Below are 72,089 nucleotides of genomic sequence, written 5' to 3' on the forward strand. Positions count from 1 at the left end.
TTTCTGCATAGGTGCTGACTCTGTGGGTGCTCCAGGGCTGGAGCACCCACTGGGAAAAATTAGTGGGTGCTTTGCACCCCACCGGCAGCCAAGCTCCTCGCCTCACCTCCACCTCCTCCCTTGAGTGCGCTGTGTTTCAGCTCCTCCGCCTACCTCCCAGTGCTTGCTGCTGCCAAACAGCTGTAGCAAGCTCCGGGAGAGAGGGGGGAGGAGTGGGAATGCAGCATGCTCAGGGGAAGGGGCGAGGCTGGGGCAGGGATTTGGGGAAGGAGTTGAATAGGGGCAGGGAGGGAATGGAGTTGGGGCGGGGACTTTCGGGAAGGGGTTGGAATGGGGGTGAGAAAGGGCGGGGCAGGGGTGGAGTTGGGGCGGGGCCAGGGGCAAGGGGTCTCGAGCACCCACCAGCTCCAGAAGAAGTCAGAGCCTATGTTTCTCTGCCTCTGTTTTCACCTTCTCTTGTCTGTCTTGTTTAATGAGACTGTATTTTTTTCAGGGCAGGAACAGTTTCTTATTTTGTTTTTACATAGGGCCTAACACAAGATGACCCGTTCTAGGAAATACTGTAATGTAAATACTACTAGCAATGGTCCAATCACATTTAATATTTTAATGGCTGATTTGGAAAAGAGAGTGAACTATATGATAATAAAATTTACTACATTGGGAAAAATTGCAAACACCATTGAAGACAGAGAAATTGACCTAGCGAGATTAGAGATATGGACAGGCAATAACGCTATGAGATTCAACTATGAAAAATGCAAATTATTGAATTTTGAGAAAATAAAGCAATGGCCCGGAATAGGGAGGCAAATGGTCCCTCTTTATACATCTCTGATGCAATAATATCTGGAATAATTTGCTCAGTTCTTCACCTTACTGGTAAGATGCTGACAAGTTTAAAAAGTTAGTGAAGAGTTTAAAAAACATTGAAGGAGCTAGACAGATTGATTTCATAGAATCATAGAATTCAAGATCAGAAGGGACCATTATGATCATCTAGTCTGACCTCCTGCAAGATGCAGGCCACATAAGCCGATCCACCCACTCCTTAGCAAGCGACCCCTGCCCCATGCTTCGGAGGAAGGCGAAAAACCTCCAGGGCCATTGCCAATCTTCCCTGGAGGAAAATTCCTTCCCGACCCCAAATATGGCGGTCAGCTGAACCCCGAGCATGCGGGCAAGACTCTCCAGCCAAACCCTCTGGAAAAGGTTATATCATACCATTGACCCATTGTACTATTTACCAGTGTGGCACTTAATTGACCTATTGACTAAGCCCGTTATCCTATCATACCATCCCCTCCATAAACTTATCTAGCTTAATCTTAAAGTCATGGAGGTCCTTCGCCCCCACTGTTTCCCTCGGTAGACTGTTTCAGTATTGCACTCCCCTGATGGTTAGAAACCTTCGTCTAATTTCAAGCCTGAATTTCCTGACTGACAGTTTATATCCGTTTGTCCTCGTGTCCACATTAGCGCTGAGCTGAAATAATTCTTCTCCTTCCTGGTATTTATCCTCTGATATATTTAAAGAGTGTAATCATATCTCCTCTTATCCTTCTTTTGGTTAAGGAAAACAAACCGAGCTCCTCAAGTCTCCTTTCATACGAAAGGCCTTCCATTCCTCGGATCATTCTAGTGGCCCTTCTTTGTACCCGTTCTAGTTTGAATTCATCCTTCTTAAACATGGGAGACCAAAACTGCACACAATACTCCAAATGAGGTCTCACCAACGCCTTATATAACGGGACTAGCACCTCCTTATCCCTACTAGAAATACCTCGCCTAATGCAACCCAAGACCGCATTAGCTTTTTTAACGGCCACATCACATTGCCTACTCATAGTCATCCTGCGATCAACCACGACTCCTAGGTCCTTCTCCTCCTCCGTTACTTCCAACTGGTGCGCCCCAGCTTATAACTAAAGTTCTTGTTAGACATCCCTAAATGCATAACCTTACACTTCTCACTATTGAATTTCATCCTGTTACTAATACTCCAGTTTACAAGGTCATCTAAATCTCCTGGAGAATATCCCGATCCTCTTCCGAATTGACAATACCCCCCAACTTGGTGTCATCCGCAAACTTTATCAGCCCACTCCTACTCTTGGTTCCCAGGTCAGCAATAAATAGATTGAATAAAATCGGACCCAAAACCGAGCCTTGAGGAACTCCACTGGTAACCCTCCAACCGGACAGTTCCCCTTCAATACTACCCTCTGCAGTCTCCCTTTAACCAGCTCCTTATCCACCTCTGGATTTTCATTTCGATCCCCATCTTTTCCAATTTAACCAGTAATTCTTCATGCGGTACCGTATCAAACGCCTTACTGAAATCCAGATATATTAGATCCACCGCATTTCCCTTGTCTAAAAAATCTGTTACTCTCTCAAAGAAGGAGATCAAGTTGGTTTGGCACGATCTACCTTTCGTAAATCCATGCTGTAATCTATCCCAGTTGCCCTCGGCCTCATGCTCCGAACCACTCTCTCTTTTAAGATTTTTCCATGACTTTGCATACTACAGATGTTAGACTAACAGGCCTATAATTTCCCGGGTCACTTTTTTTCCCTTCTTGAATATAGGAACTACATTAGCTAATCTCCAGTCAGTCGGTACAATCCCGAATTTAGGATTTATTAAAGATTATCGCTAACGGGCTAGCAATATCCTCGCCAATTCCTTAATATTCTAGGATGAAGATTATCCGCCCCGATTTACTTCCGTGAAGTTGTTCAAGTTTGGCGGCTACCTCAGATACCGTAATGTCTCCCCCCCCATCTTCATTCCCATCGGTCCCTCTATCACTATTCCTTAGCCCTTCATTAGCCTCATTAAAGACCGAGGCAAAGTATTCGTTCAGATATTGTGCCATCCAAGATTATCCCTAATCTCCACTCCGTTTAAAATTTTAAGCGGTCCCACTTCTTCTTTCTTGGTTTTCTTCCTATTTATATGGCTAAAAAACCGTTTGCTATTGGTTTTAATCCCCTTCGCTAGGTCCATCTCCACTCGTCGCTTTGCCTTTCTCACAGCTTCCCTGCACCCTCTGACCTCAATAAGGTAGGTTTCCTTGCTGATCCCTCCCATTTTCCACTCCTGGTACGCTTTCTGTTTTTTCTTAATGACCCCTCTAAGACGCTTGCTCATCCAGCTCGGTCTAAAACTGCTACCTATGAGCCGTTTCCCCCTTCTCGGGATACATGCCTCTGACAACTCCTGCAACTTCAACCTGAAGTAACCCCAGGTGTCATCTGCCCTTAGATCCCTAAATATGTTAGCCCAGTCCACTTCCCTAACTAGTCGCCTTAATTTAGTAAAATTAGCCCTTTTGAAATCATACACCCTAGTCTCAGATGCACTATTGATTATCCTCCCATTTATTTGGAAACGAATTAGCTCGTGATCACTCGAGCCAAGGTTGTCCCCTACAACAATGTCCTCAACAAGGTCCTCGTTACTCACCAAAATCAAATCTAAAATGGCATCCCCCCTCATCGGTTCAGCAACCACTTGATGAAGGAATTCATTAGCTATCACGTCTAGGAAAAGCTGAGCCCTATTATTATTACTAGCATTTGTTTCCCAATCTATATCCGGGAAGTTAAAGTCCCCCATGATCAAGCAGTTCCTATTAGTGTTTACCTCCTTAAAAACATTAAAGAGCTCTCTATCCATCTCTAAGCTAGCTCCTGGCGGTCTATAGCACACCCCAATCACTATCCCGGGTGAGGCTCTGGTAGTTTTCTTCCCCAATGTGACCATTGCCCAAACGGACTCTGTATTGTCCATTGCAGTGCTAGTTATCTCATTACATTTTACCTCATTATTGATATACAGTGCTACTCCCCCACCTTTACCTTTGCATCGGTCTTTCCTAAACAGCACATACCCTTCCATACCTGTACTCCAGTCATGGCTACTGTTCCACCATGTTTCTGTTATTCCTACGATATCCGGTTTCAATTCCCGGACCAGGAGCTCCAGTTCCTCCATTTTGTTACCTAAGCTTCTCGCATTGGTGAACAAACATCCTAATTTTTCCTGTTGGGCTCCTCTCACTCTTTTCACCCAACTCGGTAGGGACACAGTACTTCCAGTATGACTTGTAGATCTAGAATCTGTCCCCCCCCTCTTCCTTACACGTAACCGCCCCCCTCTGGCTATATCTGTTGTTATCCTGTTGTCCTCACTCCCAATGTGATAATTTGGCGTGGAGAGCACTAGGACCTCTCCCGACCGTCTCCCCCCAGTGTCTAGTTTAAAGCTCTTTTAATCAGATGAGCCAGCCTCCCTCCTAGAAGTCTACTTCCTTCCCTACTTAGGTGGAGCCCATCCCTTGAGAACAGTTGTCTGTCCCCAAAAGCCTCCCAGTGCCCATACATCCCAAAGCCCTCCTTGTAACACCACTCCCTCAGCCAACTATTAATCGTCATGATCCTCTCACCCCTTTGGCGCCCTTCCCTAGGGACAGGTAGAATCCCACTGAAGATCACCTGAGCCTCAATTTCCTTGAGCGTCTTACCCAACCTGGCATAGTCTCCCTTGATCCTCTCTAGCGAGAATCTAGCCGTGTCATTCGTTCCTACATGAAGGATGATCAAAGGGTTCTTACCCGCTCCTCTTAGGATCCTTTTCAACCTCAGGTCCACATCCCGTATTTTAGCACCCGGTAGACAGCACACCCTTCTGTTCTCCGGATCGGCCCTGGTCACAGGCCTGTCCAACCTTCGCAGTATGGAATCCCCAATCACGTAGACCTGCCTTCGCCTGGGGACAGCACGGTCCTCTAACCTATCCCCCGGTCCCCCTGGTTGCAAGCTCCTTCCATTCCTATCATCCCTTGTGGTTCCCCTTAAGCCATCCTGTATCCTCCTGGGCCCAAACTTGGTGCTACTTCCATCGACTCCTCCTTTTCTATGGGACTGGCCGCCGCCTCTTTTTCTTTGGCCTCCCACTGTCAGCTACCACTTGCTGTACCCCTTCCTCATTCTCCAAACCTTCAAACCTGTTCCTTAGCTCAATTTCCCCCTCACTGGCTCTCCTTTTCCTTGGCCTGCTTCTCATGGTCACATGCTTCCACCGCCCATCTTCCTCCTCTGGTGGTCCCCCTTCCTTGGCCTCAGCCCCTGCTCCCCCCTGTGCCCCTGGGCGTTCCCCCTCAGTTACTGCTTGCCATTGCTCCATCAGCCTCTCGAACCCCCTTCTATTCTCTATCAGGGTTTCTACCTGCAGCTCTAGGCCCTGGATCTTTTCCTCCAGCAGCTCTATTAGGCGACACTTCATGCATATATAGTACTGTTCTGGGTCCCCTGCTAGGACCAGGTACATACCACAGCTGCTGCATGCTCTCATCCTCGGTGTGTCCTCTGCTGCTTGGCTCATGGCTGCTGGCTGCTGCTGTCTTGGCTCCGCTTGGTGTTCTTCCCTGGGGGGCGCAGGGCCGCCCCTTCCACCTCCCCCTGCCAACTCCCACGCTAACTCCCCTGTTGGCAGCCCTGTTTGCTGCCTCCTGTGCCGCTGCTAAAGATTAATAATGCTAAATATGTATTTGGATAAAAGGGAACATAAGTCTATAAATTTTTGAAGTGTCTAAACAGCAATGATGGAAATGTATTTTAGTGTAATACACAGTGATATAACCAGGATTGAGATGAAGTTAAAAAAGGAAAAATGTAGACTGAATACTAGAAAAACTTCCTGGAATACATTGTGGGACAGTCTCTACGGACAAGTTGTGGATGCCCACTTAGGACTTGTTTTAAAGCGAAGAGACCAAACAAAAGAATAGCAAATATAATCAGGAACAATTCTGCATTGTCAGGATGGACAGCATGTTCAATTGTCTTTTTCTTTCTTTCATTTCTGTGATTCTCTGACATTTGTCTCAGTTATTACATTTCATGTATTAGGTGTAACATTCCTTGTTAATATTTGTTTCATTTTCTTTTCCTTTATAAACACAGGATGAGATTTGTAAAAAGCACTCAGCATTGAACTAACTTTGCTTCTAATAATGTCAGTGATAAAAATATATGCATTACCGTAAGCCTAAGAACAATAGGTTATACAACAGTGCCAATGGGTTCAAATAATTGTAGAGACTAGGTGGGGGAAAAGATATAATGTTTCTCATACACTGGAAGGTACTCTCCCTCTCCCTTTGTGTGCCAACACATATACAATACAACTATGCCATAATGCTGACAAGTGCATATACCCATGACTACACTGAAGCTGATTTCTCCTGATTCCTTGCTTTAAATCTGATTTCATTAATTGCTAGCTGGCTATGAGCTGGAAGAGTGCTGTGAATGGAAACAGCAAAAACAGTTTCATCCCTTGATTTAATAAGGATGGGTCAGAACACATCATCTGTACTATGTATTTATTCATGCCCTTTTCTAATTGGCCTGTTCAAATTTTAGAACATTATATAATTTTAGCTAAATTATTTGAGGTGGGAGTTTGAGGCCGAGAGAGAGAGAGAGATTAGATCTACTTATGCTTCTTTTCACATCACTTGAATATTCCAGTATCAAAATAGTAAGGATGCTAATGACTAAATTTTAAATTAAAGATCAATGATAATTGCTTTGATTTGCTTACAACTCAATTCTAAAACACCATGACCCAAAAGAATCTGGGACATAAAGGACTACTCTTTATGAATATAAGAGAATGAGGGGGCACTGACACAAAGAGCATTTTCATAAAAAGAACAGGAGTATAAAAACCTGAGGTTAATGAAAAAAAATCAATTTTCAGTTGGTCTCATTGAAGGTCTTACACATTCCTGCCAAGCTATAACAGTCATATTTTATGTGAAACCAATGAAGGTCATAAATATTTTGGCTCCCAGAATTGCAGAAAAAAAATCCATTCTGGAATTGCTTAAACTCTTGAGGAGTAAGTTCGTGCTTTGATGATTATATGTTTAAAGGCACAATTAATCCCACTGTAAAATTCTTAGGGCACAGGGCCTAGATTAAGACCAATGTGGAACACTTGACCTCAACTATGTAGCAAGCATCTCTGCAGAGATACTGATCTATGTGGCAGAAAAGCACCCCAACTCTCCACAGTCCACCGCTGTTTGAAGAGCAGGGGTGCATGGAAGGACAAAATTGAGAATCTTACTCCTGCACATATTAGGAGGTAGAGTGGGTGGACACCTGGTTGGTCATAAAACCAGAACTTTCTGTTCACTTGTCCCTTTGTCCTGGTCCCCACTCATTCCACTATTTATTACCTCTATCCCAATGCCATTTATGCACATACTTCCCCCCTGCCATGTTGCACTCGGAAGGTGTGCAAGCGTAAAGCTGTCTTTGGATTCTATGTCCCCTGGTCCACTGCTTCCCAAAAGTCATGCCAGCAATAATCCCTTCTCTCATGTAGATTTGTTAAGGGACCCATGAAAGGAGACCCATCAATAAGCACTTTAGAAGGAAGACCTAATGGACTCCATGGCAAGCTAACCTTAAAATTTGCAGCAATCCCAAAGGTTTGCATGGCAATGTAAATGCCATGCAATGCTGAAAATTCTGATCAATTCAAAATTTGAGTCTTTTAGTGAGTTATGAGGCACTAAACTATGTTATCAGAGAAAACCTTATGCTATTTATTTTGTATGAAATATTCTTATGCAGCTCTAAACAGTTTCAGTTTTCCATGTGCCACAGAGATTTCTGGGCTGAAAATACATAACAATAAAAGTGTAGAAGTGCTCAAGGAAAAACTGGAGGTTTTGACAGCTGGGTAGAGGAAATTGTGGATAGTGGAACTAGCCACAGAATGGCTTACCAGCAGCCTTTGCAGGACATTGCACATTTTTGCTATCTGACAGAGTCACAAGTATTGCCTGAAATAACGTACTGTAATGCCTGCGTGCCAAGCAATACCATTTAGAAGATGAAAACATTCTGCAGGCAAAGGCAAAACACTGCATACTGATGCTGTAGTATTGAATGAAGATATTTACACATTGAATGAAGATATGATACAGCAAATTAATGAGATAAATAGTGTTCAGGTCTATCCACATCCACTGCTCATAGTAAGCATCTATGTATGTAGACCAAAAGACAGCATGAGCCTTCAAATGAACTTGAATTCTTAAGAGGAGGGAATTTAGTCTTCTTAGCAGAGACTGCAGTAGACAAAGTCTAAGACCAAAAAAATCATGATACATAATTTGCCACAATTGGCATGGCGATTCAGGGGGAACACTGACCTGTTCTTAACTCCTAGGGAAAGTGATCCTGCCAAGTCAGGGTGGGAAAGTATGTTTTGGGGCCACCTGCCTGATAGTACCTGTGGTATGAATTAAAAAAAGAGACTTTTCAATTGGTGCACAAGCCCAAGCATTCATTCGGGAAACTCACACATTAGGAAAAAACTGTAAGAAAATATTGAGGAAAAGGAATCTGTAGGAAAAATTGTTTAGAAACTCTGCTAAACCTATGATGACTAGGACTAAAAACGTCAAACAGTCACGTTAGGAGGAGACTTTAGTGCTTGAATCTCTTTGTGAAACTTAGCAAACAGCATTGCCTCATTTCCAACTGAAGTGCACATAGTAGAGTATGTCTGAAGATGGTTTAATACTTTCAAACTCCTAATAGACTTTGGTCTACAGCCCTTGGAAATACTGGCAGCATTCACAGCAATCTGTAGCAAGATGTATTAATTTCCTCTCAAAATCACCTGCTAATGTTGCAATCTAAATATGCCCCTACTATAATTTGGGCTTTCAAGAGTGGAGGGAAGAGGCATAAGGAAAAAAAGCAATGAAAGACTTGATCAGTTGTGGTAAGCGATGTTTGTCTTTCACCAGCTTAATGCCTTTATCCAACAAGCAGCCCTTGACCTTGGAAACAATGTTTCCCAAATGAGCTGGTCACTGATGCATGAGTGTGAATTAACACAAATTGTTAGCACATCAGGAACTCAAATCCTTTTTCCTGTTTTTCAGAGTTTGTGAAGGATGAAATCCTGGAGCCTGATGTTTTCCTCAGTCAGAAACATGCCATCCCGGAAGCAGACAGCTTTGTTTTCTCTCATTAAAATGGTCTGGAGAGGGAAAAAAAACATAATTGTTCCTGTCTCCTCAAGTTTAAAATAGATCTCTGAAGCTGCTGGCATAACCTGCTGCATCTCCACACCAGTTACCGTCAAGAGTTCCCCTTTCTGGAGCAAAGTTCAAATTAGAGAACGTTTTATTTAGAAAGGAGGAGACAAAAATAATAAATCTTTGCTCTCTCTCATACCTCAAATCAGCTACAGTGCATTTCATTTTATTTGAACAGCTTCAGAAATACCATTTTAGTATAGGAGCCTGGAAAAATGAAATACTTACGGAAGACAAATATGGAAATCTTTTCTTTTTTTAAATGAACTGTGATGCCCTGAATATTTTGAGTGTTGTCTACAGCATTCAAAATGTGCCATTTAATATATTTTAAGGGCTTATGCTGGTTTTTTAAATCCTTCCGCTGTCTCCCACTTCTGTTTACTATTCAATTATTTTGAATAATTGTGAACGGCACCAGTCTATTTGGCCACCAGTGAGGTGGGAGGGGTTCTAAAAAGGGCATTCCTGCACAGCTGACAGTGACCCATCCCCAGAAAAGGGGAGGGTCCAAAAATGGTGGTCAATTGATTATTAGGGACACCTCAAAAAGGACAGGGATGGGAGTGAGATGAAAGGGTGAGAGGTTTCAGAGTGACAGCCCTGGAGTCTGAGATCATGTGTGTATTCACAGAATAGATATAGCTGGGTCTGCTCTAAGGCAAAACCTGCGAATTGTACTTCTGCCTGTCTTGGCAGTTGAAGGCCACTGTTGGGTACAACTGTCAGCATTCTTCTACAGAGGGTCAACTGCCCTTAAAAGAGACAATATGAAGCCTCCACTGAAGAACTAGTCTCTCGATGCTGAAAATGCCATTAACTATTTACTTGTGTTCAACCTTACTTTTTGGTAAGTTAGGTTAAGAAAGTTCTGGAAGGATCCAAAATCCTCAGACTTTGACCCCATTCAGTCAGGTGGCTCTGACCCCATACACTGGTGGCTTTGGTCAAAGAGCTGGTAGCACTGGATGAAGTCATAGGGCCTGATTTTCATTTTCACTAAAGCCTCTTTATACTGCTCTTGTAGCATAAAAGGACCTTAAAGTGCATCAGACTTACATTTTTGTTTACATCTTATGGCCATTCTACATGGTGAGAGCAGTGCAAAGGGATCAATGCAATGCGTAAGTGAGAATCGGGCCCATGGGCCCATGCTAATTTGTTTAGATCTATCAACTTCCATCTGTACCACTGACCATAAAGTGTTATTGATGTCTAGACCTTGACAAGAGTAGATGGATGAATTCTGGAGTGGCTGCAATCTTTCTTTGGGAAAGATCAGAGAAGATAGTTTGCGGCAATTGTTCATCTGTACCTAAGGATCTTTCATGCAGGGTAACATAGGGTTCCATCTTGTCACACCTTCAGTCCAGTCAATGTGTTTATGAAGCTAATATGAGAATGAGAAGACACAGGCTGTAATGTCTTCAACTCTACATCAATATATCAGTATAACCAAGTAGGGCAATAGAAGAAATAACCTAATACTTGAAAGTGATTGAGCTAGGGTAAGTGTGATCTGTTTGAGTTTCAACCCAGACAGAAGCAATATTAGCAGTTGGAGAAAGCAGCCGGAAGAATTGGTGAGGACTGTGTTGCCTCTTCTGGCACATGGGTTATGGCTGCTGTTTATGAAATGAGTTCACAATTCAGAGGCATTCTATCTTCGAGATAACCATGGATACTCAAATAACAGCTTTGGCTATGAGTATGTTTTCCACCTGCCACTGCCAAGGAGACTGTAATCTCATTTTTCAGATACGGACCTTGCTATGGTTACCTGCACCTTATCACCTTGAGACTAGATTACTGAACAGCACTCTATATGGGCCTACATCTTGAGACCATTTGGAAACTCAAGCTAGTGCAGGATGTGGCTGCCCACTTCTTATTTGGTACATCATACAAACAGCATCGAATGCTGTTTTTAAATGTTGGGTTATTATGGGTCTCTTTTGGTGGCCAGTATTATTTTGTCCTGTGCAGTTGATTAGATACATTATGAATTGTTATCTTTTATGTTCTATATTTTAAAGTTCCCAGACTAGGTGCTTAATAAATCAAACACAGCAATGAATAGTTTTAGAACATATGAGTGTGATGCTTGCATAACCTCCTGCCATCAACCAATGTATAATAAATCACACTCTACTTCATATATAGTGACAATTTATCAAACCAAAAGTAAGTTGTTTTAATGTAGTAAGTAAATGTGACTGAACTGTGGAGGCTACAAAGCTGCCTGTTCCTGTTTCCTGTAGTTCATTAAGGTCAAATAACTTCCAGCACAACTGTTGCATGTGTATATGCATATGCTCTGTATTCATTTCCCAGCATGCTCTTATATAAGATGGTGGGGCTAATTGATTAATCAAATCAACACAGCTGCAGCTGTACCCATAATAGTAATTATCCACACCACTATATCTATTTTAAATTTAACAATGAGAATGAGAACAAGCAGGCCAGTCCTTCACACACACAACAATAGCCAGCTCAGTATCTCACATCATCTTCTACATCTCTCCCCCTCTATTCAAAAAAAAGAAGAAAGAAAAAAAGAGGAAAAAAAAAACAAAAAAAAACATTTCCAACTTATAACAACAACACACAAATCTATCTTAAATCTTTCCAAGAGTTTTTAAATTTATATAAAATATATAAAATAAAAAAAAAAAAAAAAAAATAAAAAACAAAAACAACAGAGGTCTCAGCTGTAAAGTAACAGTGTAACACCAGCTGAGGATCTAACCTTCAGAACCTCAACAAACAAAACACACACAACCACTAACAACCAATCTTAAAAAAAAAAAAAAAAAAACCAACCAATATAACATTATAACATAAAAAACATAAAAACAAAAAAAAAAAAAAAACAAAAAACAAACAAAAACAAAAAACCAACAATGAATTTACATTTCTCCCCCTCTCTGTTTGATTTTAGCGTCCATCAAACTGAAGAGGATGATAGAGATATTCCCCTATTCTCTCAAAAACCATCTCACATAAAAACAACAATTCACATCACAAGACAAACAAGACAAAACAAACAAAACAAAACACAAAAACACAAAATAATAATAATAATAATACAATAAATGCTAAAATAGCAGCACAAACAAGCAAAAAAAAAAGAAACAAAAACAAGAAAAATAAAAGTAGGTAATTCTGTAGGACATGTGTCATAAGAATAAAAAAAAAAAAATATAAAAAACAAAAAAAAAAAAATAAAAAAAAAAAAAATTATATTTATAAAATGATTTAAAAAAAAAAAAAAAAAAAACAGAAAAAAAAAATAAAAAAAAAAAATAAAAAAAAAAAAAAAAACTTTTCTAAAATTTTTTTCTTTTATATATATATATTCTTATATATTTTAACATGCACTCAATGGCACAGAGATTTTGAGAAGGAAAGAAGAAGTTAAGGAGAAGAAGTACTGAGAGACCTTGATCTTACCCCACCTCCAGACCTTGATCTTCTCTCCCTCCTCCTCTCTCTTCTTCACAGCAAGCCCTCTGTCTCCTTTTGTTGTAGTAAGAGGAGTCAGGATTGTACAGAAGAAAGATCCCAAGTAATGATCTCACAATCAAAAAAGGATCTCAACAATTAAATCACTAAACATCTCAACAATGCTCTCATCTCTAGTCTCCTGCTCACTCCTATGCTCCTCCGCTCTGCCTCCCTCTCCATGCCAGCTGCTCCGCTATGCATATCTTCCTTTCTGCGCCTTTTTTCCTGCTGCTCTCCTGCTCTTCCCTTCTCTTTTTTCTCTCTGCCTTTTAACTTCTCTCCTTTCTTTTTCGACGCTTCTTTCGCTCTTCTTTTCCTCTCTTCGAGCTCTAGCCCTAGCCGCTTATTCTGCTTTCTTCTCTCTCTTTTCTTCTTTTTTTCCTGGGCCTTTCTGACGCCCTCTCCTTCTTCTTCACAGCGCCCACTCGCGCCGCCTCCTCCACTACTCTCTGCTGCGCCTCTTTCGCCCTCTCTTGCTCAGCAGCTCTTGCTCTTTCTTGCCTCTCTGCTCCTCTCCTTTTTTCTCCTTTTTCTCAGGCCATCGGCATCATTCTCGCCATTCAGGCCCATCAGTCTCATGCAGGCATTCTCCACCAGAGAGAGAGAAAAGAGCATGAGCAGAGAGAGAGAGAGAGAAGAGAGCAGCGAGCAGCAGAAAGAATATATTCATTGTGTTATAGCATGCTGCTAACAACAAGGTGGCTATACATCATAATATAATCAATTTAATAACATCAACACAGCAAATCAATTTACACACCACTGTATGTAACATTACAATTAACAATCCCAACACAGTAATCCAACAACACAGCCACACACACACAACTCACCAACAATCTCACAAATCCCTCAGTATCTCCCTCCCACAACAACAGTGAAAATCTGTTTCAGTTATTTCTAATTTTCACTTGGTCTCTCAGGCTATAGATTTAAACTGTGTTGGCAATACACTTCACATGAACAAAGCCAATGGGATTCCTTCAAGCCATCGTCTGTAAAAGTTTATGAAAACCTATTCACTCTGTTTTCTTTCCACATCTACAAGACTGAAGTGTGTCATCCCTTCAGCCATTTACTTGTCTGTAAAGAAAGTTTTATTTCCTTAAATTCCCTCGATGCCTACATGTGTAAAATGCAAACACAAAGGCTTTCAATAGGCCATATGGAAACCCATTGCTTAGCTTATGTCAGTGAAAGATATTTATGTTATATAAAATACTGCTCCTGTTCCATAGATTGCCTGTAAGGCTACTGTATTCCTTGGAGTTTCCCAACAGCAGTTATATTTACATTTGACCTATTTAGGGCTCCAGCCAATGCCCTTTGAAGTAAATGGGAGTATTGCCATTTAATTCAATTGGGATTGAACTGGGCCCTTACTGCATTTTTTTCAGTAGGATTTGGCTATAATTAATATAAATTTGCTTCAGTATGTTAATGTTTATAGCTTATGGGAGAATAATATTCCAAACTCTTTAGCTTAAACTGTTTGCATGAAAGACACATTCTTTTGACTGATGAAATGCAGTCTCATTCTGACCTTTTGGAGGGTGGAAAAAATACAAAAAAGGTATCTCTTTTGATGTACTGTCATTATTACCATCCTGAAATGGAGAATAGTGATATTGGCACAATTGTATGTATATTTTATGTTGATCTTTGCAAATATTAAATAAATTAAGCCTCACCACGCCCCTGCGAGTTACAGAGCACAAACATTGCTGTACTATTTCGCAGATGGATAAACAGAGGCTTAAGAAGTTAAATTGCCTAAAGACACACAACTAGAAAGAGAAAGAGCCAGAATTCCTACCTCTTAATTCTCTGCTTTAACCACTTGACACACTGTTACCCATAGTTCAACTTCCTGGAGAAGTAGTAGATCTGTAAGTAATCTTTCCTTTAACCCAAAAGAAAAATTCCCTACAGACATGTATGATTTATTTCTTAGCATCCAACCTTCTGACCCTTTCCTTGAGGTCCATTGCAACTTGAAATAATTTCACTTCATGCACCAAAGACATCATTACATGCTTTACTGATGAGATGTCATATACTTACTGGCACAAGTAATTCCTGACATGCCATGGCTGAAGGGACCTAGCACAGTGAAAAAAGCAGGAAATCTATTTTACAGCCTTCAGTACCCTGATAGACAAAGGCATCTCTGTATATAAAATCAACCTTATAAATATGTAAAAATCTTTAGATATTGCTGACTAGAAAAATATGAAAGATTCAGTGTCCCACTTTAAATCATAGTGGGAATATTTTACTAGGTACGTCATAACTTTAAAAACACCAACAGTACTTGTCCTTATGATCTGGTAGTGTGTGTATGGCAAGCTTGCTTAGGGACCTCAAACCTGAGCTAAGGCCCTAAATGAAAAGAGTTTGTGAAGTACCTTGGGTGTGTATATTGCAGCTCAAAACCATCATATCATTCAGCAAAATCTGGCACAGATGTCAATTTCTACATAGCAGAGGGCCAGGATGAAGTTAAAGAGCCTAAAATACTCCTGGAGAGGCTAGTCTGTCTGGCTCAGCCTTCATGTTGTTAGAGAGGCAGTTGTGGGGAACCTCCCTTTGCAGCTGTCTGCACCACAGTTGGTCTACAGTATATGGCTGAATAAAGAACTACAGTTTCCACAGCAGCTTTCAGAAGCTAACTGTTCACTAAAAGAGAATTATTTATAAAAGATTAAAGGCTGTATTCAATTTTATGATACTATTCTTGATCCCAAAATCCCATCAGAAAAAAACTGAATGCAGCCATTTATGATAAAGTACATTGTACAAATCCATTCATTTCTACCAATCACGATATCCTTTAAAATATCTACTCATGCAAATTGGTCACCTAGCAGAAAAAAACTTGCTTTTAACTATACTCTATATTTATTTAAAGGGTAGCTTAGTAACAATCCCACAGCACTGCTGTGATGTGACTGACTGTTTTTGAAAATTGACACAATTTTAGACATTAGATCAATAGAAGAATAGATAATTTCCACAATAATGTTCATATTTATCCAAGTACAGCTTAAAGCAAATCAAAATGGAGCTGAGTTAATAGTGGACATGAACCCAGAACAGACTGGTGAGGAGATCTGTGCTCCCAGAAACAAGCTTGCAGAACACTTAAGCAACAAAGAAGTAGTGGGATGGGATTTTATTTTGTGCATGTTTTTCTGTTTGTTTTTCATGAAAATTTCTATCCTGGAAGCCTTTTATTGTCATTTTGTATTTCATTGCCTAGGATAAAAATAGGGAAAATAGATTAAAGATGAACATTTTTCATTCTCTTTCAGAGCCAAAAAGTAGAACTAACTCCCACCAGTTAAATATTTCAATTAATGAATCCATCTGGATACTAAATAGCATGCTTCATTCTTGAAACAAAAAAACAACTAGTTAGTATTTCTGCAATAGTTTTACTAAAGTTAAGTGAATAATTAGTAGTCAATGATTTGTTTCTCAAATTTAGATCTTTTGTTTTCTGTTCACAAAATGACCATGAACAATTTACAATCTTCTCAAATTTATTGACTAATTTAAAAAATTGGCCCAATAATTTCCTACGAACAATAGTTGGTCTGTAGATTGTTCATGAACAGTTTGTTGTGACTATTTGGTATTCAAAATTCAAGTTGTATTGGTTAGTTTGGTTGGACAATTACTTCAGAATGTGTTGTTTTCTGTTCCATCACTTGTTGAATGTAACTCTTAGAATTTGGTTTCAAGTGCAGATACTCAAATTTATGAATTCAAAAATTACTTATGTAGCATATTTGCTATTAGCCTTAAATAAATTGTTTCTGCAAATGTCCCTGCCAATTAATTCATTCACTAGAACATTCACTGAAACCAAATGCAAAAAGGGTGCAACCTCAATCAATGTGAATTAATTTGTTTTATTCAAATTAATATTTAAACACACAGGGCCAGATTATTCTTATGCTTACAATACTTTTGCTCACATAATTGAAATTAATGAGACTACTTGTAAAAAATGCTATTACTCAGTGTGAGTAAGGGTACTTGAAACTGGTCCATATTGTTTCGCAAACAATACAATGTGAAAATGACTAGCAGTGGGCAAATAACTGATTGTTTTGGTTTGCTGGCAGTTCTGAAAAATTGAAATGAAAATTTGGTTTGGGTCAAACTGAAACTGATATTTTTTTGAATTTTCAGTGAATCAAAAATATTACAAAAATTGTTTCAGGTTGAACCAATGTTTCATATAGATATTTATTGAGCAGGGACTGGAACCCAGGTGCCACCCCACACATGCCCTAATCACCAGACTATAGAGTCATTTTCACTCACTTGCTCAGTGAATACGCAAGTATTTTATACAAAGTGGAACAGCTTCAACGAGAGAGATTAGGAAAGATGTGCTATAGTATACCCCATAATCCAGTGGTTAGAGCACCTGGGAGCCAGGAGACCTCATTCAAGTCCCTGGTCCCAGGCAGAAATTCAGACCTGGATCTTTCACATTCCTGATGAGTTCCTCAACCAGTGGGCTATAGGTTATAAGGGTTACCATCACCATCTCCTTCTCCAGTGTTAAAGTCCCCTTGCTAATATAGCCCAAAAAAATTAAAAGGGAACATTTTCTGGAAAAATTCTTTTTTTTTCCATTTCAGCTGAAACAATTTGCTGAAATAGAGACAAATTCATGAAACATTTTGGCCAACCTGAATCTGCATTATTTGGCTGAAAAAGTGTTTTTATGGCAAATTTCACCCTGCTCTAAATATGACATTATATAAGTTTTCCCCATAACCTTAGATCCATATGAATGATGCTTTTTTGACAAAATATGGTTTACTGTGTCATTTACATATAAATGCTTTTCATGGACTTCTTAACAGTATACAGTACCCCAGGATGCTGCACAAGAGAACAATTTGAGAAATAGCATGCAATGAGTAGATGTAATGAATAATCACTATAGAGCAAAGTTGAGGTGGCTGTTCAAATTTAATTTTCTCATTCCTGACTTGATTCCTTAATAATAAAACCTTTATGTTCTCTTTCAACATAGATTTGTCTTCTTAATTTCGGGGGGAGGGGGAGAATGGAAAAATATAAAAGAAGGAGCTTTGGGGGAGATTCTGTGCTGGGTCTCTAAGAGGTGCGGCACAAAACTCAGCGCCTAATGGATGTGGGAGGAGGGAAAGTAGCTATAAACCAACCTTTGTGCCATGCTGAATCTGAGCTGCTTGAGGGACTGGAGAAGAGGCCACAACACTGCCAGGAATCTGTCCAGGTACTGCCTTCTGTGTCCCTGCCCCTGCATTCTTCTTATGCCAGGTTTGTGACGGGGTTCTTGTAGGGTAGCCTTGTGGCTGACATCTGCAGTGTCTGCACAAGTAGAATCCTCTGTTGGCTGTCTACTGGGATTTTTAAGGGGCCCTTTGGGTGGTTCTGGCTAGAGTGACCAGACAGCAAGTGTGAAAAATCGGAGCGGGGTGGAGGGATAATAGGAGCCTATATACGAACAAAACCCCAAAATCAGGACATCTGGTCACCCTAGTTCTGGCCCTCTGGTCTCTCCATATCCCAAACTGCAACTTTCAAACCATTTTGGTTATAGCTATGATTTGGTCTCACTGAATAGTGGATGTACATAAAAAAGTAGGAAACAAGATGAGAATAGAACTCCAGGCCATCCTGGCTCTCTTTGGCTAAGGGACATTTTGGAGGGAAAAAAGCAGGAGCGGGAAGGATTTCTCAAAATATTACCAAGTTTTCTGGGCTGGTTTGGCGCCATCCTGGGGTTCATGACACCACTAAACTAGTTTCACACAGATTATACAACTGTCATTCCTTAGGTGCATACATAGCAAAAACATGGAAATCATTTCGCAACCTTCACTATAGAAGTTGCTGCAGCTCCTAATATAGTTTTGCGTTTTCTTTTAAGGGAGCTAGCACACAGATTATAAAAGGCTGCTTCTTTGAGTAACACAGATTTCTCTATGAAAATATGAGAATTCATTATCTTAGTTTTTAAATTAATTTAAATTCATATTTACATGGGAAATTTAAGACAAAGCTATTAAACCCCATGCTCAGATAAACCTGACTCATATACTACCATATGAGAACTTTGTATTATCTTTCACAGCCTGTTCTTAATAGATTAAGATGAAGAATATTTAGAAATTTCTATTTTTTTTATACTTCACTGCCCTCCCTAAGTACAACTGGTACCTTTCTCAGTTCTCCTTCTGCCTCCTATTTCTTCTCCACACTATCCTCATCCCTATAAACGAAAGTTTCTGCACAGCAGGACTTCAATAGGATCCTGGACTTCAGCTTTTCAAATGGTAGTTTTACAAGGAAAGCAAGTCATCCCTTTGGCTTTGTGTACAGTCCTCCTAGCTGCTCATTCTAAGGAGCCTACTAAGCATGGCTTGCTACATGCAGATTGCTTGTGAGGCTGCCAGACGGAAGCCAGGAACTCAGCCCTCAGCTGAAAGAGATAAAAACAACAGTATTTTGTAGCTATTTAAAAAAAACCCACAATAGACTTGTAAATGGTGCCTCGTACAAACAGGGCTTTTCTGCAGGAAAAGAATAGCTCATTTAACTGAGACTGAGACATCTGTATTGTTCATTCACCTCTGGGGCAGCTAGTTGCTATTAATAGTTTCATATAAGAAAGTCTTTCTATAAATAACATCTGAAATCTACTCCCATAACACCCTTTGTCCTTGATATGTCTCCACTGGGGCCATTAACAAGAGGACAAAACAACTATGGAAAAAAGAGACCACAACTATATTCAGTGATTCAGTTCCTGAGCTGACTTCAGGGGGAAAAGATAAACAATAAATCTCTCTCTGTCTTTTCTCCAGCATTCTAGACTGTCAGGAAAACAGACACAGCTTTACAGATAGATGATTGTCTTTCCTATTGTAACCATATTGGAAAGGGTATATCCAATTCTCCTAAAATAGCTAATTAATTGGGAAACAGACTCTTTCCTCTCTCGATATGGGAATTTTTCACAACAGATGGTCTGCTCCATGGTACAAGCCTTTACATGTGTCTTTGAGTCTTTCTAAAATGGAATCCAGGACCTAGCAAACCCTCACAAGTGGATAATACCAGTAGCTGATCTTTATCTGTGGTTAGAGGAGGCCTGCAAAGGTTTTTTCAGAACTTGGATTTTTACCGTTTTTTGGTTCTTTATGATGGAAACAGATGGTTTAAAAGTTTTTTTGCTGTTTTAACCCTAAAAAATGTCAGGAATGTAAAGTCTGATGTCAGGTTTTGCTGAGATGTTGGGTGACCCAAAAGTGTTTACTGTGAGCTTTTGCACCTTAATTGGAAGGGTGGTGTTTTGAAAATTTTAATGGACATATTTCTCCTTATAGCACTGGAGTTAATAGAAACAAACAAAAATCAAAAGTTCTTTCTAAATCATATGACTAAACATCTCTTCCCTTATCAACTGCTTGTTTTTTCAAGCTCTTGTATTTTGTAATATCTTGCTTCAGTAACCCACTCTCTATAGCTTCTTCAAGCACAAATTAGACAAAAATTTCTAAAGGTAACAACAAAGAAAAAAAATCAACATTACTCCCCCCCTATCTTTACACAAAAATATTTCAGGTCTTCTCTATACGTGATAGCAAACCAAAAAGGGCACCATCTTCCATTTTAAGGTCACCTTTAACAATTTAAAACATGTGCTCAGGACAACTGACAAAGTGTCATGATACAATGATCCATGAAGGAAACCACTTAGTCTGGTTGTACATCCACAGTTCTCCTAATAATCCATTCTCCCTTTCTCCTGGTGTTGGCTTTCCTCCTTTCACTCTCATTCACCCTAGTCCATTACCCATTTTTCATTGCTGGACTTCTCTCCCTTGTTGGCTTGGATGTCTGCTGTCTACTTTTCTATGGGTCCTTTCACAATCTCAGCATTCCCTTTTGCTACAGCTGTGTCTTGCAACTGTTTTATCTGTGAGGGTGTCCCGGGTTATGCACACTCCATTCCCTTTTTCGGGGAGGGGCTGGCTTGTGATACCACCACCGTTACAGTCTCCCCAACAGCCTTTAGGCTGAAAACAGCCAGAGTCACTTCCAGCAGCTCTTGCGTTTGGGGCAGCATGGCCTAATGGCCAGAGTTAGTCACAGTGGCCCTTACGTTCAGGACAGCGTGGCCTAGCAGCCAGAGTCAATTCCAGCAGCCCTTGTGTACAGCATGCAAATATCAGTTTTCTTTACAGCAACTTTGTGTGTGATCGCTGAATGTGATTATTAATTACATTAGTTTCCTCAGTAAGCATTAGAGCCCCATTGTGTTAAGTGATGTATAAATATATAGGAAAATACAGTCCCGCCCATGTTCCAAAGAGCTTAGGGAACTACTAATACTAGTCCAAATTTTAGCTCCTCCATTTTTACAATGACCAGTGTATGTGTGTGATAAATATTTTACCTTAGCCTTTTACCTTACCTTTGCCTTTTACCTTATTTAGAAGAACAGGAGTACTTGTGGTACCTTAGAGACTAACAAATTTATCTGAGCATTAGCTTTCATGGGCTACAGCCCACTTCATCGGATGCATAGACTGGAACATACAGCAAGAAGATATTTATACATATAGAGAACATGAAAAGGTGGAAGTACCCATACCAACTGTAGGAGGCCAATCAATTGAGATGAGCTATCATCAGCAGGAGAAAAAAAAAACTTTTGAATCGAGATGACCCATAGAAGGTGTGAGGATACTTAACATGGGGAAATAGATTCAATCGGTGTAATGACCCAACCATTCCCAGTCTCTGTTCAAACCTAAGTTAATTGTATCTAATTTGCATATTAATTCAAGTTCAGCAGTCTCTCTTTGGAGTCTGTTTTTGAAGTTTTTTTATTGTAAAATTGCCCCCTTCAAGTCTGTCACTGAGCGGTTAGAGAGGTTGAAGTGTTCTTCCACTGGTTTTTGAATGTTATGATTCCTGATGTCAAATTTGTTTCCATTTATTCTTTTGCATAGAGACTGTCCTGTTTGGCCAATGTATATGGCAGAGGGGCATTGCTCTATATCACATTGGTAGATGGGCAGGTGAACAAGCCCCTGATAATGTGGCTGATGTGATTAGGTCCTATGATGGTGTCACTTGAATAGATATGTTCTCTGTATGTATAAAAATCTTCTTGCTGTATGTTCCAGTCTATGCATCCGATGAAGTGGGCTGTAGCCCACAAAAGCTTATGCTCAAATAAATTTGTTAGTCTCTAAGGTGCCACAAGTACTCCTGTTCTTTTTGTGGATACAGACTAACACGGCAGCTACTCTGAAACCTTATTTAGAAGTCCATCCCTATTCAGAAAATCTCTACTTAAATATCTGTTTAACTTAAAGCACAAAGAAACATAGAATCATAAGATTGAAAGGGATCTTGAGAGGTCATCTAGTCCAGTCCCTTGCACTCAAGGCAGGACTAAGTACTTTCTAGGCCATGCCTGACAAGTGTTTATCTGACCTACTCTTAAAAGTCTCCAATGATGTAGATTCCACAACCTCTCTAGGCAATGTATTCCAGTGCTTAATCACTCTGACATATAGGAAGTTTTTCCTAATGTCCAACCAAAACCACACTTGCTGCAATTTAAATCCATTGCTTCTTCTCCTATCCTCACAGGTTAACAAGAAAACATTTTCTCCCTCCCCTCTTATGTACCTGAAAACTGTTATCATGTCCCCTCTCAGTCTTCTCTTCTCCAGACTAAACAAACCTAATTTTTTCAATCTTCCCTCATAGGTCATATTTTTCTAGACCTTTAATCACTTTTGTTGCTCATCTCTGGATTTTCTTCAATTTGTCCACATCTTTCCTAAAGTGTTGCACCCAGAACTGGACACAGTACTCCAGCCGAGGCCTAATCAGCATGGAGTGGAGCGGAATAATTACTTCTCGTGTCTTGCTTACAGCACTCCTGCTAATACAGCCCAGAATGATGTTTGCTCTTTTTGCAACAGTGTTACACTGTTGACCCACTATGACCTCCATATCTCTTTCTGCAATACTCCTTTTGCATGTGTGCAACTCATTGTTCCTTCCTAAGTGGAGCACTTTGCATTTGTCCTTATTGAATTTCATCCTATTTACTTCAAACCATTTCTCCAGTTTGTCAGATCATTTTGAGTTTTAAATCTCTCCTCCAAAGCACTTGCAACCCCTCCAAGCTAGGTATCATCCACAAACTTTATAAGTGTACTCTCTGTGCCATTATCTAAATAATTGATGAAGATATTGATCAGAACCAGACCCAGAACTGATTGCTGCGGGATCCCACTCAATATGCCTTTCCAGCTTGACTGTGAACCACTGATTACTCTCTGGGTTATGCACCCACCTTATAGTATCTCCATCTAGGTTGTATTTCCCTAGTTTGTTTATGAGAAGGTCATGCGAGACAGTATCAGAAACCTTACTAAAGTCAATATATACCACATCTACCGCTTCCCCCCATCCATTAGGCTTGTTATGCTGTTGAAGAAAGCTATTAGGTTGGTTTGAATCAATTTGTTCTTGACAAATCCATGATGACTATTACTTATCACCTTAATATCTTCTAGGTGTTTGCAAATTGTTTGCTTAATTATTTGCTTCATTATTTTTCTGGTTACTGAAGTTAAGCTGACTGGTCTGTAATTACCCTGGCTGTCCTTATTTTCTTGTTTATAGATAGGCACTATATTTGCCCTTTTCCAGTCCTCTGGAACCTCTCCCATCTTCCATGACTTTTTGAAGATAATTGCTAATGGCTCAGATATCTCATCAGTCAACTCCTTGAATATTCTAGGATGCATTTCATCAGGCCCTGGTGACTTGAAGACCTCTAATTTGTTTAAGTAATTTTTACTTGTTCTTTTGCTATTTTAACCTCTGATCCTAGCTCATTTTCACTGGCATTCACTATGTTAGACATCCAGTCATTACTAACATTTTTGGTGAAAACTGAAACAAAAAAGTCATTTAACACTTCTGCCATTTCCATATTTTCTGTTATTGTCTCCCCCCACACACCTTGAGTAACGGGCCAACCCAGTTCTTGATCTTCCTCTTGCTTCTAATGCATTTATAAAATGTTTTCTTGTTATCCTTTATGCCCCTAGCTAGTTTAATCCTGTTTTGTTTCTTGGCCTTTCTAGTTGTGTCCTTACATATGTGTGTTATTTGTTTATATTCATCCTTTGTAATTTGGCCTAGTTTCCACTTTTATAAGACTCTTTTTTGATTTTTTGACATGTTCATGTCCTATTGATTTCACTTGCACAGACAGCAGTAGCTTTGAAAGAGGGCACAACAATACTCTACTGAAGAACACTTTATCCAGTTGAGATAATAAGTCAGTCAAGCTATAGTTACCCAAGTGGTATTTAATTAAAATACTAGTGATAATTCCCAGCTCTTGTGAAATGTGGTATTTAATCACTCTAAGTAGTCAGGATTTTGGATACATGATTGTGACAGGGTACTAGCAGCATCCTGATCCCTGACATTGCTGCAGCCTGAAGAAGGCTACAGGCCCAGCTGGAAGCAGTTAACCTTTCTGTTGGGGGATTTTGAGCACCTGGGTTCTAATCACTGAGCTAATGATGTAATTGGGAGGATATAAATGGAAGGAACAGGAAGCAGGAGAGAGTTCAGAAGAGAGTTTGGAGGGTGAGCTTGGGCTGAAGAGGGAAGGCTGTGGGGAATTATACTGCTGCTATGTAAGAAAAGAATAAATATGCACCTCAGTGAAGGAGTGTTTATTTGTGACTGAGGCAGTTAAGTACACCAGGTAGTGGCAGAGGCACTCTGTGACAATGACTCGTCTGAAAGACAGCACCTCTGCCAGCAATGGGCCTCTAAAAAGTTTACTGGGATGTTTGGATTTAGTATCGATTTAGGCCCTGATCCTACAAACATGTATGCTTAACTTTATGCTTATGAGTAGTCCATAGAATACCCCTAGTTTTCACTTTAGGCTGGATTGCCTAAAGGAAAATGACTGATAGCAGTTATTGTAATAGTAGATTAAGTTGTCTAATCAATAGAAAACTATGCCATGTGAATAAGCTAGGGTTGTCAGGTGTCCAGTTTTTGACCGGAAAACCTGGTCCAAAAGGGACCCTGGGGGGAGGGATAGCTCAGTGGTTTGAGCATTGGCCTGCTAAACCCAGGGTTGTGAGTTCAGTCCCTGAGGGGGCCATTTGGGGAACTGGGGTAAAAATCTGTTTGAGAATTGGTCCTGCTTTGAGCAGGGGGTTGGACTAGATGACATCCTGAGGTCCCTTCCAACCCTAATATTCTATGATTCTATGGTGGCTTCGGTTGCCACCCTCAACCGGGCTGTTAAAAGTCTGGTTGGTGGCGCAGGGGGGCCTGGGTCTAAGGCAGGTTCCCTATCTGTCCTGGCTCCACATTGCCCCCAGAAGTGGTCGCTAGGTCCCCATGGCCTCTAGGTGCTGGGGTGGCCATGGACTGGGAGGCTCCGCATGCTGCCCCTGCCCCCAGCACCCGCTACATAGCTCCAATTGGCCAGGAACTGCACCTATGGGTGCGAAGGCAGCGTGCACCACCGCCTGGCTGTCCCTCTGCATGAGGCTGCAGGGACCTGGCAGCTGCTTCCTTGGAGCTGCGGTAAGCGCTGTTGGGACCCCACGCTCCTTCTGCACCCCAACCCTCTGCCCCAGCCTGGAGCCCCCTCCCACATCCCCAAAAATTTACATATTCAGCACTGCACTGTGGGAAATGAATAGTTCCATTGTAAATATGTATGAGAGTGGTGTTCATCCCGAATGATTCAAGCACTTACCATAGATGTTCTTCTGTGATCCTCCTAATAATCGTGATCCTGACACCTGAATAACTGAGAATATCTGAACTGTCCATTTTGTCTCTCTTCAAACACTGGACTTCTTGGAGATGAAGGTAATATTTTAGAAATGCATAGTCTAGTGAATGATGTCAGTTCCTTGTGGTTGATTTCTCTGCCTGCAGAAACTGTCCTATTGAGTTCCAGGGAAGTGGTGGGCACAAGTCTGCCCACAGCTCAAGGCCCCTCCCCAAAGCTGGTGGGGAGGAGCCACTGAGCCCAGGACTCACTCCTGAAACTGTGACAGGCATACATATTGAGGGATCATAAAGACATGATTCTTATATTCAGCAAAATATTTATGGAAAATGCTAAGGGTATCGTAAGTTCCTGGGCTCAGTTTAAAGGATTTCCTGCAAGGTATACAGGGTTGTCTTTGATTGTTTCAATAAACTGTAAAGAGATATTTCCAAAAGTGAGGATACAGGACTACTACACTGATTCCTGTAAAGTGTTTGGTTATTATCTGCAGTCTAGAAAATTAGAATCTTTATAATAACAGGACAAAGCTTGCATGGCCTCTACATCTTTCACTGATAAATTAAACAGAAGATGCGATTGTTTTGTAAATAAGAATTCAAAATCTGAGCTAAAATGAAGAAAATGCAGGAATTTTTTACAAATCTATACAGTTTGGCAACAAAATGTATTAATTCTGGGGCAGAATTCTTGGTTCATTGAAAAGTTCTGGATTACCCCAGAAATGGGATGATTACAAAAGGTCTTAAGATCAATGTATCTATCTATATGAGTATATATGTATGTATATGGAATCAATGATAGTGAGATGGTACAAATGTTTTTATTGGCATGATTTTGGTAAGGTTCCATCAGTCATGAGTGGTGAAGCCACATGTAACTTGCGCTGACGAAAGCTATATACCACACCATACCATTTTCTATATGTTTATGCTGCAGATGCTTTTTTTAAAGGTATGTTAGGAATATTTGAGTGTCTTTAAAATGAATTTTTGGAATTATTTTAAACATATTGCTTTAACAAGCCAGGTTCTTTAGTTACCATATGTCTAAATGTCTGTGCTCCAGAGGGAGACTTAGCCCTGGTCTACACTGACTTTTTAAATAAATTTTTTTAGAGAAAAAAAAATTTTTAAACAACAAATCACACTAGGCACCTTATATATTTATATTTTAATGGCTCTTTAAATTTCTTTTTCTGTACTCCTCCTAACGGAGAGAAGTGTCAGTCGGTGGTATTACATATCGGATTAGGGTTAGTGTGGGGCTCGATCGCCGGTATGGGCCTCGGGAAGCTATACACAGTGCACCACTGACCGCTAATTACTACAATAGCTATTCTCTGTATAAAAATATCAGTTTTAAAGTCTATCTCAAGTCCTTCTAGGACTTATAGTGGGTTCTGGAGTTGGGAAGCTCCCTTTCCTGATAGCATAATGATCCTGTTTCTGTTCCGGAGCAGAACATTTCATGAACTCTGGGCCTTCCCATTACAGTTGCAGTCATGAGGGATATAAAAGAAATTATTAGTTGAAATTCTCCAGCTGGTGTTGTGCAGCAGGTCATTCTAGCTGTTCACTCCTGACCTTAAAATCTAGTAGTTTGTGGGAAGACCCAGATGCACAACTATCCAAAGTATATATGTAACTAGAAAACACCACGGAGGAGAGAATAGTGCATAACAGCCTAGAAAAGAGAAACTGTGTGATGAGCTCCCATCTAAGCAAAGAAGAGGCTGGATTTGCTTACCTGAACAGCAGGTGGCACCTGAGTGCCTATTTTAAATCGATTGTCTTATGACTGGCTCACATAGCAACTACACATGAAACTCTCCTCACGAATGTCAAACTCAGCTTAAATATGTGCCCACTATGGTATTTCTAACTCTCACAATTTTATTGCAGGTCTTGCAATATTTTAAGTTTTACTTACAGCCCCAGCTACTGGAGTCATGTGAATCTCAGCTTTCATAAAAAAAAATAGAAGTAAAGTTACTGGCTTTTGTGGTTGCAGAGAAAAGCTTGAAAATATGACCTGAGTGAACCCTGATAACTCAAAAACCAGAAGGCAAATAACCGCCCCCCCAAATTAACAACTACAACTCATGATTTTAAAGATAATCTTATGAAATGTCAGGGCCTGACACATGATTTTTGGATGTTTGGGGTTGCTCTCCCTCTTTTCTCCTGAGCCCTTTCCCTCTCCATTTACTTCCTGTTAGTTGCCAATAAAGTACTTGAAAGAGACAAAAATAAATGAGCTGTCAAGATACCCGAAATAATCAGTGTACCTGTCTGGAAGTTTCAATTACTGGCCGGTGTTTGATGTGTACAGTAAGAGTGAGTAAGGCAGGTGGAGAAAATGAAAAATTAAGATACCTTTGTGTAAAGACTGAGGATAAATTATGGGATTCCTGACTAGAGACTATTTGCAGGCAGCCACAAATATGATTTACCATGGAATGCTTTGGATACCACATGCTACCATGCTCTGCCCTGTCATTTAAAAATACTAGTGATCTAATAATTTGAAGTGCTAAGAGCACTGATACATGTTCTTAGAAGATGTAATGTGTTTATAAAGTGGTTAAAAGGCATATAGTTTGAGGAGAAGACAATCTGGCTGAAGGTTGGACTGTTTGCCTGACACGTGAAAGCAGTGTACCTCAGCGATGAGTTATAAGAGGCACTTTGCTTTTCCCATCTCATATCCTTGATTGAACGTACATAGTTTTCCATTAATTAAAGCCGGATACAGTATCCTGTGTCCCTGTCAGTTCATTCCTTTCCCAACAGGGAAATAAGCCACTCTTGGACTACAGATTTTCATATTTGCTTGGGAGCTGCAACAATGGAACATTTGAAAACTATTTCAAAATTATTTGTGCACATTTTAATTGAGAACATCATTTTACACCACTAAATGTAAAGTTTGTTATGGAAGTACTAGGTCATATGTTAGATTTTTTCCGACTGTTGGAGGGAATTTGGCACATCTGAAATACTGATTTGTTCTTGTACATATGTATGAAGGGCTAGATTTACAAGGGCAGGTTAAGCATTTCAACTGGTGTAACTGACCTGAAATTAATGGAGCGACACAGTGTAGAATCAATCCATCAGTTTTTGCTCTCTGGAACATAAGTATGACATCATAAACTCCAGTCATAATTTTCAAACCTGGGTTCCTGAAGTTTAGCACCTAAATCCATATTTAGACATCTAAATAAGTGGCCTGATTTTCAGAAATCAATGAAGTGTCTGTGAAGTGACCTGAAGTCAATGGAAGCTGGCATTTCAGCACCTTTGATTTACAGGCCAATTATTTAGGTACCTAAATGGGTATGTATGTCTACACTACAGTTAGACAGCTGTGGCTGGTCTGTGACAACTGCCTCGGGCTCACAGGGGCTTGGGCTAAGGGGCTGTTTAATTGCAGTGCAGACATTGGAGCTTGGGCTGGAGCCTTGGCTCTAGGACCTTATGGATTGCAATTAAGCAGCCCCTTAGCCCAAGCCTCACAAACCCAAGTCAGCTGGCATGGATTATCCATGGGTTTTTCATTGCAGTGTAGACAAACCCAATATGGATTCAAGTGTCAACCATAAGTTTGAAAATGTTTATGATCATATCATGCCTTTAATGTGCATAATAAATAAAACAGAGTGAACTTGATCTGAGGACATCAGTAGTTTTTGTGCATGTAAAATAGGTCTGGTTCCACTAAACCTGAGTTTAAAGTATAAAGAAGTCTGTATATTTGCCCAGGTCTTGCCAAGCATGCTCACTGTGGGGCTGATACTACATCCTTCCTCTGAACAGTGTAATACAATAGTCCAGTTAAGTTCAATTGCCTTTGGACAGAGTCTGCCTAAACAGTCAGTTGATGCTGCCTTAGGCAGAGAGCCAGCTGGATGTGGGGGTTGAGTCCAGAAGAGGCTAAAATTGATGACAAAAGCAAGTTGGAGGAATTACTTAGTTGGGGAATTGCAGTGTGCGCATGCCTACATTATAGCCCAAGAGCAAAGTTGTAGTGGCAAGAAGATATAGCAAGGCCGTGGTACTAACACCCCAGCTAATTACATAAAATAAAGGGAAAGAATAGAGGAAGGAAAAAGAAAGACATTAATTTTAACTAGTAGGAATTGCCCATATAGGGGGAAGACTGAGGATGAGAGGGACAGTCCGAGCCTGAGGCCTTCTTTGGAATAAAACTGGAAAATACATGACACATTTAAAACTAAAAGAAACATGACTGGGGAACCTCATACTTTTTTGTTTGTTTAAACTTTTTAGACTTTCCTAGTTCTCCCACAACTTCCCATTGTGTTAAATGGCTTTCTGGGAAGCATAACTTTCTATCTGTAACTGACCAAAAGTGCTATTTCTGGCAGAATGGTTTTGTCTTAATTGCTTCTCTTTACTATTATGTCTCCCATTCTCCTCTGTTTTTCTTCTAATCCATTTTGTTGCCTTGCTCTAAAGTCTTTGTTCACTTCCTTCCTTCTTTCTCAGACTTGTTCCCCTCCTTTTCCCTTCCGTCCACCATGCTGGAGCCATGTTTGTGTTGAGGCAAAAAGAGTAGGATTTTTGAATGCGCTCATTGACTTCAGTGGGAGCAGACTTAGGCCAAGACAGAGTGTCTTTGACACTCTTACCAAAACTGTGTGCACCTTACATGGTGCCACCAGTAGAAGGGAAAGTTCTGAGTCTAATTCCAGTACTTCCTTCTGTCTTGGGACCTGGTCCAAAATCCAATGAAGTCAATGAGAGTCTTTTTATTGATTCCAAAGGGCCTTGGATCAGGCCTTTGCAGATTGTGGTGTCGTGGTGTCAAAGTACTTCACTGCTATGAGGGTGCATCAGAGGTAGATTTCATGTCTTCAGCCTCATGAACAGTTACTCAGACTGCCGTCTCCTAATGCTAGCCCTAACAGTATGCATTACATTCCAATACCCAAACTTGATTCATTTTTTTAATGAATGTTTTGATTGCTTTCTAATAATTGCTTCTGGCACATTCTGTAAAATAGTAAAATAGTAAGGAACAGAAAAGCTCAGAAAATTGGGAATGAGGCTTTAGGTGTCAGCCCTGGTCTACACTATGAGTTTAGGTCAAATTTAACAGCGTTAAATCAATGTAACCCTGCACCCGTCCATACAATAAAGCCATTTTTGTCGACTTAAAGGGTTCTTAAAATTGATTTCTCTACTCCTCCCTCACGAGGGGATTAGCGCTGAAATTGACCCTGCTGGGTCGAATTTGGGGTAGTGTGGATGCAATTCGACGGTTTTGGCCTCTGGGAGCTATCCCAGAGTGCTGCATTTTGACCGCTCTGGACAGCACTCTCAACTCAGATGCACTGGCCAGGTAGACAGGAAAAGCCCCGCAAACTTTTGAATTTAATTTCCTGTTTGGCCAGAGTAGCGAGCTGATCAGCACAGGTGACCATGCAGCGCCCATCAGCACAGGTGACCATGGAGTCCCAGAATTGCAAAAGAGCTGCAGCATGGACCGAACGGGAGGTACTGCATCTGATAGCTGTATGGGGAGATGAATCTGTGCTATCCGAACTCCGTTACAAAAGACGAAATGCTGGAATATTTGAAAAAATCTCCAAGGGCATGAAGGACAGAGGTTATAACAGCGGAGATCAAAGTGGGGAGGGGAGGGTGGTTGGCTTACGGGGAAGTAGAGTGAGCCAAGGGGGTGGGTTTTCATCAAGGAGAAACAAACAGAACTTTCACACCGTAGCCTGGCCAGTCATGAAACTGGTTTTCAAGCTTCTCTGATGCACAGCGTGCCCTGCTGTGCTCTTCTAACTGCCCTGGTGTCTGGCTGTGTGTAATCAGCGGCCAGGCGATTTGCCTCAACCTCCCACCCCACCATAAATGTCTCCCCCTTACTCTCACAGATATTGTGGAGCACACAGCAAGCAGTAATAATTATAGGAATATTGGTTTTGCTGCAGTCTAACTGAGTCAGTAAACTGCACCAGTGACCTTTTAAACGTCCAAAGGCACATTCTAGCATTATTATGCACTTGCTCAGCCTCTAGTTGAACTGCTCCTTACCACTGTCCAGGCTCAATAAGCCATGGGAGCAAGGGATAAGCTGGGGTAACATAAGAACATAAGAACATAAGAAAGGCCGTACCAGGTCAGACCAAAGGTCCATCTAGCCCAGTATCTGTCTACCGACAGTGGCCAATGCCAGGTGCCCCTGAGGGAGTGAATCTAACAGGCAATGATCAAGTGATCTCTCTCCTGCCATCCATCTCCATCCTCTGACGAACAGAGGCTAGGGACACCATTCTTACCCATCCTGGCTAATAGCCATTTATGGACTTAGTCACCATGAATTTATCCAGTCCCCTTTTAAACATTGTTATAGTCCTAGCCTTCACAACCTCCTCAGGTAAGGAGTTCCACAAGTTGACTGTGCGCTGCGTGAAGAAGAACTTCCTTTTATTTGTTTTAAACCTGCTGCCTATTAATTTCATTTGGTGACCCCTAGTTCTTGTATTATGGGAATAAGTAAATAACTTTTCCTTATCCACTTTCTCAACATCACTCATGATTTTATATACCTCTATCATGTCCCCCCTTAGTCTTCTCTTTTCCAAACTGAAGAGTCCTAGCCTCTTTAATCTTTCCTCATATGGGACCCTCTCTAAACCCCTAATCATTTTAGTTGCTCTTTTCTGAACCTTTTCTAGTGCTAGAATATCTTTTTTGAGGTGAGGAGACCACATCTGTACACAGTATTCGAGGTGTGGGCGTACCATGGATTTATATAAGGGCAATAATATATTCTCAGTCTTATTCTCTATCCCCTTTTTAATGATTCCTAACATCCTGTTTGCTTTTTTGACCGCCTCTGCACACTGCGTGGACATCTTCAGAGAACTATCCACGATAACTCCAAGATCTTTTTCCTGACTCGTTGTAGCTAAATTAGCCCCCATCATGTTGTATGTATAGTTGGGGTTATTTTTTCCAATGTGCATTACTTTACGTGCGACCGCGTGGTGCTGCCGACTGGGAGAGCAGCCTGAGGCAGAAGCCTCCAGCTGGCATGATATTCCAGGCAGGACTGAATCTCCATTAGACAAAACTTAAGAGAATGACCTGAAGTCATTCCCATTTTTGTCCAGGTGCCCCCGACCAACCTCACCTAGGCTGGCCAGGAGCACCCATGTCTGCCCAGGCTCCCCGACCAACCTAACTGAGGTTGGCCAGGAGCACCCACGGAACGGTGATGATGGCTAGCAGTCGTATTGTACGGTCTGCCATCCGCAAGGCAAGGGGATGCTGCTGTTTCTCGCCTTTTTTCCTGGGTTACCCAGCAGCACCCAGAAGACATATGGTGACAGTGAGCTGAGCGGGCTCCATGCTTGCTGTGGTGTGTTGTCTGCATGGGTAACCCAGGAAAAAAGGCGAGAAACAATTTTTGGCCGTTGCTTTCATGGAGGGAGGGAGGGGGGCCTGACGACATGTACCCAGAACCACCCGCAACAATGTTTTTGCCCCATCAGGCATTGGAAGCTCAACCCAGAATTCCAATGGGCGGCGGAGACTGCGGGAACTCTGGGATTGCTACCACAATGCAACGCTCCGAAAGTCGACACTAGCCTTCGTACTGTGGATGTACACCACCGACTTAATGCGCTTAGTGGGGACACACACAATCGACTGTATCAAATCGATTTCTAAAAAATCGACTTCTATTAAATTGACCTAATTTCATAGTGTAGACATATCCTCAGTCTCCTCCAGTTTTACATTAGTGTAACTCCAGTGACTTCAACTGAGTTACGCTTGATTTACAGTGATGTAAATCAGTGGGAAGAGAAGCCTATTTACCTCAAGGTTAAACTATCCATTCATTCCTCAAAATGGCTCCTCCATATAATTTTGAAGCACTGTGGAGAAGCTTGTGATGCTATTAACTCTGCTGTGTGGTTTTCTTTTAAGGGGCTGGAGAGCTTGTATTTAACAAACAATTGAGTTAGTTCTCTGTTTAACCAGTACATAATTCCAATACAATAGCAACCAGAGCCTGCATCTACCTCCCTGTTGTCCAGAACTATACCTTTCCAAAATAGAGGCTGACCTTTGGTCTCTGCAACCACTCATTACATCCTTACATAACAACAGCTGCATATGCTGTACCTATTACCTGGATAGAAACCTCAGTTTCTAGTGATCCAAACTTCAATCACTCTCAGCACTCTTTCTCTTCTCAGCACTCTTACTCAACACCACTAAAGAACATTGAGTATTCTTTCGTTTCTTTTTAATTCAGATGACCCTGAATTGACTCCATCAACATTTTTACAATAAGAAAGACCCATTGTAACTCAGAAATGTATTGCAGAGAAAACAATGTTATTTTAAATAAAGGATTATATTCACTTCAGCTTTTATAGATGCATAAGCCCAGTCCCCTTTGAATGTATCAAGAGAAAATGCTAGGGTGATGCATAATATCAACACAAACTGGTATTAATTTCTTTCTAATGTGTGGTCATATTCTGTGTGGGTGGGCCAGGATAAAGCCCCTGTCTGTGTTGCTACACAGGCAGTCAATTCATTCTTAGATTTATAAGCACATACTTTTGCAGGTGTGGGCTTAAGTAATGTCTTGCTCTCTGTCAGCCACCAATGACTATCAGTAACAGAAGAATGTGTAGTGTGTCCTTGGAAGAAATTAGGGGGAAAGAGGGGCAGGGTTTTTTGTTTGTTTCTTTACAAGCAGCTGAAGAAAGGACTTCAAGTACTGGCACAAAAACAGTTGGGAAAAATCCCATTGGGTAATGGTATACATTGAAATGGTGCCTGTCATTCCACAGCCTTCCACAAAACATGGGCCACAGTGCCAACCACTTGTGTGCGTTGGTAAAGACATGTGAGTGGTCCTGTTGATATCAATGGGTGCTTGAGTGAGTAAGAGCATGAGTTGGAGCTCTAAAATCTGGCCACTTTACATATAAATACATACATCTACTTATATATGCTTAAATGCTCATGTGAGCACTACAGAGGATTTGAAGGGCAGTGAAATCAAGTCCAGCTGCAGGAGCCATTTAGATAGGCAATTACTTTGGTTATCTGTAAATTTTCCAAAAATTCATTCTGCACTTAAAGAGCGAGTGCTGTAATTTTAGGGAATATACTCTGTATTTTTCATGCAAAAGGAGGAAAATCTCTGCCTTAATATCAAAATTCAACCTTAAATATAGAGTTGTTATGGTGCCTCCATAATAATAATGCTTAGCTACCTGTAATGCATATAGGAATAGCTTAAATATCAAGTCCTATCTCTGTATATTGTTGCCCCTTCTTATAACTGTACTGTCCTGTTCTGACACCTCTGTCACCCTTCTGCTGATTAGTAATAGATGTCTGGTTCTTTGCAGGTCAGCTTCTAAGTGGAGGAGAAAACAGTGATACAGATACTCTAAGTGTGACTTTCTATTATTACTTTTTATTTATATTATAAATAATGTGGGGTCCCTCAGGTATCTGTTCTGGGTCTGGTTCTGTTTAATACTTTCATCAATGATTTAGCTAATGGCATAGAGAGTACACTTATAAAGTTTGTGGACGATACCAAGCTGAAAGAGAAGATTAAAATTCAAAATGATCTGGGCAAATTGGAGAAATGGTTTGAAGTAAATAGGATGAAATTCCATAAGGACAAATACAAAGTACTTCACTTAGGAAGGAACAATCAGTTGTACACATACAAAATGGAAATGATTGCTTATGAAGGAGTACTGCAGAAATGGATCTGGGAGTCATAGTGGATCACCAGTTAAATATGAGCCAACCATGTAACAGTGTTGCAAAAAAAGCAAACATCATTCTGGGATGTATTAGCAAGAGTATTGTAAGCAAGACATGAGAAATCATTCTTCTGCTCTACTCCACACTGATTAGGACTCAACTGGAGTATTGTGTCCAGTTCTGGGCACCGTATACCAGTAGGGTGACCAGACACCAAGTGTGAAAAATCAGGATGGGGGCGGTGGGTAATGGGAGCCTATATAAGAAAAAGACTCAAAAATCGGGACTGTAAAATTGGGACATCTGGTCACCCTACGTAACAGGAAAGATGTGGACAGATTGGAGAAAGTCCAGAGAAGAGCAACAAAAATGATTAAAGGTCTAGAAAACATGACCTGAGAGACAATTGAAAAAATTAGGTTTGTTTAATCCGGAGAAGAGACGACTGAGAGGGGACATGATGATAGGTTTAAAATACAAAGGTTGTTACAAGCAGGAGAGAGAAAAAAGTATCCTTAACCTCTGAGAATAGGACAAGAAGCAATGGGCTTAAATTGCAACAAGGGCAGTTTAGGTTGGATAGTAGGAAAAACTTCCTAACTATGAGCGTGGTTAAGCACTGGAATAAATTGCCTAGGGAGGTTGTGGAATCTCCATCACTGGAGATTTTTAAGAGGCGGTTAGACAAACGCCTGTCAGGGATGGTCTAGGTAATACTTAGTCCTGCCTTGAGTGCCGGGGACAGGTCTAGATGACTTCTCGAGGTCTCTTCCAGTCCTATGATTCTATGATTATCATAACACATAAAAGTATCAGTCATGGACTAGAACCCCATTGTGGTAGGTGTTGTACAAACACAGAACAAAAAGACAGTCCCTGTCCCAAAGAGCTTGCAATCTAAAACAAGACACAACAGATGGATACAGACTGCCTGGGGAGTACAAGCAATCAGACAATGCTGATCAACACTGGAAGTCTATGGTCTCAGCACACCACCAGCCTAAGTGTTATCAAAATTTTTGTAGGCCTCAGAGTAAAGGAGAGTTTTGAAGGTGGATAATGAGATAGCTTTGTGGATGGTTAAACTTATCCTACACAGGAGGGGAAGCATGGGAGAAAACACAAAGGTGCTTGTTTGAAAATGTATTTATACATAAAACCCAGTCATAAAACAAGATGATCAAACAGCATTCAGGGCAATCCCTTCTTTCAGGAATCTCAGCCCAACACTAAGGATCTGTTCATAGGAAGCAACTCTTCCTTAAGAATTGAGATCAAGGCACTCAGCACATTCTCCTGCTGCTCACACAGCTCCCTATGCCCAGAAAACAATAAAACAACACAAGCATTTATTCCAAGACTAAAAACTTGCTTAGATGCTAAGAAAAGAAAAGAAAAACCTAGAAGATGATATGTAATAGCACCACATAGTGACACCTGCTATAGTATCATTATTACTAATATTTGATCATTTGTACTGTAGTGGCTCCAACCAGGATCAAGGTCCCTACTCTGCTAGGTGTTTAACACCTGGTGAGAGACTAGCCTGGTATTATTTCAGAAATGAACAGGTAACCCGTGGGCCTGAAAATGACACGACAATTTTTCTAAGAATTTTCTTAATGAAATGAACCATTAAAACCAGCATCTGAAATCCATGCTATCCTTTATATATATTCTCTAGCATATTATCTACCACTATATGAGAAATGTGAGCATATTCGGGCAACTGTGATCAAAAATTGCAGGTTGTGGAAGATAAATCCTTTGTCCTAAAGAGCTTTCAAGCAATAATTCACTCTTATGGAAAGGTCCTTCCTAAGGTCATTCTGCCTCTATTTCATAATCCCGGAACACAGCAAGGAAGTGAATCTGGACATGACCTCTTTCAACTCCTGTTCATTAGAGCAGATGATACAAACAACACAGGCCTTTCAGTGAAAAGCATCGGAACAAACTGAAAGCATGGCAAAACCTATCTGACAAGAGAAAGCCATTGAAATGGAAACACTTACACTACTGTGGTGAACAATTAGGTTTATTATCTTGTGTTTTCTTTTTAGTCATCTTTAATTTGGAATCGGTGGCTGGACCTTTTTGAAACAAGAACCTGGATTCAGGTAAAGGACATTGTACTTAATGTGTTTCGCCTCTCTTAATAAATTATAACAAATTTGTTAAGGGCCATGTGACACCCTTACTCCACTTTAGTAGCACCTTACTTCCTAAGTCATCCCATTGACTTCAATAGAGTAATATACTCTTACTCACTGAATTGCACAAGAATCTGGCCCTTAGACTGTGTAAAAGCCAAATTTTCTCTTTAAGTTTACATACATTCAGGAAGATATAGTGGCTGCCCCAGAAAGCTTGCAATCTAAAGAAGGCAAATAGCAAATAAAGGTGGCAGAAAGGGATACAGCACACAATTAAAATGATCTCAGTTATGGTAAGCACTGTGGTGATGACAGCTGTTAATTCTGTGTCTCTTTGGTAGGCCATTGTATTTCATGCAAACCATTGCCTTAGAGTTCGAAAGCTTTGAACATTGTCAGCTTAATGCAGTGGTTTGACTGTTTAGACTAAGATCAATGAGAGTCCATCTTTCACCATAAATCACTTGGTGAATGTAGCAGAAGAACAGAATGAAGACAGGAAACAGATAGCATTAATATTTACTGCATTTCTATATGGAATGATGAAACAAATGTAAAAGTACTTTTATTAAATGTAGAAAATTTTGGCTCTCTTTAGGTCATAAGAGCACATTTCGTATATCAAATCAATTGACTATAAGTTACAATTCCACATATGGTACCAGACTCACCCTGACCTTTAGTTGCTACTGTCAGCGTAAAACTTGACACATGTTCCTAGAACCTGAAAGCCTGAGAGGGCAGAACTTGTATTGACACAAGGCAGCTGTCACTTAGGGGTGTCATGGAGAGATGGTGGGTACATGTCAAGATAAAGGGAGGTGTGCTGATTCAGCACCTCCTATGGACCCCTCAGAGGAATATAAAGCTGCTCCTGTATCCTGAAGGAAAGCCCTGAGGAGTGCAGTGATGGAAAGTTTGTGTGCATTCCTTTGGGTGAGTACTTCCTGGGGGCAAAGGACCTTGCTGGCAAAAGAAGATTTATTTTACTCCTCTTGCACCAGAGATTATGGCTCATAAAATTCAGCGTTCTCTGAAACATGCCCTCAAGGAAAGGTTTCTATTTTTGTTTTCATATTAAGAAAAAGAACACTAGAACCCAAGCCTAACAAAACATATAACACATAGTCATCTTTCTATTTATTATAATAGCGGCAATTGTGAACTTTTACTTTAATGATCATTAGACTGTATTCATCCTTCTTTAATGTTATAACAGAGGGTCTTCCGCTGCAGATAAAGCATTGGGCACTTTGCTGGCTACAGAGCACTTGATGACAAAGAGAACCTGGACCTGACCTCTTTCAACTCCTGTTCATTAGAACAGATGATACGAACATTTCATTGGAAGGCACAGGAACAAGCTGAAAGCATGGCAAAACCTAGAGAGGAGGCTCCTTGTCCTTCAGAACTACAACTTACTGTTGTTCTTGGACCTGGTAAGTGAAATTTGGTGGCAGACAGCATGGAGGAGATTTTCAAAAGCACAAAGGACAGGTAGTTGAAAGTCAATGGGAGTTAGCTGCCTAACTTCCATTTGTGCCTTTCACCTTCTGTGTTGTCCTGACCATGAGGCCTACACAACAGAGGAGTGAACCTGTAATGTCCTCTTCCAAAGACATTTCTTCACTTTTCTCCCAGGCTTTCTTTGCTAATTATGCGGACAGTAGACTGCTCAGTGGGAACACACACTTTTCCTTTTCTTCCAAATCTGTTTTTTCTTTACCTGGCTCCTTTTCTTTTGTTTAAAATGTGGCTGCTTCTCTACCACAGGGCATGTGGTTGATTCAAGAAGAAAATCTAGAATGGGAGAGACCTCTGTAGAAGAAGCCTATCCTAAACTTTGCTAACTACAGGATGGGGCTGTAGTACCCATGTATCTCTCATCTGGCCCAGAGGGTGATTAGTCAGCATTAGCTCTGGAGTATGGAGGAGCAGGAGATACTCGGGCTATTTTCTTTAGCCTGAGCAAACAATTTTTCCGTTCTGTACATGTTTCATGTGTCTATACTTTAGATGATATATTATAATCTAATTGTCTTATTTGTTATTTGTTATTCACTTTCACTTGCATTCTCTAATCATGTTCTATAAGTAAAAAAATGACATACGTCCTGTATCTTGTGCACTTAGAGTCTGGATAGTGTACTATTATTAACCAACTCCACTGCCCATCATACCACGTGGTATGAAAAATGTCCTGCAAAAACAAACAAACAAAAACCACAAGAAAGCTCATGTATTGCAGGTTTATTGCATTAGTCATATTTAAGTACAAACTATACTGTTAAAGGTAAATCTGGAGGTGAATATATGCGGGTTTATGTTTCTTAAAAACAAATTCTGTTTTAATATTTAAAGACAGTGTCTTTCTAGCCCTTTTTCAGTAATCATTCTAATGGCTAAAATATTTGTTCTACTTCTCATTAAACATTTCTTTAAATTTTTACATCTATGCAAACACATATTTACACCAAAAGCAGAGATTTATTTACAGTAATGGGATCAAATATGTGTAATATTTTGCCAAGAAATTAAATCTCTTTTGGGTCAGCCACTTTTTAAAACAATTGTCACAAACTGCTGAATTTCTAAAGAAGATTCACTGTATTTTAAATATAGGAATTATGCAAATTAGGAAAGAAATAATATACATTGAAAAACATTGGAACCAATGACACGGAACTATGATATGCTAGATCATAGCAGATTTCAGGAATTCAGGAAGAGAGGTGAAGAAAATGAATGTCCAATTGATCTTCTCAGAGATCCTTCTCACGATCAGGAGAAGGCAGAAAATACCAGCAGTGAACTGTTGGTTGTGTGACTGATGTGGTTTTATGGAACACTGGGCAACATTCCCGTGGGAGAGGAGACATATGGGTGGGATAGCTTGAATCTAACTGGTAGGAGGGCTAACCTTCTCATCTGGACACTAGCTATGATTTCCAGGAGGGCATTAAATTAGTAGTACAAGAAGAGGGTGCTAATAAGGCAAATGTGGTACACAGTGTGTTGTAAACAAACTGAACAAAAGTGGCAAAGAATGTGAAGAGGAGACTTTTTTGGTTACTTGTATAGGAATCTGGAGTGGGATTTACAATGATAGTTAGGTGCCTAACATTGAAATCAATGGGAGTTAGGTGCCTAAGTTCCTTTGTGAATCCAACAGCTGGGCAACGAGTAATAGGAATTGGAAATTCTCATTGATTAGAAGAAATTTCATATAATTGGCATTACTGAAGCCTGGTGGGACAATTCACATGACTGGAATGTGAAAAATTACTGATTATAACCTGTTCAGGAAGAATAGAGTTGGTAAAGTGTGTGTGTGGGGGGGGGCGACTATACATTAAAGATGCCATTACCTCTTTTCAAGTTATTGGTAATTGAGAACTGTAAGATCGTCAATGCATATGAATCAATGTGCTTACTAACAAGCTCCAGGAGGAGGGTAGTGATTAGAGTCTGTTACAGCCCATCAAATTAAATGAGAAAACAGGATGAGTTACTCCTTAAACACCTGTTTGCAATGTGTAGAAAGAAAAAATGTGTTGTTACGGGGGAATTCAATTTGGGAGATATATGCTGGAGGGGCTCAGACAGCCAGTAGTAAAAGATCCTTAGGGTATTTTAAAATGGGAGGTGATAATTTTCTAACACAAAAGGTATTGCATCCAACCTGAGGAAACTCTATTTTGGACCTAATTATGAGGCATAAAGATGAATTAACCACTGGACTAGATGGTACCAGTGATCATGACCTGACTACATTCTATATGGGCAAATGAGGAAAGTCCCAGACAGTAATTTTATACATATTTCACTAAGATGAGAAAAATTATAAATGGAATTTACTTGGAGGAAAAAATTAAGGCAGACAAAAATGAATGAAAATTGAGAGTTCTGGAAGAACATGTTAAGAGATATGGAAACAAAAGTCACTTTGTAGGAATTACTTATAAGTGGTGTAATGTTTTGCTTTAGAAAGAAAAATGGGAAAAATATCTTAGCTTTACAATCACAACAGAAACCTGGGAAGATATCTGGCTTCAAGTGAAAGGTACTTCAGGAATGTTATCCTTGTGATTCTTCCAGAACAAGATGTTAATCAGGTACTACTGGACTCCACAATGTTTGCCTAAGGCTGAATTGGCAATCCACAGGGATTGGCAACCTTTGGCACGCGGCCCACCAGGTTTGGCCGATCGTGGCTCCCACTGGCTGCAGTTCGCTGCTCCAGGCCAATGGGGGTGGCGGGAAGCGGTGGTCAGCACATCTCTCCCCCCGCGCTGCTTCCCGCAGCCCCCATTTGTCTGGGATGGTGAACCACAGCCAGTGGGAGCTGCAATCAGCCGAACCTGCGGATGTGGCAGGTAAACAAATCGGCCCGGCCCGCCAGGGTGCTTACCTGGCAAGCTGCATGCCAAAGGTTGCCGATCCCTGGTCTAGCCTGTTGAAATTAAGCTTAGACTCTAGGAAGCATGTTATTCTTTCTATTTTATATGTAACCATTTCTATTATCCTTACTCAGTAGCTCTTAAATCTTAATCTTTGATAATAAATTTATGATTGTTTTCCTATAAATATAGCTCAGTGTTGTGATGTTTTAGAGGAGCAGGTATGTGCTCTGTTTCTTTGAGCACAGCAGACCTGGTAATTTCTGTGACTTTGCAAATGGTTAAGGACTGGACACTGCAGGGGAATGCTTTAAGGGGGCTCGGGGTTCACCTATTGTTGCACTGCAAGGGAAAGTATGGGCTGGCAGAGCACTGAGGGGATTGTTTGGGTAGCTGACAGACTGTTGGTGTCAGAGAGCTGACACTCAGTTAAACACAAGCAAGTCTCTCTCTCTCTTGCTGAGGCAGAGGGATAATAAGGTGACTCACAGTCCTGGGGTCCCTAAGAAATTATCACAGTTTGGTTTCATCATTTTGGCACCACTGTTCTCATGTTTACTCACTAAAGTCTCAACTTTTTCAGACAGACAATGAACAAGAGATGTGACAATACTGAATTCTGTGGTACCCCATGTGAAAGCCCTTTGAGCAGAAAGACCATTGCCCAAAATTGCCCTTTGACATCTCTCGATGTAAGCGGCACCAGTCAAGAGAGACTCCCTCCACCCCAGCTAGTGATCACAGCCAGCTCAACACCTCATTGTCAAAAGTGTCAAAGGCAGGTCACATGTTTCATCCACTGCAGGAAATCACTGACCACCACCATCAAATCAGTTTTAGTGTGAAAACCAACTGATTAGGACAAAGGCAACGTGAAGACTCCATATGTATATATTCCATGTTTAAAAAAAACAAACCAAACAAAAAGCAAACAATAAATATACTACTAATGTACTGTTATGGTTGAGAAATCAAACTTTCAAAGGTCAGGAGATGCTGAATTCAGATTGAAAATTCAACCTTAATTCTTCCTCTTTGTGCTTCTGCCTTAAAATACAGTCTTTGTCAACGTGACTCAAAATAAATGGAAAGACTCTTCAAGCTTTGAATCGGGACCTAAATCATTATGAACATTTGCCAGTGAATATATTGTTATTAGGGCTGTTGATTAATCGCAGTTATCTCACGCGATTAACTCAAAAAAAATTAATCACAATTAATAGCACTGTTAAACAATAGAATACCAATTGAAATTTATTAAATATTTCGGATGCTTTTCTACATTTTCAAATACATTGATTTCAATTACAACACAGAATACAAAGTGTACAGTGCTCACTTTATATTATTTTTTATTATAAATATTTGCACTGTAAAAATGATAAACAAAGAAATAGTGTTTTTCAATTCACCTCATACAAGTACTATAATGCAATACCTTTATCATGAAAGTGCAATTTACAAATGTAGAATTTTTTTTTGTTACATAACTGCAGTCAAAAAACCAAAACAATGTAAAACTTTAGAGCTTACAAGTCCACTCAATCCTACTTCTTGTTCAGCCAATTGCTAAAACAAACAAGTTTGTTTACATTTATGGGACATAATACTGCCTGCTTCTTATGTACAATGTCATCTGAAAGTGAGAACAGACATTTACATGGCACTTTTGTAGCCAGCATTGCAAGGAATTTACGTACCAGATAAGCTAAACATTCGTATGCCCCTTCATGCTTCGGCCCCCATTCCAGAGGACATGCTTCTATACTGATGATGCTCGTATAAAAAAATGTGTTAATTAAATTTGTGACTGCACTTCTTGGGAGAGAATTGTATGTCTCCTGCTCTGTTTTACCCACATTCTGCCATATATTTCATGTTATAGCAGTCTCAGATGATGACCCAACACATGCTGTTCGTTTTAAGAACACTTTCACTTCAGAGTTGACATTTAAAGAAGGTGCCAATGTTAGATTTCTAAAGATAGCTACATCATCCCAAGTTTTAAGAATCTGACATGCCTTCCAAAATCTGAGGGATGAGGTGTGGTGCATGTTTCCAGAAGTCTTAAAAGAGCAACACTCCGATGTGGAGACTGCAGAACCTGAACCACCAAAAGAGAAAATCAACCTTCTGCTGGTGGCAGCTGACTCAGAGGATGAAAATGAATATATGTCGCTCAGCACTGATTTGGATCGTTATCAAGAAGAACCCATCATCGGCATGGACGCATGTCCTTGGAATGGTGGTTGAAGCATGAAGGGACATATGAATCTTTAGAGCACCTGGCATGTAAATATCTTGAGATGCCGGCTACAAATGTGCCATGCAAACACCTATTGTCACTTTCAGGTAACATTGTAACCAAAAAGTGGGCAGCATGATCTCCTGCAAATGTAAACAAACTTGTTTGTCTGAGCGATTGGCTGAACAAGACGTAGTACGGAGTGGACATGCAGGTTCTAAAATTTTACATTGTTTTTATGTTTGAGGGCAGTTATTTTTTTTGTACATAATTCTACATTTGTAAGTTCAACTTTCATGATAAAAAGATTGCACTACATTATTTGTATTAGGTGAATTGAAAAAACTTTCTTGTTTTGTACTGTGAAAATATTTGTAATCAATAATAATAATATAAAATGAGCACTGTACACTTTTTATTCTGTGTGGTAACTGAAATCAGTATATTTGAAAATGTAGAAAACATCCAAAATATTTAAATAAATGGCATTCTATCACGATTAATATTTTTAATCATGCAATTAATTGTGATTAATTTTTAATCCCTTGAGAGCCCTAATTATTATATATTATATTATAATATAATATGGGTTTTATTAAACAAACTTACATAGAAATTACAGTATAGTAGGTGCAATCTTATAAAAGGCCTATTTTTCCGATTCTGGTCCAGATGCATCTAAACATTTCACAAGAACTGTTGTTCTTATGATATCTGTGTCATATCTGGCCACAACCTCTCAAGAACAACTTATAAATTTTCAGCTCCATGTAATTTAAACCCTAAATCTAGTTAAAACTTGAAGTATAGTATACATTTAAAATTGGGCTGGATGCTAGCACTATCTCTTCCACCCATCTCTACGTTGTTTTGATGTACATCTACATGTTATAAATATAAATTATATCCAGAGATATAGAAAATAGTAGAGCTGAAGATTAATATGACTCAGAGGCTGGAATCTGTCCTCATTTACTTAATTGTAAGTCTGGATCAACTTTCTTGAAGTTACTAGAATTACACCATTGTAAATGGCAGTGTGAGAGTAGAACCAAGCCCAGAAATAGGTATTTACTCTTTGTTTGCAGTGTTGTTGTAGCCCTGTTGGTCCCAGGATATCAGAGAGACAATGTTGGTGAGGTAATATCTTTTATTAGTCCAACTTCTATTGGTGAAAGAAGCAAGCTTGAAAGCTTACTCAAAGCTCTTCTTCATGTCTGGGAAAGGTATTCAAAGTGTCACAGCTCAATATAAGGTAGAACAGATTGTTTAGCATAAAGAGATAACATGTTGAAAGAGACCATTGGAGGTGAAATGGCAGTTTACACATCAGTAGTCACAGGACAAAGGTGGGTTATTGGGTTATAGATTGCTATTATGCACCGTAAATCCAGTGTCTTTACTGAGTCCATGTTTTTCCATGTCTGACATAGTTATGAATATAAGCTCCCAGGCTTGTCTTTTGAAGGTGTTCTTCGGGTTTCCTTTGAGGATGAGAACTGAGAGGTCAGATATGGATCGATAATTTTGCGAAAACTATTTACCCATGAGTAATGTGTTTTTGTACTTTATCATTTTACTGTGTGAGTTCATAGTGATCATCTCATTTCACTCACACAGTTGTTATGAGAGGCAATTCATGCACTGGATGAGGTATACCACTTGTTATCATAGGCATGTGGAGGACCTCTTGATCTCGAAAGGTGTGTTGTGGGAGGCATTAATCATCACAGCAGTGGAAATATGGTTGCAGGTTTTGCATCTGTTATTATGGCAGAATCTGACCTTGTCTGTCTAAGCTAAAATCTTTCAGGTCTCAGCCTCAAAATATTTAATAATCCTACAACTTAAATCTATTTAACATACATTGGTTATATATGAAAATGCCATGTGAACTGACCACAACACCACATAACACAATGATAAATGGATGATAGAATGAACTAATTGGCTACACATGGGTTTCTTATATATAATTGTCTGTAGGGTTCCACTGCTGATGCTGATTGTGATGTTATGGAAGTTGATGCTGATGTGGGAGTGTTGTACAGAAAATTTGATGGATGGGTCATGGTTGTGGAAGTTGTGGTGAAAATCTACAGGGGAGTTTAGGTCGTCTGTCCAGAGGATGAACATATCATTAATGTATCTCAGATATATCATTAGTTTTGTGGTGTATTTGTCCAGAAGTTCTTCCTTGAGATGGCCATTGAAGAGGTTGGCCTATTGGGGAGCCATCCTAGTACCCATGGCTGTGGGTGTTTGCTGCTGAATGTATAGTTCTTATGGGTGAGGATGAAATGGATGAATTTGGGCTGGATATCTAAGTGTTATGCATTTTCTTGTAGATATCTGAGGCAGGCAGTGAGGGATGTTGATGTATAGGGAGGTTACATCCATGGTGGCAAGGACGGTGTTCCGAGGGAGATTGTTAATGTTGCAGAGTTAGTGTTGGAGGAAATCAGTTTTGTCCTGGAGGAAAATGGCCCTTTGTATGGCGAGTAGTTTGAGAATGGTTTCTGTGAGTCCTGATATTCCTTCAGTAAGACTGTCATTGCCAGATATGATAGATTGTCCTGGGTTCCTTTGTTTGTGGATCTTGGGAAGCAAGTAGGTCAATGGGGTGGGTTTGTGGGTGATGAGGTTATAGAGTTTCTCTTGGAGTTGTCTGGGGAAGTGTGGCAGTGTATGCACACTCCTTCTGCCCATAGTGTGGGAGTAACCCTTTCTCACCTAGTGCGGGGTATGCACACCCCATCACAGCAAAGATATCTTTAAATTCCTGGATGAACTGTGGTGTGGCGTTCTTTTATTAGTTCATTATAGTAGGTGGTGTCGGAGAGTTGTCAGCTGGCCTCGGTGACATAGTCATCCCGGTTGAAGACCGTGATGGTGCCCCTTTTGTCCGCTGGTTTGATCACTATCTGGTGGTTGGATTTCAGCAAATATATAGCTGTCCTATCAGTGGTAGAGAGATTGTGGTAGAAGTGTTGTTTGTTAAGGATTTCACAGTTAATCTTTTTCCTTTGTTTGACACTAGAAATATTTTTTCCCTTTTGGTAGACACTGGAACTCATGGACTCAATAAAGAAACTGGATTTATGGCTCACTACAACTATCTATAACCCACTAAGCACCCACCCCATTTGTCCTACAACTACAGAGGTGCTAATTGCCCACTTCACCTTGAATGGTCTTTTAGAACACTTTAACTACTTATGCTAAACAATCTGTTCCACCTTTTATTTCGCTGTGACATTCCGAGTACCTTGGCCAGATCTGAAGAAGAGCTCTGTGTGTGTCAAAAGTTTCTCTTCTTCACCAATAGACGTTTGCCCAATAAAAGAGTATTATGTCATCCACCTTGTACTTATTCTTTGTTGATTAATAAAAATCTAGGTTTGCACTTTCAGTAGTGAGACTCAGGGATGTATTTGTCATAGATATTTTGGGGGATTTGAATTTTTGAAAGGCTATAGTATTCCTATTTTTCAAAATTTCTGTGATGATATCCCTCCAAAATACTAGCCAGGTGGAATATGTGAAGAACAGAAACCACTAGAATCATAGAAAATTAGGGTTGGAAGAGACCTCAGGAGGTCATCTAGTCCAACCCCCTGCTCAAGGCAGGAACAACCCCAACTAAATCATCCCAGCCAGGGTGTTGTCAATCTGGGCCTTAAAAACCTCTAAGGATGGAGATTTCACCACCTCCCTAGTTAACCCATTCCAGTGCTTCACCACTCTCCTAGTGAAATAGTGTTTCCTTATATCCAACCTAGACCTCCCGCACTGCAACTTGAGACCATTGCTCCTTGTTCTGTCTGTCACTACACTTATTCCTAAAAATATTCAATATGTATCTGTGACCAGGGTCCCAGGGGAGCCAACTGAGGACAGATAATCCCCAAAGCTGGTGGATATTCCAATACTTAGATTTACCAAGCCCAGAATGAAACAGCTTCTATAATACCTCACTGGTTACCCAGAAGCCAACACAGTATCATATTGAAAAAGGAAAAATATTCACATTATTTCTTTGATTTCACCATCCCTAACTGTCAACATGGATAATTTGCTAGCTTAGCTGCTTGGTAACTTTAATTTATTTCTATCCTCAATGCACTGAAATCTGAAACTGTGACTATGAACTATTCATAGAAACATTGCTCAGCCCTAATGAAAATGACTCCCATGTTCATACCTCTTGTTTTGAGGGACATCGCTCATTTTAGTCCTAAGGTTACCTGTGTTGCACACGTTTGCTGACCCCACACTTTTACTGTTTAAAATTATGTACCTCAGCAGTAGAGAACCATGACACTTAAAGTATATAAACATTTATTTGTACCAAATGGAATGAATAACACAATAGTTTAAGTTTCCTGTGTGTGAATAAGTTTTGTGCATCCCTCATTTTAGGTCCTTGTCACACATTGCATTTCATCTTCAGGCCTTGATAGCTTGATAGAGATGCCTGTCTTGAAACAGTGGTTTCTCCTTATAAGTTACGAGAGACATAATTTCACAATATATATCCTGAAAAAGGAACCAAAAGTAGATATCTGATTGTTTTCCTGCAGGCTATTCTTTGTTCTTGTTTTTTGTCAGGTAATCTATTTTCTGCACATGGTGAAATATAGGATCAAGACAATGTCTGTTCTTCATTTTATAGCTGAACATTTTTACAGTTTTTTGAAGATCCTTTTTTATTATCTCTTTGAAACCAATATCTTGACAACAATTCTTTACAAGATGCTGTAAAATTAGTATCATTAGCTATAGTCTACATAGTAGCTGACCTTTCAGAAGCTCAGAGGAGGCCTTTCTTAATCACCTGCCTTCCTAATTGCCTTTCTTTTCACAAGGTTTGCTGTAGTTAGGAAGCATTCCAACTTACTACCCTCTTAGCTTCAATAAACTCAAGGCCTTTTTTTCTATAAACTAGAAAAAGATAATCATATTGACAGGTCACATTATTCAGTGGTCAAATATACAACCTTTTGTGCCTTAGCGTGAAATACAACTCACTCTTACAGTGAGAAGGTAGGATTTTTTTTTAACAGATAGAAGTATAATGTATAGATAATCAAAAAAATGTGAGACCTCAATAATTTCTAGTTACTTTTGTTTATTGGAAAATTATATGTTATAACAAAAGGGTTATAGCTTTTATACACAATGACACTTGATTATTAAATTTACTCTGCAAAATGAAATTTGAAATTACAAAATCAGTGAATGTCACGACCTTATCACCCTATTAAACAGTCCAATCTCTTTGATATCTTTTCATATAGTTTTATATGCCAGTGAGAACTGAAAGATTTCTTTCTCGTTTGGGTGGCTAAGTTGTGGCACAGGGATGAGCTATGTAATGGTTGCCCATCTAGTAGGAGAAACTGAACAAGAGACAGAATAAATGTAGGAAGATGAATAAAATGTTTATATACCCCTCTCCTCTGGCTATTATGTAAATATATCCTTCCCATCAGTTCTTCTGCCTGCCCCCACCCCACTCTTTACAGTTTTGCTTCAGTCTAAGTATCTGGGATGGATGGGTGTTGGGCATAGGAAGGTGAGAGGAATCCCCTCCGATGCCACAGAATGGAAATATTATTTTGTGACCTTTAGTTCTATCCCTGCCACCAGCAGATGACAGAAGGGCAGCACAGTGGTAACTGCACCAGCCCCAACCCTGTCTTCTCCCAGACTACCCTGACCCCACCTTCCTCTGGCACAGTTCCATAAATCCCACCTCCTCCATGCACTGTGGAATTACAGTGGTTCCATTGCCAGGTGATTATCCATAGCTCAGGAGGTAGGGACAAGATCTGGCTGTTTATCACATTATTAGGGGAAGAGCACTACTACTAATTAGGTTAAAAAAGACACCACGTTTAATTAATTTTCTATATTTTAATTCAGCCTTATAAAAGTCTTCTCACCCGGGCGAGTAAGTTTTTTTTTGACAGGCCAGTAAAATATCATTAATTTTTCATTCTCATCAATCACCATGGTAAAGGCCTTCTGAGAAGGTTTTGTGTCTGGGCTGGTAATTTGTCATGACAATTTTGCCAGGCTGTTTTAATGCCCTTCTCTTAGCTGATTGAAAATGTCTTATTTACTTCAATTAGTTTTGCCAGTGAGACACTGCAGTTTTATACAAAATGAATTGTTAATTGCTCCCTAAAGCCTAGGTAGACACCTGCTTTTTCTATTAAAATCCAGATCAAACTGCATATGTGGTGCTGACTAAAATTAACTCAATTATAAAGGCAACGCAAAAGCTTTCGGTCTTCTAATTTGTAACACATTCAATGCTATTTGCACTATAAAAGCACTTCTGAGTATCAATTAAATATTATTTATACAGTGTATCAAAAAAGAAGACCATTAAAAGCTAGCTAGGTAGTAGATATTCCTCTCTTGATAAATATTATTGTACTAAATATGTACTTATGTATATATCTGCATTGCTGTAAGTGCTAGGTGCTTCATAAATCCTTTGTAAAGCTGATGAATTAAACCACCTTTCAATGACAATCTTTTAAGCTTAACTACTCAGCTCTTTATAACCTATTTAATAATGACAGATGATAGAAAAAGCAGTAAAGAAGATTTAAATGTCTACATTAAACATTTTCAAGGCTCCATGTCCAGTTTCTAATCATGCAGCAGTATTTGTTTTTCGTTATATTAGATGCATGTCTAATAATGACATTAATATAGCTGCACAGTGAGGTTGCACAGTCATAGTAAGGAACTACATTCTCCACAGCTGATTTCACTAGGTCACCAACACCTTCTGCAGCTGGTATGAGGCCATAATTAGTCAAATTAATTAGCTATATGAAGCTAAGCCATGTGACCTATACTTTACTATACTGGTTGCTATGGTAGCCCAAATAGGAGCATCTCTCAAGCTGTTAGGAAGCCTCATTTTCTTTCATAATGAATAGCTACAGGGTGTAGAACTGTAGATAAAGTAAATCTAACCTGGAGGGTTATTTTGTTGGACATGGTAAAGTGTAACAAATAGTAAATGAAATGACACTGGTAGCTCAAGGTACCCATTTGATAGCAACCTAAACATAGTTTTAATGCTTTTCAGATGTAAGGCTTTACTATTTTGAAACCTAAAATGTTATCAGAATTTTATGGCAGTGGTCAGAAAAACTAGACACAAAAGCGTATTTCTGGGTGATTTTTTCCTCATTTCACTATCTCCGTCCAGTGTCTAAATCTCCCATTAGAAGCATTACAATGGATTTGAGACTATGAGAAGCCTTAATGATGTGGAGGTCTTTTAGTTTTGTTTTTCTCAGGTATTCTTTAATGTGGTAGTTTCGTTTTCTCACACTAAGAACATATTCTCTATTAGGGTCAATCCATTCAAATGAATGGTGTCATGCCAACAAAATGTGTCCCCAAATGTTTCAGGACTAAATAATTGTTTTAATAAGGTGAATTTGCAAAATATATCCGAGCATATGCACTAAAGCTGATTCACCTGTTAAGAGGTAGAGAACACAGGGCTGGATGCAGCTTATTTTGATTTTGGAAGTCTTCCATTTAGAAGAACCTCCCGGAATAGCTCTGCGTCTCCTAGGAGCAGGTGCATTGTTTGGGTAATGTGCACACAGAATTCTCTTTTACTTTGTATTATAAACTAAACTCACCTCTGGGATGAATGTGGCACCTGATTTCCAGACTCAAAGGAACAGAGGAATACTGTATGCAGAGAAAAGCATTGCACGCAGTGCTGGAGAGGGCAATACAATAAAATAAAATACAATACTTTTAGAAATTCGTAAACAGCTTCATGCAGAGTTTTGGAAAGCTAGAAGTGGAGCTTCTTTATTTGTACCTTTTAGAGACTACGCTTTGGTACTAATGGAACTAAACATTATAAACATTTGGAGAAACCAAAGCTAACAAGATTGTCATGATCTTTCCTATGCAAATATAACCAGCATTACATTTCCTATGTGAAGATCCCAAAGTCAAGCACCATTGATAGCCCAGGTGGGAATTTTTATATATATATATATATATATATATATATATATATATATATATATATATATATATATATATATATATATATGATAGCTCTCCAATGTGGGGTTTGAATCCATTAGACCTTAGCACTTGGGATGAGCCTCCATAGGCAAGGTAAGTATATAACCTATATTAGAGAAATGTGGATCTTTATTCCTTCTAGTGACTACTTAATTCAAGAAGTTAAGAATCTACTACAGCTGCCAGCTAAAAAAGTTACACCTAAAACTCAAGGGATAGAGGTTCTGCTTTGAAACTGGCAGGCGTAGGTTAAAACACAACTGACAGCCCAAGTGTTAGAATTATATTTAATATGCAGAATTATGTTTATATTAAAAGTTTTTTTATATTAATTTTTAAAAATTACTTTGCGCCCAAGGAAAAGTCCTTCTGCATCTTGCACCCATTAAGTTTTATATAAAGCATTGTCTTAACATAAGAGATCAAACTTGCATAATAAAATGGGCCTGATACTGATCTCACTTACACTGGTGTAAAGCAGAAGTAACTCCATCTCTTTCTACTGGTGTAAATGAGAGAAGAATCTGGTCTCAGATATTTAATGGGGTCATTTTTTCAGTAACAGACTAATTTGTAAACATTGCCAGCACATAAGCATAGTGTTTCATCCAAGTAATGGTAGGAATCAAGTATAGGGGCAGCAATCCTGGCCCCTTTAGAACATAAGAATGGCCATACTGGGTCAGACCAATGGTCCATGTAGTCCAGGATCCTGTCTTCCAACCGTGACCAATGCAAGATGCTTCAGAGGGAATGAACAGAACAGAATAAGGGCAATTTATTGAGTGATCCATCTCCTGTCATACAGTTCCAGCATCTGGCAGTCTGACACTGAGAGCACTGGTTTGCATCCCAGATTCTTGGCTAATAGCCATTAATGGAACTATCCTCCATGAACTTATCTTTGAAGTCAATGGCAAAAGTCCTTTTGACTCAATGTGGACAGGATTTCATGCACTGTGTTCGTTACTATACTTCTAAAAAACAAAAACAAAACAAAACAAAACAAACACCACCACAACCAACAGAAAACCCTTTAGGAAGGACATGTATGTTGACAAAAGGTGGAAGGACAAAGCATTGAAGCTTGATCATCTTATTTACCTAAGCAACCCCATTGACTTCAGTGAGACAACAAGCACCAGCATGAGTTAAGGTGAATTAAAATTCCGGAGCAGGCATTTCTGAAAGGCTTCAGGAAAGAAATGTGTTTTGAGAAGGTATATGATGGTGAGAAAGGTCATGTGACACATTAGAAATTGGAGGGCTACAATGGTGAAATGAGACTGAACAATGAGAAATTGAGACAGATACAAAAGGGACTGTATGAAGTGAGAAAAAAGAGGAGAAAATATGGGGGTGAGAGAGAGAAATGAGAGCAGAGATATAAGTAGGTGCAGAGTTATGCAAGTGAGAGCATGAACCTTGAATCTGATACAGAAAACGTCCAATGATATTTAGCAGCACTAGTTTTCTATGGATAAATAAAAAAGAACAGCCTTTTTATCCAATGAGGCTTTTCAATCCCTTCCCAAATCTTCCACTGTCGATCAGAATGCTGCACACAGATGAAGGGCACCTTATAGTTCTTAAAATTAAGGGTCAGTGTAGTATCTAGGAATTAGGTAGTATACCTTTAAATAATTTGTGAGCCCTCTAGTGGTCCTCACTGTCTCTATGTTTCAGAATACCTGAACCCTGCTAGAGCTGCAGTTTATCTATGCAGCGAGGTCTTGCATGTCATATATAGTGATTAAACACTATTATTTGTACCTCACTGTGCCCATAGGGTTCCTTCATGTTAAGTTTATTCTTTAAAGAGCAAAAGACAACAGCCAGAAATGCAAACATGCATATATAGAGGAACGTGTGACTTCTGTGTGTACCCAACCTGCAGACACCCATATATGCACACAGACTAGGATTTGTGCATGCATAGGTATGTGCACAGATCAAGGTTTGCATGTGTGGTTCTGTGTTTGTAGGCACATAAATCAGACACCTATGCATCAAAGTTGAGGAGCATTTGACATAAACCACAATTTAAATATTGAATGCAAAGAAACCCAACAAATGTGTGTCACGAAAAGAAAATAATACAGTGAAAATCTTGATTGATGACGTTCATGCTACCGTATTTTTCACAAGACTGACAGTGTAATACTGAAAGGTATATTGTCACAGTAATTGGAAATTCAAAATACTATCTGCTAGTAGATGCAAATAAATAAATAACTCAGAAAGCCTGTGCACTCCACAAAATACAGCAGAATTAGATACTGATTAATTTTTAAAGGTAATAATTAAAATAGCCTGTATTTTGCACAAAGAAACCAGAGTAGCAGGATATGGATTCACTGGTCTGCATTTCTAATACATCTGAAAGGGCAAAGCAGGGCAACAAGAAAGAAAAGACAATTAGCAATACAAAATGGGACACAGACCTTGAAACAGCCACTAAATAATCCGGTAAAGGCTACATATTTGAGAGTTCTTACCATTCCGACGGAGCCTATTTGCTAAGTCAACACTGAAGTTGTTTCTACAAGGTTTTTGTACTTTCAATTTTTTTTTTAACAGAAAAAGATAAATGGAGACCCTCAGAACTGTGTGAGAAAGATGCAAATTTCACAGAGGTATAAAGCAAATTGAGTAGACAGTTGCACACACAACGCATATATGTACTTTGGGTAATAGGCCCTTTGTGCAACCTGTTAACACAATAATTCTGGAAAGTAACATGAGCCCAGCCCTGCGACATGCAGAGCATCTCTTGTGAGTTGCTGGGTGACTTCAATTGCCATTGTAATCATGGAGGATGAGGGTGTTCAGCAGTTTTCAGGATTACAACTGAAATTTGCTAATGTCAAATTTGTAAAATAACAGTCTCCATGACCTTGAACAAGTCACTTAGCCTATTTTTGCCTCAGTTTCTCCTTGTGTAAAATGGAGATAACATTCACCTCATATTGAAAGTGATAATAATTCTTAGCATGAATATAGTTCTTTTCATGTCTGAAGTACTTTCCAAACATTGTCTAATCAGTCAGCCCTGCAATACCCTGTGAGATGAGTAAGTATTGCATGTATTATCCCCAGGCAGAAAGGTGAAGTGACTCACACGGGGCTCTTCGGTATCAGAACCAGGATTTGAACTCAGGATAGAATTTAACAGCATACTGCAGATGTCCTATTCAGTTGTGGTAGGTAGTAGCAACCTGTACAATCAGTGTCCTGCTACCTATCTAGGTAATATTTTATGAGCAAGGTTTCCAAAGGACTTGCTACTGTAACAAGGTTTCAGGATTACACCAAAAAAATGTTTTCAGTACATATCTTTATTTTTACAGCAGAGATTTTTCTGTATTATATTATGCAGAGTTGTACTTAATTGCATAAAACAAGATATTCAGATGTTAAATCTAGTTAGAAAAGGCATTGACCTGAGTGAGGGACATATGAGAATCATATACAACCACTACTCCCTTACAATACACCAGTAGGCACCACCAGCATCTCTAACATCTTCTAATATGTTAAATTGATCTCTTAGGCCCCACCCTTATTATCCCTCAGTAGATTCCCCATTATGTCTCTCATGACTCTGTAATGGTCTAGATCAGGGATTGGCAACCTGTGGCACATGGGCAGTCAGGGAAATCCGCTGGTGGTCTGGGATTGTTTGTTTACCTGCAGCGTCCCCACGTTTGGATTGCAGCTCCCATCGGCTGCATTTCACTGTTCAAGGCAAATGGGGCTGCAGGAAGTGGTGTGGGTGGAGGGATGTGCTGGCTGCCGCTTCCCACAGCCCCCATTGGCCTGGAATGGCGAACCGCGGCCAGTGGGAGCTGCGATCAGCTGAACCTGCAGGTAAACAAACCGTCCCAGCCCACCAGCGGATTTCCCTGATGGGCTGTGTGCCAAAGGTTGCTGATCCCTGCTCTATATCCGGTGTCCCTCTAGTATCCCGTCCATCGTTCTCTCACAGCTTTCCACTATTGTTGTTATTATTTATTATTGACTTGTATTGCAGTAGCATCTAGGAGCCCCAGTCATGGATTAGGACCCCATTGTGTTAGACGCTGTTCAAACAGAACTGCAAGATGGTCCCTGCCCCAACCACCTTACAATCTCATTCTCTTCTACTGTATTTTTATTGGTCTGACCCCAATGACTTCAATGGGAGTTAGGGCCAAAGTACCTTTGAGGATCTGTGCCAAAGTCCTTAAAGAGACCAGTTGCCCCATGTACTTATCTATAATTTCTATAAGAAAACAAACAAGAGTGGAGTTATAGAGAGCCAGAGCTGTTCAAAAGAATCTCAGACCAGTCCTAAAGGGGCCAATGGTGATTCGGCTGATGGAAAGCTGGTTTAGCCCCTGTGGCACAGGGGGTGTCATGGGAACAGCTGGGGTGGGGGCATTCCGGGGCAGAGAGAGAGCGTGATGATGGCTATAGGAGGTGAGTCCAGAATGTGATGTTCTCTGTGAATCCCCGCCAGCAAGCCAGTCCCTAGGGGAGCAGTCACTGCAGCTGCCATGAGTTTGAGAAATCCTGTGTTTGCCTTAATCTGAACCAGGCCTCAGTTCACCCTTCTAGATGGCTTGAGATGAGGGGAGACTTAAAGAATGCTTAGAGCTACCTTTACCTCCCCCACAACTGAGCTGCACTATGAGTGAGCTGGATGGAGCTAAGGACTGTATGCAAGATGAGTAAAAGTGGATAAGTTATGACCAATGTATGAAATTCACACAGGCCGGGGAGGTCCATGTACATACCATAAGCTGAGAATTTTCCTTCCTTGAGCGCGGTGTGTGCAAATCAGCTTCACGGGAGTAACTGCTATGGCCCCAAATAGATTGGTATGGAAGAAGAGAGATAGTGGGGGAATTGCCACTGAATCCATATTTACAAAGATGTTGTGGCCCCAAAACCCCACATCAGAAGCATGGGGAAGTAAAGTCAGATTCAGAAGCGATGTTTAAAATAGTGTCATTTGAACCCTGTTACACATATTTATGCTTCCTTAAGCACCATTAGAGTAGGTTTAAGGCAGTCTAAGTGCCTGATTCAGCTCCCTGACAAGTCAGGGGGAAGACTCCCTTTGGCTTCAATGAGAGCTGACTCCAGACCTATGTGAGTATTAGAGCTGGATGAAAAATATCAAATTTTGGAATTTTCAACAACAAATGAGGACAAATATTTTGTGAAGGGGTTTTTTTGTGAAAAATGTCCCCATTTCCTGACCAGCTCCAGTGTAAATAAAGGGGCTCTAACATATGGACTTGACCTGCAACCACTCCTATTCCAGAATACATGATGGAACTGTGGATATAGAAAGGCTGTGTTGCCTGCATGCCTATTGACAGGAGAGTGAATTTTATTCCTCCTACAGAAAACTGAAATACCTGGGCTTTTTGTGAGAGCTGAAGGGCTGAATTTCTCTGAAACAGTTTGCTTTGTTTTAAAATGTATTAAGCCAATGCAGATGGAAAGCTGCCCTGGGTTTAGTTTATCTGCTGTCCGTTATACAAATTAGCACATGTTCATCATCATTCAGAACCAAAATAGAAACTGGCATGAAATAGAATTGTAAATATTGTCCATAAGAAATACAAGATTTTTTTAAAAAAAAAGTTCATTGTGACATTCATTAAATCACTCCATATAAAGGGATTGATTACAATGATGTCTTTGTTGGGGGACGGGGGCATGACTCACGAGGTTGCACAGAAATGATAATCTCTTACTGGAATGTAGCTTTGGATGGTGCTTGGAATTGCTTACTCATGCTGAGTTGCCCATGGGAGTCATATGAGACTTTTGTTGTGATCACATGCTTGCAATCACCATGGTGCAGTACCTTTAGCAAAGTCATTGGGGGAATAAAAGCACTGTGCTTTTAATGCAGAACTTGTGATATCAACACAGTCATTTTATTTTCTACACTCTAATGAACTTGCACAAACTGTTACCAAGACTGGTTTGAATGTGGTCAGCACCTCCCTCAATCTGTCTATAGATATGTACAAAAAGTCCAGTTAAAATATGCTAATTCTGACTGACCAGAAAACACTATAAAAATCAAACACGGCAGAGTGTTTCTTACCTGTTTGCTTACAACTGTCATTTTATCTGCGATTTAATACAAAGACATATGAAACAGTAGCTGAAGTAAGTGTAACTTGAATTATGTGAATTCTTCAATTTTTTTTACCCCAAGGAAATAATATTCATCTTGAAATGTAGATGGATTGTTTTGTAGTCTTATGGAATTTTATATCGCGTGCAGAGAAAATGGGCAAGATATGTAATGACATCCGAGGAGAGGTCGGCGAAAGTTCAGACTCTTGGCATACACTCCTAGTGATCATATTGTTTATTTTGAAATGCCTGTAACTGTAAAGGCAAATTACTCTTGTTGGTTAGAAAACATGGTTTCCATAGGTGATTTATATCTATTCATCATACATCTGGGTAGAGAAAAATCTGAACCAGAATCCCATGTCCAGACATCATTGAACTGTGGGGAACCAAAATCTGAATCCTAATATTACATGAACATAGACTGCTGAACTCCCTGCTGGCATAACTTCACTGAGTTACCCCACCAGAGGATTTGACCTATTAATCTTCTTCCTGCTTAAAAGTTGTGAAAAAACTCTCTCTGGGACCGGCAAACCCTTTCTCACGTGAGTAACTCTTATTAACCCAAGTAGTTGCTCAGATTCGCTATGGTGTTTTTAACCACAGGCGGATATCAGAATGTTAGTGGCAAAACAGGAGTATGAGAAAAAGGAGCTTTCCACCCTCGCTCTCTCTCTCTGCCAATACAGCAACTGATCCTGTAGAACTTCACTCATGTGAGTAGTCCTCAGTTTCAATACCAGTATGGAAAAGGCACATGGCTAAGAGTCTGAGGGACTGGGCCCATGATAATATTTCTACAATTTCAAAGAAGGAATAAGTAATTATGAGTCCTTGTGTTAATAATAAAATGGGCTCATTAATGTATAACTAACATAGATCCAGTCCTGTTCTACTGGAGGTCAGACTAGATGATCATAATGGTGTTCCCTTCTGGCCTTAAAATTCCTGAATCTATTTATCCTCTGATACCTTTACACTCCCTTACAGTGCCTTAGCTCTACTAACATGCAAGGGATTCAAAACAAGTGGAATTTAAGTCTCCAGCAGTCAGCAGAAGGTGTTGGAAGGCAGAAGTTAAAGTAGTCCATGTCCCACTTTAACTTACATCTGCTAGCCCCCGGCATATAATTCTTACTAATTCAAACTCTCTTACAGGTCAATAGATTAGTTATAAATAAATCTAAAAGACAAACACTTCATTTCACTATAAGCATCACTCCTGAATGTGGCCTGGCACGTCCACCCATTTTATTATAAGAAATAGTTTTACTTCATTCCATTTTTAACACACGTTGACAAATTGTAAAGATAGTCACTAGGGAGGCAAAAAATCTGTATATTTATGAGTAAGGGATTGATGAATAAGATAAAACCATCCCTTTATTATTGATTAGAGGCTGCCTCTCTTTGATTGGAATAATAGAATAAATTAATACTGCAACACTATAAAAGCTAAAGACAAGAGGGTGTGCTACCAGCACCAGCCCTGATAGCCATGTCTGCCTGAAGACTATCAGATAAATATGTAATTAGCTAAATATGGTTTCCTGATTCTCTGAATTATTTTTGTTGAAGGATAAAAAATATGGAATAAGTACAGCTCTTTGGTCTGAGGGAAATGTTTCTCCTTGAAGTAGAATTTGTTTTATGGACTGATTGTGAGCAATTGTTTTACACTGTATCTGAATTTCATTCCCGCCTAAATCAATGTGCAACTGGATTAAGAGTTCTGTGATGCAGGAAATGCAATTCAAATGATAAAAAAAGTATTAATCAAATATAGTGATTGGTTGGTGAAGATTTCACACCATAGTGTGTTCCTAGCATAAGATCAAGTATCACATTCAGCACATATAAAATACTTGGATGCCAACAGTTTTTCATTTGGCCAAGCAAAATGTTATTTCCTCTACCAGCAGCTAGCTGATACTCTTTACTCAGTTACAAACTGGTAGGATTGTGAACTCAACAGTGTCATCCCCTTTTCCTTTCTCCTTTTTACCTTTTTCTTCTTCCTCTCTGTTCCCCCCATCTTCTTTCTCAATTTTTTCTCTTCCTTTTCTTTCCCCTTTACCTTCCTATCACTAATTTTCACCTGTTTCTAAGTCTTTTCCTCCTTCATTCCATTTTTCCTTTCCTTTCTCCCTCCTCTTCCTCTCTCTCCCTCATCCCTTCTTTCTTTTCCTCATTAACTCTTCATTTGTTCTCCCTTTTCTTTTCAATTCCTTTCTCTGGTCTTCATCCTCTCTCCAAGTTCCTCTGCTCCCCCTCTTCCCTCTGTCATCTTCCTTCTTCAGTTCAATTCAGTGCAAAACATCTACAAGTCTCTGACAGAGACACGTCCAGTATATCCACCGTTAGGATAGGGTTTCACAATTTGTTTGGGGTTTAAACCCCAGCAAATCAAACTTTTTTGTTTTTGGGATTTTATCCTTTGTGTTCAGTTGTCATTGTTCTTCACTCCTGATACATGGCAGGTTGCTAACTAGCGTGATGTTATCTCTGCTGTCTCTTTTCTTTTCCCTAAGGTTGTGCAAATTTTTTCACATTTTGTCTTTAAAGGTAGGTTTTATATTATTTCTTCAGTCATCATGTCATTGATAACTATTTTATCATTTCATATAAAGTTAACTAGAAAGCTAATTTAGATGCACAAATAACCTGCTCTATGTGCAATGTGGGATCATGTATTTACTTAAGGAGCTAAAAGCTGCACATAATATAAATGGCAGCAAATTTTGCTATAATGTTACACTTAATGTTTTATGCTGGTGTAAAGATGGCTTAGTGCAGAGGTTCTCAAACTGTGGTCCACGGACCACCAGTGGTCTGTGAGCTCCATTGAGGTGGTCCATGGATAGTTCCCTCTAAGGTGCATGCCTGGGTGGCCGCACGTGAGAGAATGAAGGGCCATCTACCTAATCAGTGGAGCCACGCAGATGTGGCTCCACTAATTAGGTGCCTGGACCTTGGAGAAGACGCACATGTAAGGTGAGGTGGTAGCCTTGGGAGTAGGTGGGAGGGGACAGTGGGGTGAGAAGAGGGGGTGGGGGAGTTTGGGATGTGTAGAGCTGCGGTGGCCAGAGAAAGAGGCAATTTTCCCCAGCTCCAGGCTGTGGCTGCCGGGGAGAGACAGCCCTCCTTCCTAGCCCCAGCTCAGGGGCTGCTGTGGTAGGGGAGAGAGGGCACATCCATCGTATTAGAAAGGTAAGACCACTGATATTAAAATATGAGTTGTGTGCTTTTTTTTGTAGAACAAAAAAACCCCATTTATTTATTTTTGTATATACCACATTTTATCCAAAGCGTTTTACAATAGTTAGGTAACGGTACAAACAACATTTGGAAAGATCTTTAAGTGACCCTTAGCAATTTTCAAGTCGTCCATGAAAAAAAAGTTTGAGAACCACTGATTTACACCAACTGAGGGCTTGCCCCATTATATCATAATAAATAAGGAAGAGGCAGAGTTATAGCTGCGTGTGTAACCTTCACTGTATCAATTCCTGATTGATCAAGACATGCAGGTCAATGAAAGACGTACACAGAGATGGATTTAAGCTACAGGCAACAACTTTATTAATTTAACAATATGCCCACAACCTCTCACATGCCAGGCATTTAGATGGGTCCAGTATGGGGTTATAGGGTCCCACCATATAACCAATAACTTGAGAAAAGACCCTCTTCAATCTACCCCTAGAATTCAGCTCGCTTCTGCATCCTCTCACTCTGCCCACCACAAGAAGGGTAGGGGATACCCAGGAAGACCTTGATCGGCAAAGACTTCAAATCTTTCCTTCTTTTTTACAGGCAAATGATTCTCCAGCCAAATCCTGGGCTTCATTTACCTCTGGGTACTTTAGCTGCAGTTGACACCAGCCATAAGAGGTATCAGCAATTAGCTTGGTCACACCCCCATCCCCAATGCCCAATATCTATTTCCTTCCTAATCTAATCCCTTTCCCCTAGTAACCCAACAGATTCCAATTTGTGTTAGCCATTTTACTATTCATCATTGCCATCAAAATTGCATACCTCCACAGGTGATAGTGAAGGGGTCTGTTATGTATTGGTATTCTGTGTGGCTTTGCACAAAGGGTAAAATTCAGCATAAGGCCTATGCACACTTAAATCCCACTTCAACCCTAATTTGAGATGTTAGTTTGTGAATAACCCTTGTGCTGGACCACTGCACAGGAATTAATTTTTCCCAGAATGAATGCTTCACAATGCCAGTTTACCTTAAGCTTAAGAGAGGACAGCAGCCTTCTTAAGTCTGTCCCTGCTTAGTTGCTGACTTTTGGTTGGTATGTTCTTGTATTTCTCTGTGAGTGGGTTTTGTTCCAGATTTAAAAATGGGGACAAGAATGACAACCCGCAACATGACAATGCCACTGGGAAAAGAACCACATAGACACTGGGTTGGACTTCAGCCCATGAAAAAGACAAAATTGGAGCCCCAAAATGTGTTGAGAGAGACAAGATGGAAGAGGTAATATGTTTCACTCGATCAACTTCAGCGGTGAAAGGGACAACCTTTTGAGCTATACAGAGCTCTTCTTCAGGTCTAGGGGAATAACTCTGTGTAACTCGAAAGCTTGTCTCTTTGACCAACAGAAAAGTTAGTCCAATAAAAGATATTTCCTCACCCATCTTGTCTCTCTAATGTCCTGGGACAAACATGGCTACAATCCACTAGAAAAAAAAGTTAAATTTGTTATTTTTTTTAAAAAGTGTGTGTGTGTGTTTTGGGGGGGGGGGGGTATCAGCAATTAGCTTGGTCACACTCCCATCCCTAATGCCCAGTATCTATTTTCTTCATAATCTAATCCCTTTCCCCTAGTAACCCAACACATTCAATGTGTGTTAGCCATTTTACTATTCACCATCACCACCAAAATTTTTCATCTTGCAGGTCAGTTTTACAGGATTAGGGTAACCCTACTTTAAAGAAGAAAGATAATATATGGAACCACAATTCAATTTTCTTCTAGTAGAGCAGTGGTTTTCAAACTTTTTTTCTAGGGATGCAGTTGATGAAAATTGTTGATGCCCAGGACCCAGTGGAGCTGGAGATGAGAGATTTGGGGTGTGGGAGGGGCTCAAAGCTGGGTCAGAGGGTTATGGTGCAGGGGTGAAGGCTGCAGGGTGGGGAAAGGAATGAGGGATTCACAGTGTGGGAGGGGGCTCTGGGCTGGGGCAGGGGGTTGGGGTGCAGGAGGATGTCAGGACTCTGGGCTGGGGGTACAGGCTCTGGGGTGGGGGCTGGGGATGAGGGATTTGGGGTGCAGGAAGGGGTTCTGGGTTTGGGGGCTCTCAGGGCTGGGGCAGGGGATTGGAGTGTGCCGCTGACCAGTGGCTCCCGGTCAGCGGCACAGCAGGGGTGCAGACGCAGGCTTCCCACCTGTCCTGGCACCGCTGACTGCGCTGCACCTGAAGCAGCCAGCAGCAGGCCCGGCTCCTAGGCGAAGGTGCACAAGCAGCTCCACGCGGCTCTCGCCCACAGGCACAACCCTCCCTGCAGCTCCCATTGCCTGGTAACTGGCCAATGGGAGTGCAGAGATGGTGCTCGGGGTGCGGGCAGTGCGCAGAGGCCCGTGGCGCCCCTGCCTAGAAGCTGGACCCACTGCTGGCTGCTACCGGGGCACAGCGTGGTGTTGGAACAAGTAGGAACTAGCCTGCCTTAGCTGGGCAGCACTGCCAACGGGATTTTTCACATCAGCGGTGCTAAGCAGAGCGACCCAGTGCCTGACATGCCGCCATTCAGGACTGGGTAATGACCCGAACTTTGAAAAATGCTGTAGTAGAGCATATATATTTCACATTCTCACTGTACCATATATGGTCATTGTCTGCATTTAATAACTGAAGGTATATGTTAATAATGTTTATGGACTGAATAAAAATGTAGCCCATAATGTAAGATACAATAATTCAGTAGATATTTCAGAAAATGAGCAGGACAGAAATATTATGGAAACTATTAAGCCAATTAACTGAACAGAAAATTAAAGGATATGCATATTTGCAGAAAATAATACACTATTTGTTCATAAGTAGTTTACTAGAAAATGGTAGTGCTCTTACTTTATCCTAAGCTTCAGAAGGTTAGAACATTCCTGATGTACTTAGTAAAAAGAAAACATCTTACATTTCAGCAGTGTTTTTGAAGCAGGCTTGTAAATCTGTTCCTTTAGAGAAAAAATACCTATAGCTAATATTTTTAAACTGATTTATTAGATACACCACTGAGTGAATGGATCACACAGGGAAAGGGTGGTGGAGACTTTTGCTACAGATTCACTTTTGATCAGAGGTTCAAATCAGGTCAAGGATAAAATTCACTAATGGCTATAGCAGCAAAGAGTCCTGTGGCACCTTATAGACTAACAGACGTTTTGGAGCATGAGCTTTCGTGGGTGAATACCCACTTCGTTGGACGCATGTAGTGGAAATCTCCAGGACTCTTTGCTGCTTTTACAGATCCAGACTAACACAGCTACCCCTCTGATACTAATGGCTATAAAGTGCCTAATATGTAACGAGTTGGTGATCTCAGTCCAGTTCATAGTGGACTACCCAGTATCATAACCCAATTATCTCTATCATACTGTATTTGGCATTCTCAAATATTATTCAATACAAACAAAATTCCTGGATTTGAAGTATGTATTTTACTGCAGATATAGTGTATGCAAAATTATTTCATGTTATTCTTGTTGTCTGTTTCTCTTTTTTGTTGCTTAAATAAAAGATACATATTGAACTGTTTCAGCCATATCCATTTAAACAGATACTTTCTCTCCACATACCATAGTCACTGTCTTTGTAGATTACTCTTTTCTGCAATATTTTATCATATGATTTCCTACAGCCAAAGTAAATTATTGACACCGTCTCTCTCTCAATATTTTTTCATAGCTTCTCATGAAATGCACAGATGTATTAAGAATTATTTCACATTTGTTAAGCCTGCTGATAATTCTTAATGAAATCCTAGCGTATTAGGTATTCCCCTGCTATGTAATTGATGAGTGTTTTTAATATACAGTAATAATTTCCCCAAAAGCTGAAGTACAATAAGAGTTCCACTTTTCATTATCATCTGAAGGCTTATTAATGGCCTTTGTGAAATGAATTGATGGTTTAAATCCAATTCCTAGCAGACAAGCATAACAAAACACTACCACATTTGACACTAATTGACACCCTTTCTCATAATTTCAGCAAGGAGGTCAAGGACAGCTTGAAGGCTGATTTTACCCTTTCACTGCTAAAAGTGGTTTCTTATAGGTCAGGATTGAAGCACAATAGTGGGGAAATATGGGTAGTTAGCACTGCCTGGTCTGGGGATAAATGGAAGATTTCAGGCTCCAAGGTTGTCTGTCTTCCACAAACATTAACTTCGCTTAAAAAATAAAATAAAATAAAACAACCAAGTATCCCACTTCTTTAAATATGTTGAGGTTCTGGAGCAGCACTGCAGAGTGGTGGGACTACACTGTCATTCAGACCTGGGATGATCAGTGGATCCAGAACTTCCTCATCCTGAAACTGAAATGTTATATGGCTTCCATCAGGCCAGTGGTATCTTTTCAGTCTCCCTAGATGTGTCCAATATATCTGCTAGAATTTGCCCTCTCAGTTTTACCATTCATGAATTGTGGAATGCGGCCAGAGTAGCACCAATGTTTTGTTGCTTGGCAGATGTTCTACCTTTTCATCATTTGCTCCAGCATGATCTTGGTTATTTTCTATATGTTTTTTCATCCCTTGAGAAATGTACATCTGTTTCTAGGAACTGCCTCCAAATATACCTTATGAAAACTAAGGCAGGAAGTTATTTGTAAAGAGTAAAGAGTAAGCTAATTGTTTGCCTCTTGCATTTTTCTGCTACTTTTATTGGTCTATTGGATATTTAAACACAAACAAACTTTTAAACTTCTTTCTTTTTATTCTAAAGCTTTGCTTATCCTATCGATTTTTATGCTTATTCTCATTATACTTTATTTAGAAATAGATGGCATGCAAAAGGAGTGCCCCAGTACAGCTTGTTTATATATCATAAAACAGACAGAGGTGTACAGAAAGTCATTTATAATATATCAGATGCATTTTCATACTTTAATGTGCCAGGCACTGCTAAGCATAGAAAGCTTATTGGGGCTATAGAGATGAAATTGCTGGATATCATGGGAATCTGCACAAAGGATATTTTTGGTCAAAATACTACATGGCATGAGATCATAACTGCTAAGTAACTCTCTCACTGGGTGCAAGACTCTAAGGGCATGTCTTCACTGCCGAGTTTACGCAGGGCTGGGCACCTGGATTAGTTCTCTGGGTGTGACTATCCAGGCTGATAAATGATGCTTGAGTCATAGTTGTGTAGCTGAGTCCACACTTGTGCTACAGTAACCCAGATTAGGCACTAGGATTTCTGGGGCATATCCGCTCTATGAAATGTTTTGCAGTGTATTGTGGGAGAACTTGTCTGACTTTCCTGAGCCCCTGTGTGGAAGTGCTCTTATACCACTGTGATGCTATAGGGTCACAGACCAATAAGAGGTTGTTTCACTTCCTGCCTTGTAACACTGGGTGCTTCTGTGTGCTGCAGCTTTATCTCAGAAACCTGGTACCAGTAGCCTACCCACAGCACAATTACCTCACCCTGACTTCCACCAGCCAAGGTACTCATTACAGGGTGACATCAACAGCTCTTCCAGTCCCAAGTCTCTCCAAGATGTCTCTCTTGCAGTGTCCAGTCCCTCTTAGTGGATCTGCAGATAAGTTATCTAGTCTGCTTCCTCCAGGGAGACAGAACACGCACCAGCCTGTTAGTTTGGCTGAGGATTTTATCCTTCAGTTTGATTCACGGCACTGGAGTGTTTTTGTAGTAAAAACAAGAGTAAGTTTATTAACAAGAAGATATTTAAGTGATAACAAGTAAGAATAGAAGACTCAGTTATGTTTATCAGTAAAACCAAACAAAACATACCTTCTAGTGATGCACACTTAATTTCAGCAAGTTAAAACCTTGGTCTAAGCAGGTTTCACACCTACAGTCAGTTTCCAAAAAAACCCTTTGTTGAAAGGATCCATTTTTCTCACAGTTCAAATGGTCTGGCCCTTTGTATCCATTCAATAATGAATAACAAAATGGCTTTTTTGTCTCTGCTTATATCTTCCATAGTTCATTGACCCTGATTCAAGAGTCAAGAAGGCTTCCTGGGGGTGCAGTCAGTCTCCATCCCCCACTGAGGTTAAGTGGCCAGCTTCCCCCACTTCCTTGCTTGATGGCTTTGTTTACCTTACACATAAGTGCCCTTTTCATTGTCTCTGGTCTCACTTTGCTTAATTTCCACTGGCGATATAGTCAAGCCAGCTAACCAACATTCCTTTGTCTAGGGCAGGCTGGGCTTAAGCCCTACCTGCCAAATACATTTTAGGACCATATTTCCAGCACATGACTATAACTCTTAATACACCACTGCTGCATAAATGACACGATAATATTAATAACTAGGGTGTTACCAGTTTGCATATGACATCTTACACAACACCTTTTAGTTACAGATGATGACAGTTGGGAGTAATGAGTGTGCCAGGCCTGATGAGAGTTATGGTATGGTATGGTGTGCCTTCTGCCAGTTGGCATTTGCAGGTCTCCCTGAGTCACACCTCCTGGAAAAATCATGGAGCAGGTCCTCAAGGAATCAATTTTGAAGCACTTTGAGGAGAGGAAAGTGATCAGGAACAGTGAGCATGGATTCACCAAGGACAAGTCATGCCTGACTAACCTAATTGCCCTCTATGATGAGACTACTGGTTCTGTGGATAAGGGGAAAGCAGTGGACGTGTTATTCCTTGACTTTAGCAAAGCTTTTGATCTGATATCCCTCAGTATTCTTGCCAGCAAGTTAAAGTATGGGCTGGATGAATGGACTTTAAGGTGAATAGAAAGCTGGCTAGATCATCGGGCTCAACAGGTAGTGATCAATGGCTCCATGTCTAGTTGGCAGCCGGTATCAAGCGGAGTGCCCCAAGGATTGGTCCTGGGGCTGATTTTGTTCAATATCTTCATTAATGATCTGGAGGATGGCGTGGATGGCACCCTCAGCAAGTTTGCAGATGACACTAAACAGGGAGGAGTGGAAGATATGGTGGAGGGTAGGGATAAGATACAGAGGGACCCAGAGAAATTAAAGGATTGGGCCAAAAGAAATCTGATGAGGTTCAAGAAAGGCAAGTGCAGAGTCCTGCATTTAGGATAGAAGAATCCCAGGCACTGTTACAGACTAGGGACTGAATGGCTAGGCAGCAGTTCTGCAGAAAAGGACCTAGGGGTTACAGTGGATGAGAAGCTGGATATGAGTCAACAGTGTGCCCTTGTTGCCAAGAAGGCTAACGGCATTTGGGGCTGTATAAGTAGGAGCATTGCCAGCAGATTGAGGGACGTGATCATTCCCCTCTATTCAACATTGGTGAGGCCTAATCTGGAGTACTGTGTCCAGTTTTGGGCCCCACACTACAAGAAGGATGTGGAAAAATTGGAAAGAGTCCAGTGGAGGGCAACAAAAATGATTAGGGGGTTGGAGTACATGATGTATGAGAGACTGAGGGAACTGGGATTATTTAGTCTGCAGAAGAGACGAATGAGGGGAGATTTGATAGCTGCTTTCAACTACCTGAAAGCTGGTTCCAAAGAGGATGGATCTAGACTGTTCTCAGTGGTACCAGATGACAGAACAAGCAGTAAAGGAGTAATGGTCTCAGGTTGCAGTGGGGGAAGTTTAGGTTGGATATTAGCAGGGCTGGCTCCAGACCCCAGCGCACCAAGCGCGCGCTTGGGGCGGCATTTTGCCGGCAGGGCAGCAGGCGGCTCCGGGGGACCTTCCGCAGTCATGCCTGCGAGAGGTCCACTGGAGCCGCCAGACCAGCAGACCTCCCGCAGGCACGACTGGAGAGGGTTCGCTGGTCCTGCGGCTCGGGTGGACCTCCCGCAGGCATGACTGCAGAAGGTCCGCCGGAGCCGCCTGCTGCCCTCCCAGCGCACCCTCCGCCGGCGCGTCTGCAAGAGGTCCCCCGGAGCCGTGGGACCGGCAGTGCGCCCCCTGCGGCAATCCGCCGTGCTTGGGGCGGCCAAATTCTTAGAGCCACCCCTGGATATTAGGAAAAACTTATTCACCGGGGGGTGGTGAAGCACTGGAATGTGTTATCTAGGAAGATGGTGGAATCTCATTCCTTCTATGTTTTTAAGGTCAGGCTTGACAAAGCCCTGGCTGGGATGATTTAGTTGGGGATTAGGTCCTGCTTTGAACAGGGGGTTGGACTAGATGATCTCTTGAGGTCCCTTCCAACCCTGATATTCTATGATTCTATGATTCCTCTCTTACAATACTGCAGGTGGGTCTGCCACTGGCTGAACTGTAGGCAGCAGGTGAGAACCCTCTTTTCTGTATGCAAGAAAACCTGTTTCTCCCTGTTTGGCCACAGCCTTTAAAGCATAATATCAGTAAGCATCCATAATTCTTCTTATAGTGTTAATATATACATTTCACAATGATGTTAATCACTAGTGTGTCACCAGCTTTCATAAAAAGCCTTACTCAATACACTTTTATACACAATCAGTTGATTCTTTGGTGTTCAGATCCCCTGTACTCCCCCTTGGTATGTCTGGACCCTGATTGTCACAACCACTAATACAGTTAACTGTCACTTCCAGCTTTGCACTCTCTTCACTTCTGTCCTTGGCCTCCATTCCAGCCAATGCCAAGGCATGGATCCAACTCAGGACCATGACCTGTTGCAGATGTTGATATTAATGCAATACCCATTTCTGCAACTGGAGGCAGATAAAGTCATGAGGCTTGTCAGTCGCAGAAGGTAGCAGTGGCCATTAGTGAGGAGATCATGCAGGCTGGATGCACTCATGGAGCATTGGAGCTATCTGATGCAGGTTTTAATAGCTGTAGACTCCCCCTTCGCTGGCCAGCAATTCTGGAGCAAGACCACAAGCACACAGTCGTGGTAGGACATCATCATGCTGACCTGGTTGACCAGCAATGGCTTTAGAGCTTCTGCATGAGGAAGGCCAACTTCATGGAGTTGTGCGAGGAACTCACCCCAATCCTTCAGCAACAGGACTCCCGGGTGAAAGAGGCCATACCAGACAAAAGTGTGTTGCTATTGCCATCTGGAAGTTGTCTACTCCAAACTGCTACAGGTCAGTGGCTAACTAGTTTGGTGCTAGCAAATGTACTACTGGTGTTGTGGTGATGGGAATTTTGTGAGGCAGTTTTTTGCTGTGTTTTACCATGGGTAGTGAAAATTGCTAAAATTCCTGCAATTATTGCTGGCTTTGAGAGAATGGGGTTGCTGAAATCCACTGGGATCATCAAAGGTTTATACGCCCATTGTCTGCCCCTTGCAGGGGACACACGAGTATATCAACTGGAAAGGATCTTGCTCATTGTGTAGATTCTGGATGACCATATAAGGAGGTTCATGAACACCAATGTGGGATGCATCAGCAGGTTGCATAATGCCAGTATTTAAAGATTTGGACACAAAGAGATTTCATTTCTTCCCAATAATATGGATACTGAAAGTGTGTCTGTGCCCACTGCTGTTTTAGGGTACCCAGACTATCCTTTAATGCTCAGAGTCATGATGTGAGAGCATCTGGTAGAATAAAGTTTAATTACACCCTGAGCAGTCACAATATTGTAGTTGGACGTACATTTGGCTAATTGAAGACAAGAGGTACAGCCTACAAACCCATTTGGATGTCAGTGTGCCCACTCTATTTGAATAACTTGAGTGTGCTGCACACTGCACAACATAGGCAAGGATAAAGTGCAGAGAATAAGGGGGAGAGCTTTTGAACATAGTGCTGGTTTACAGACCTGGTCAGATAACCAGAAAGTATATTTCTGCTCACTGGGACTGGGCCCAGAGAGCCAGGGAAGTCAGGGGTATCGTGTGCCCACATCCTTGCTTTGCATGGGGAAAAGTGATGATGTGCGGGAATGTGATGTGTCATATTAATCAGTTTATCTTTTGTTGTTATGAGACTTTATTAAAAACTGTGGTTTAAACATCTTGCCTCTTTGTGTTTCCCAAGCACTCACACACCGATGGGTTGTGCAGCCAAATACTTTATTGAAAAAAAACACGGGCAGTGCAGCTGCCAGCTATATAGTGCAAATGTCAAAAGAAGTGAAACATACAAAGTACAAACAATAGCAGTGATATTGCAGTCATTGCCATTAATGCAATGACAGGATACCTTTTCTCTCTCCCCACTTGTAGCACAGCGGGAAAGTTAACAGGGTGCATTTGCTTACGGACATGTCTGTTCCAGGAGTCCACTGATTGATATTGTGGCACTGCTGGTCCACTGTGAAGGAGGAGTGGGTGGTGTTGAAAAGACACATCTGTGTATTCAAGCAGGAGGGGAGTGGGGCTGGGGCAGGGGCGGCTCCAGGCACCAGCTCTCCAAGCGCGTGCCTGGGGCGGCAAGCCGCGGGGGGTGCTCTGCCGGTCAGCGCTAGGGCAGCAGGCAAGGTGCCTTCAGTGGTTTGCCTGCGGAGGGTCCACTGGTCCCGCAGCTTTGGCGGACCTCCTGCAGGCACACCTGTGGGAGGTCCGCCGAAGCCACAGGACCAGCGGATCCTCCGTGCTTGGGGCGGCAAAATGTCTAGAGCCACCCCTGGGC

General features: G+C 40.6%; 1 long non-coding RNA gene across 1 annotated transcript; it reads left to right on the top strand.

Moving 5' to 3' along the window:
- The first annotated feature begins 9,892 nt into the window (after positions 1-9,892).
- Positions 9,893-39,057, top strand: LOC120388282. Its single transcript, XR_005590545.1, has 3 exons — positions 9,893-9,990; positions 37,391-37,447; positions 38,720-39,057. It is a non-coding gene; the product is annotated as an uncharacterized LOC120388282 (long non-coding RNA).
- Positions 39,058-72,089: the final 33,032 nt, after the last annotated feature.

Source organism: Mauremys reevesii, linkage group 1, assembly GCF_016161935.1.
Source record: "Mauremys reevesii isolate NIE-2019 linkage group 1, ASM1616193v1, whole genome shotgun sequence".
Classification (NCBI taxonomy): Eukaryota; Metazoa; Chordata; order Testudines; family Geoemydidae; genus Mauremys; species Mauremys reevesii.